Source organism: Emydura macquarii, unplaced genomic scaffold, assembly GCF_026122565.2.
Source record: "Emydura macquarii macquarii isolate MOO-44397 ecotype Brisbane River unplaced genomic scaffold, CSIRO-AGI_Emac_v2 contig_629, whole genome shotgun sequence".
NCBI lineage: Eukaryota > Metazoa > Chordata > Testudines > Chelidae > Emydura > Emydura macquarii.
Window position 1 is genome coordinate 9,929,402 of NW_027130766.1, and position 70,599 is coordinate 10,000,000.

The following is a 70,599-nucleotide window of genomic DNA, read 5'->3' on the forward strand; positions in this document are numbered from 1 at the left end:
TGAAGGTATGGAAGCATTTTATTGATGTGTGTGGAATACAGATCAAATGGTGGTGGAGAGAGATAGTGTTTAAAGTTTTGGTATTTCACATATTGCTGTAAACTAATTTGAATCCCTTTGAAATACTGTATTTTAATACTTAAAGCTGGTAAATTATAGTTCTGTATTTATGCCACCCATTGGCTCCTACTTCCTGTTTTCTCCACATGTTTTTTTTATGTACCTTGGGTATACAAGGATTCTAAACATTCAACAGTGTTTTACCACTTCTTGAACCAAAATGGCAACTTTGAAGTCTTTAGTCAGGTGCCCAGCCAGATCCCAAGCTGTCGTTTGTGTCCATCCTCCATTCACTGCATGAGAGAGAGGCATTTTATTTTAAATTACAGGCCGTAATGCAGTCCTGATCACAGGCTGCTTAATCACTTCTGAGATGTTAATTTAAAAAATGAACTAGTGAAATGTTTTTCCATTTCCCCAAGGGGCCACAGCCAAACACAGCCCATATATGTAGAGATCCTTGTCTTTACATGCTTGGTAGAGGAAGGAGGGGCAGGTATGTAAGGAAAAGTGATTAATAAATCTATCAATCATGTTTGATATAGGATGTTGATCAAGACACTGGGGAAGATTTGAACCCAAACCGACGCAGAAACCTGGTTGGAGAGACCAATGAAGAGACTTCTATGAGGAACCCAGACAGACCCAGTCACCTCTCCCTGGTGAATGCCCCGGAAGTGGAGGATGATACCCTTGAACGGAAGCGTCTCACCCGGATTTCAGACCCAGAGAAATGGGAAATCAAACAGGTGTAAAGCATTACCATTTCATATTGGAGTGGTCAGGAATGATGTGATTTAAAGTGATTGTAGGGGAGCTTCACATACTACCATGTAGCTTCCCATTTGCCTTAATAGTCCATGATTTTTTGGTTTAGAGTCTTACTGTTCTAAGCTCTCTGTGAAATCTGGGTTTCCTGAGCTCTGACCTCATAAAGCTTTGAGTAGTCTTTGGCTAGTAATGTGTTCCAGTTAAGTATAAGACAGGTATCCCCCTCTGCCAGTATTCAGAACCCACCCCCCTCAGTCCCAGGAATCCATAATGGAACATGTAGCCTTTCACTCCTATATCCTTGTTTCATAAATTTGGCCAGTGCTGTTAATAGCTGAAACAGCCTTGTTAGCAGTTGCACTTATCATTCTAGTATCTTCCACTAGCACTAAAATCCAGAAAATACAAGGTGTTAGAGATTAAAAAGCCCTTTTAGGCATACTAGGCCATATTTGCTCATGCTGGGTTGTTCCCTACAGAACATCTACTAATGTTGTGTCCAGGCAAGTTTTAAAATCACAGTTGAATTCTTTTGGGAGAAGTGTACAACCCAGTACATCTTCCTGTTGGGATGTATTAGCTGCTATTCATTATAAATGTTCTTTTCTTAATTTCATCCTATTTCTCCTCCCTTGTACCACATTAATAGACACTAGTCGCCCTCAGACAGTCCCAGTGCCACAATATCCTGAGAGGACTTACGTTTCATGTCCCTTTGAAAAGTAAATTTTCCTTCCAACCCATAGAGCTTTATAATCTTAAATGGGACAGTCTACCCTTGAATGATGATCACATGTGGTAACTAATCTTCACCTCTCCATTCCTTTCCCAGATGATTGCTGCTAATGTGCTCTCCAAAGAAGAGTTTCCTGACTTTGATGAGGAGACTGGGATCCTCCCTAAAGTTGATGATGAAGAAGGTAATATTGTCTGGTAGTTTCATTGTGGGTATAATAGATTCCTTGTGTTTCTCTGTTTGTGATCTATGCAAAAAGGAGCTTCTGGTGCAAGTGAGTGTAAGGAATTTCATAGTTGGCAATAGCCCTAAACACTTGGAGCTGGAAGGTATGCTGGTTCCTTTTGGTTAATGAAGTGCTGGTGACCTTTGGCCAGGAGCTCTCTCCTTGCCTGTGACATTTTTACTTTTGAAGAATATGTAATTATACAGTAAACGGGATGCACAGGAAACACTTAATGTAGCTTCTTTTTCCTGCTACAGAAGTTTCAGCTGAAGAAAGCTGTATATGTCTTCTTGTTAAACCTGACTTGTTTGTGCATTTTAGATGAGGACCTTGAGATTGAGCTGGTTGAAGAGGAGCCGCCCTTCCTACGAGGACATACGAAACAAAGTATGGATATGAGTCCCATTAAAATAGTGAAGGTAAGAGATTTCAGACCAACGATTGAAAACCTGTATGTCACTTTTATGTAAATGCCCAGGAATTAGCAATAATGAATGGAACCTATCCATAGTCCAGAAAATCAGGAGTGTTGGGCTGCAGATCTTTCCTTTGTTATACATAGTTGGGTTTTCATTTAATTGGTAACTGTGAGATGGGATCATGGAATAGAAATGCAAGGTTAACATGCAGCCAACATTTCACAGAAAAGGAGTTAGAACCACATGGTGTTCTTCTGCCCCACTCTTTGTCTTGTTTTTGATGAGGTGGGGATAGCCAGGAAATTATCCAACCCATCTCAGTACCAGTAATCACATGCTTGATTGGATTGTGAAGGGAGCCTCCTATTTTACAGTCACGGCCACTGGCATCCCAGAAATCTAGCCATCAAAAATATTTTGGCACTTGTGAAATAATAAAGTTTAAAACCTTTTAAGTAGCTGTGGGAAAGAGGATTGCCTTCAAGCTTGAGAACAGATGGGCTGGGCTGTAATAAAGGTGTACAGAGGGGTAATAAAGTCTCTACAACTAGACAGTGCTTATAATTGTAATGTTGATCTTATTCTTCAGAATCCTGATGGCTCCTTGTCCCAAGCTGCAATGATGCAAAGTGCTTTAGCCAAAGAAAGGCGAGAACTCAAACAAGCTCAAAGGGAAGCAGAGATGGACTCTATCCCCATGGGACTTAATACACACTGGGTGGATCCTCTTCCTGATGGTATGTTCTGACTTGTCTCTGTTGAAGTATCTACTGTGCCGTCCATTGTGGGAGCTAAACTATTCCAGGAAAATATCTTGGTGTCTTGTTGGTGACTTCTATGTACGTGTGGCCCCTTTAGGTTAGTCTTTTTTCATCTTAAGTCTAGCTTTTATGTTTATTCTTCTAGTCAAAGTGTGATGGTAGAGAGGGCTGATTATATTACCAAGTGAAGCACAGATGGAACCATGGCAAAAATCTTAGTGGGATCAAAATCACAATCAGTATTCCAGAACAGCTCACTCGTGTTCTAAACAGGCAGATTGTAGTGTTATCTATACTTGTGCCATGTGAACTGCAGTGTGATAACTAAATTCTCTTTCCTTCTCAGTTGATGGGAGACAAATAGCTGCCAACATGCGGGGTATTGGGATGATGCCCAATGATATCCCAGAATGGAAGAAACATGCATTCGGTGGCAACAAAGCCTCCTATGGTAAAAAAACCCAACTTTCCATCATTGAGCAGAGGGAGAGTCTCCCAATCTTCAGACTAAAGGAGCAGCTGATTCAGGTAAGACCCATGCAGGAGCCGCCTTCTCCTTGGAATGGGAATGATTAATATGAACATTACTGGATCTGTTTATTGACAAGTTAATAGCCCCTTGAGATTTTTAAGAATGAAATTCTATTTTAAAATAATATTTTTTCTCTATAAATCTTTTTTTAATAAAACTGCAGGTATTTCTTAAAGTAGTAGGGCCAAAATTGGAGCTAAGATCACAAATGACAAGTCTTTATAGTGGGGTGAGTCATCTGAGTGGTTAAGCAGTTTACTGGACTGCTGGTTAGTAAGACCTGGGCTAGAACACAGTGTGAGCCAGCATGGGTAAGGGCACAAGATTAACTGTATTTAAAAAAATTCTTAACAAACACTTTCTTATGTGTCCTTTTTCAGGCAGTTCATGACAATCAGATCCTGATTGTTATCGGCGAGACAGGCTCCGGGAAAACTACGCAGATCACCCAGTACCTGGCTGAAGCAGGTTATACGTCAAGAGGAAAGATTGGATGCACCCAGCCTCGCAGAGTGGCTGCAATGTCTGTTGCCAAGAGGGTGTCTGAGGAATTTGGATGTTGTTTGGGACAGGAGGTAAAGTTTTGTGTTGGAGAAGGCAGCTGCATAAACATGACAAAAAGCAGGAAAAAATCAGTAATGGGATAACTAACCTGTGCTCTTTGGCAAGTTGGAATTGAGGAGCTGGCAGAATAATTCAACCTGGGATTATCATTGCCAGCAATTTTGTTTCATCAATTCAGTTAGTTTAGTGTAAGGGGAGGAGAACTCATTACTCATTCAAACCCATTGTTCTGCTTCCCTCTCTTGTTTGGTAGGTTGGCTACACGATTCGATTTGAAGACTGCACCAGCCCCGAGACTGTCATCAAGTACATGACGGATGGTATGTTACTGCGGGAGTGCCTGATTGACCCTGACCTGACCCAGTACGCCATCATCATGCTGGACGAAGCCCACGAAAGGACCATTCACACTGATGTGCTCTTTGGCCTTCTGAAAAAGGTAACATTGCATTTGGTCCCTGCTTGCTCCCAGGGTTCTCCGCTGGTTATATCAAGAGGGAACCTCTGAGGAAGGCAGAGACCCTCGTGTCTTAGAAGGATATGTTGTGAGACTGGGCTATGGGTCAAGGTGACTTTACCTTTACAAGAGTAGCTCACCTGGTCTGAGCTCTGATTGTAAATGAAATGGAGTTTTTTGGTAACAGAGGACAAGGGAGCTCATTAACTGAAAATGTTTCTGGGGGTGAATAAACAGCTGTCTCCAAATAAGGAATTAGTCTCATGTAACCCAGTCTGCCTCTCACAAAAGGTCTCTGTGTTGGGAGTTCTCTTAACTAGGAAATAATGGAATTGTATTTTTAATATGGCCTTAGTTTTAAGTTTAACTTAATTTAAGTTTTAAATTATATGACATTCTGGGCTTTTTCCTGTCTGAGAAGGACAGTGTGTTCTCCTTTGCATTTAGACAATTCTGCAAATCTGCCAAAGTCCCTGGTATGATTGAAGCCTCTTGTTACCTGGAATAATGTAACTGAGTGAAAGGGCATGTGTCTAAGCTCTTATTTATTGCCCTTGTTACTATTAATGTGGCTTGGGCACTTTCTCTCCTGCTACAGACAGTGCAGAAGCGTCAGGATATGAAGCTGATTGTAACTTCGGCGACATTAGATGCTGTGAAATTCTCCCAGTATTTCTACGAAGCTCCAATCTTCACGATTCCTGGCAGAACATACCCTGTGGAAATTTTGTACACAAAAGAACCAGAGACTGATTATCTGGATGCCAGTCTGATCACAGTGATGCAGATCCATTTGACGGAGCCACCAGGTAAGGGCAATAAAATTTGGGAGTGGCAAGGTCCTGTGTCTTGGGGTCATATGGCTTTATAAGAAGCACATCCGAAGGGGAGATCTTTCTACATGGAAGAGAAGAGGGGAAGAAGGAAACAAAGTGAATGGTTAGGCAGGAGTTGGGGGAACGAGATTGATTCTATGGACATGTGCCCTTTTGTAGGTGACATCCTAGTGTTCCTGACTGGTCAGGAGGAGATTGATACAGCTTGTGAGATCCTCTACGAGAGAATGAAATCTCTAGGACCTGATGTGCCGGAGTTAATTATCCTCCCCGTGTATTCAGCTTTACCTAGCGAGATGCAAACCAGGATCTTTGACCCAGCCCCACCAGGCAGCAGGAAGGTAATGTCAATCAAAGGGCAGCATCACCCTCTGCTGAAACACTTAATAGTGGGACTTGTTACCCTGTTCATTGCATTCAGAATCTTATATGCTATGGGTTGGGGAGGAGAGTAATTATGGACTGCTCTGCAGCTTTGAAGCAGCAGCTCTTATGTGGCTTAACTCGCAGAACTTTTCTTGCCTAATTCTCCATTTTTTGGCTTTTAACTATTCTGTTTTATTTTAACCCAAGCCCTTTTGTGCAGAAGAACTTTATAAATAACATTGATACAGCAGAAAGATTCTTTAGATGCTGCCTTTCAAGATCATTATTGTCCTCCATGCGATTCTAAGTTTCTGAAGGGAATGTATAAAAGAGCTTCTGGAAGATGGCAGTAATTCTCCTGAAGCACATTCTGGAGTGGTTTCTTGTCTAATAAGAGCTATGTTGTAGAGCCAGGCAAAAAAAAAAAAAATTCTTCTGGATCATATATAATTCTTTGAGCAGAAATTGGTAACCTTTTTCTTGTTCTTATCAGTGAGTTCCACTGTGTTCACGTTGTTTACTGCCCTAAACCTTAAAACGGTGCACATGTTTAAAATCTGGCCATTTTTGTGGGTGGAAGGAGAAATCTGCCCACATGTGGTAGGACAATAATCAATAATAATTTAAAATCATAGCAGTTGTGTTAACAACAGTCTGATTATACAATATTGAATGGCTTGTATAAACCGAGCAACACTAGTTTAACTTAGTTCTTGATTGCTTGCCAATCAGATAGAGGGATAGTATCTGAATCAGGGTGTACTCCTCTTGTTTACAGGTTGTCATTGCTACCAACATTGCTGAGACCTCCTTGACTATTGATGGTATCTATTATGTGGTGGATCCTGGATTTGTGAAGCAGAAAGTGTATAACTCCAAGACTGGAATTGATCAGCTGGTTGTTACACCAATTTCCCAGGTAGACAGCATATGTTTGATAATGTATCAGTTGTAAATCTGTGGCTTAGAGGAAATTTTATGGAAAAATGTGGGGAAATCAACACCACTTTCCCACACACGACACCTTGCATCACACTCAACTTATGCTGAGCACATCATATCCCTCCCTGCATTGTGTTGGAAGCCCTTATAATAATGCAAACAGAAATGCAAACAACTACCCTTCATTCCTCTCTCACTTAGTCTCTTGATTGAATCATTGTCCTGGATAATGCTTACCTGCCTCTGCCACTCAGATGTGGTGTTCCCTCTGAAATCCTACAGGCTCAGGCAAAGCAGCGAGCAGGAAGAGCTGGGAGAACAGGACCTGGAAAGTGTTACAGACTCTACACGGAGCGTGCTTACCGAGATGAAATGCTAACCACCAACGTGCCTGAAATCCAGAGAACAAACTTGGCCAGTACAGTGCTCTCCCTTAAGGTAGGAATCAGTGTCTCATTGTTTTGCTGAAATACAGGCCAATGTAAGTGTAATTTTCACCTATTTTACTAAATGCAAATGGATGGGAAGTGACACTGTATCATTGGCAGAGCTACTGCTCATTCTCCAGTTCTTTCTCTTAGGGGATTGTAACGTAAACTCAGACTTAGCTTTATAGGTATCTGTCTCACAAAGCCATTCTTTACACACAACCTGAAAGCCATATTTCATTTAAAGTTCTAGAAATGCAAAGCCACAGGAGTCTTCGGGGAATCATTCATTTCTGTTCCCTGCTATAAAAAACAAACAATCCGTTATAAAATCCACTTATGTTTCTCAGGCCATCACCTCACAACTTGGATATGACTTTTTTCTGGGGTGGTGGTAGTTGAGTCCTTCAAATATATGTCTCCCCAGACACTCAGGCAATCTACAGAAGACCATATCCTCTGAAAACTGCCATCACCTAAGTAATTGACAGAGATGTGAGAGTTGAAGATGTTAGAGATGGCAAAGAACTAATAGGTTACCACACACATCTCCCTGGGGCCAGTGCAGGATTGTTCGCTCTTGTACATTTAGTAAAACTTTATCCCTAGGGATGGGATAATGTGCCCACTAGATTTGTGGTTACACTAGAGATAAAGCATGAACCCTGCGCACAAGAACTCATCACTGTTGCTTAGACCTTGGTTTTGGTTTTTGATGCATGTTTTGTTGTTCTTGGAGATGTCTCTACTTATGGAGCCTGGTTTCCTGTTTCTTTCTGGATGTCTCTTACTCTCAGATTTTCTCTATTTCAGGCTATGGGGATCAATGACTTGCTCTCTTTTGATTTTATGGATGCTCCCCCGATGGAAACACTAATCACCGCCATGGAACAGCTCTACACCTTGGGAGCCCTGGATGATGAGGGGCTGCTCACTCGACTTGGGCGCAGAGTAGGTTGAATGTCATGCCCCTGAGCATTGGTTGTCTTGTGCATATTCTCAAGCTGGCCTAGGTGTAGCTGTCCATAGGGGTACCTGGCACTGCCAATGCTTTCTGTCTGTGCTCTTGTGTGTTGTAAGTGGGTCCAAGGCCATACTTTCCCACCAGCAATCGGCCTTTGCAGATTAGTAAATAATGTATTTTCTACCTCATAGTGGAGCAGGTGCTATTTTCTCTTATAAACGAGTTTCATTGTATAAGTGTCTAAACATTTCCTGTAAGTGTTGTGCTACTCTGATCATGTAGATGGCAAAGGTCATCTGCTGTGTGCCAAATAAAGCTGTCTGAGATGGGGGCAGCGCCATGTTAGGGAGACACTGAATGGTATCGTCTTCTCTCCCATTAAGGTTTAGTTAGTCTGCATGTGAAACGAGTCTGGCCTATTTTCTGAGCTTGAGATCTCACAAAGCCTTGCTACAGCACCTCTGAAAACAGATGTTGTTGTCCTTTATTCCTGCAGATGGCAGAGTTCCCCTTGGAGCCCATGTTATGTAAGATGTTGATCATGTCTGTACATTTGGGATGCAGTGAGGAAATGTTAACTATAGTCTCTATGCTGTCTGTACAGAATGTGTTCTACAGACCGAAGGTAAGGAATTCAGGGCTATGTGCTGTAGTGCCTGGTCTGGTTGCATGGTGGGAAGGAGGAGTCTGGTGGTGTTTATTGAATGCATCATGGGTAATGGTATGTGCATACTTCCCCTAACAAGACTAATTAAAGGATTCATTGAATCACATATTGCACAGCTAATTCTCCTCTTTGTTACGTGTCCCTGAACTGTGGATGTTTGCTGCCCTGGAAAGTGAAAGTTGGAGGCTTTGCTCTCTTCTTCTTCCCAACAATAAATCAAACACAATATTAGAACCTGCCATATCTTGCTTTTGAATTTGGAGCCGCTCTTGGGGGGTCGTTGGAGGCAGCCCTTTCCTGTCCCAGAGAAACAGAAATGGTTTGAGAATGAAGTTACCCATTAGAAGCCCTTCCTGCGCTGACTCTCTTCCTGCACCTCTGGGCTGCAGATTGTGGTGGTGGCATGGCTGCTCCATATCAGACTCTTCTTGGAATCTGTTATTTCTTCATTATAATGTCCTACTGGTATCTAGTCTAGTGACCTCAGTGTTTGATTGATATCCCAAGGCTACATCCATGGAATTGAGAAACATGGACTGTGGTTTCAGGCAGGCGCTATGCTAGTCTTTTTCAGGTTAACATTTTGTGTAATAGTGGTAACGCCTTCATCATAGGGGTCCAGTTCAGCCGTGGTGTGGGTGAAGGATCTCCCATTGGCCTGGCAGGGCTGAGTCTGATCCTTAGTGCTTTGTATTTAATCCTTTACAAAAAAGCCAGGATGCTGTGTGTGTGCATCTCAGCCTTGCACTGGTTAAACACAGGGCTGTCCATTTCAGTAGCACATAAGAACATGCAGCATGTGGCCCTAAAGAACCAGTGCTCCATTGCCAGGGGTACATGATACTCTCTCTAAGACAAACGTGTGATGGAAACATGTTGTGTGTGTTAGGATAAACAAGCACTTGCTGACCAGAAGAAAGCCAAGTTTCACCAGACAGAAGGGGACCACCTCACCCTGCTGGCTGTCTACAATTCCTGGAAGAATAATAAGTTCTCGAATCCCTGGTGCTATGAGAATTTTATCCAGGCCCGGTCCTTGCGCAGGGCACAGGACATCCGTAAACAAATGCTGGGCATTATGGACAGGTGAGCCAATTCAACACGGGACAGGAACTGGTTCTCCTTTTTTTAGCATTCTCATTCTTTAGCAGCAGCTTATTGGCACTTGCCGTTTGGGTGATATGGTGTGTGTGCCTTGCACACCAAATATGGGGGCCCTCTAAATTCTCTCTTTACAACTCTCTTCTGGCAGACACAAGCTGGATGTGGTGTCATGTGGGAAGGCAACAGTGCGAGTCCAGAAGGCCATCTGCAGTGGTTTCTTCCGAAATGCAGCAAAGAAGGACCCCCAGGAGGGCTACCGGACTCTTATTGACCAGCAGGTGGTCTATATTCACCCATCCAGTGCCCTCTTCAACAGGCAGCCAGAATGGTAGGAAAACAGGAAGCTTAATTTTAAATTTAATTCTCAATCCTACAGCTGGAAAGTCTTCATCATGGGCTATCTGTAAAATACAGACCAGAATCTGTGTGCTCCGATACTTCAGTGATGGGTTTGGAACGAGGATAGAGAGCAAAGAGACAGACTGTGATCTGTTCTTGACTCCTGAGCAGATTTATACAGGCACATAGGACAAATGAGATGCTATGATTACTGCGAAGCAAGGCCACATCTGGAGTCCTGCCTGCTCCTGCCTCCAGCTGTCCTCTTGTGTCTCTCCTCCATGTATAGAGTTTAGAGCAGCAGCACAAGTCAGGGAGAGGGGGATCGTGACTGAAACCAACCAGCTCCATGCTGCAGAATGCAGGAGGTGAATGAGAGAGGCTTTCTGCTGGGAAGTTTATATTGAGGGTTCTGGGAAGCCTGGACATGATTTTGAAGGGAGGAAGAGAGTTAGGGAACTAGACAAAGGGGGACAGTTTCGAGCACCCCTCACATGAGATGAGATTATCAACCACAGGGTCTTTGTTAAGAAGCGTTAATTTCCCCTTCTGCAAGCAATAATGCTTTTGCCTCCTCTCTCTGTAGGGTGGTGTATCACGAGTTGGTGCTGACCACCAAAGAGTATATGCGCGAAGTGACCACCATTGACCCGCGCTGGCTGGTGGAATTTGCACCAGCCTTCTTCAAAGTCTCTGATCCAACCAAACTGAGCAAACAGAAGAAGCAGCAACGTCTGGAGCCCCTGTACAATCGCTATGAGGAGCCCAATGCCTGGAGGATCTCTCGTGCATTCAGGAGGCGATGAGTCTGGCTCTGACATGGGCTGCTGTTGGTGAAGTGTTCCTGGTAGCTGAGATTCTGCACTGTTTTAAAATCCCCTCTTGGAGATACACACAGTTGAATCCAAATCCAGACTAATTTGGGCTTTAGTTTATTTCCTATTTACTTTGTAAATATCTTCATTAGGGGCCAAAGGAACTGCACAATATTACTGATTCTGCCCTCCAACTGCTACCGTTTGCAAGTTGCTGTTCTCATGTCCTGACTCACTTAGGTGTATTATATCACTTCCTCCCACTTCCAAGTGTTTGAAAATCTGAAGGTGTAAACATCTGGGCACTAAGCAACAAAACCAAAAAACGAAGCCATGTTCTTAAACCCAATTGTTCATCAACCTGCTCATCTCCTGCCTGATTACATGTTTAGATGCTAGAATGCCCTGGGTTTCTAGCCACTCTGAAGCGGGATTGATTTTGACTGACACTCCTGCCACTGCTCTTGGACAATGACCAGTTTTCTTTGGCAGGCTTCACCATTTGTGCTCAACCTCCTTTAACTTTTCCATTTTCTGACTTGCTGTAACTATTTGTCTCTTACTTGAAATCAAAACTCCTGCAGCCACCTGTGGAGAGATTTAGTATCTGTGGCTTTGGAATAAGGTGAAAGAGAGCCCCTGAAACCCAACCCGAATGTCTGTTATACTTGGACAATGGCACAGGTCAAACTAGTGGTCTTATCTTTCATCAGCATCTCCTGTGCACTGAAGACTGGTATATCAGATGGTAATTAACCACATCCAGTCTGCAGCACAGCTCAGTCTGTGAACCTAAATGGTTACAGATGTTTGAGAGAGAGGTTTTCTGCACAATGTGTCGTGTGTTTTGTTTCCTTTAACATTAGATGACATCACAACTGCTTTTTTATACAATATTCTCTTAGGGCTAAAAGTAGATTTCAGCGAAGACATGATAGAACAATTGTTATGAAAATGTAATTCCAGAATGTCCTGTCAAGGTGTGTGGTGTGATGTTAAAGCTGTACATAAACTTGTCTTTATTTTCTTTGTTATGGTAATGCCCCTACTCAAACCTGCCTTTTCAGAGCTGGAAATAGCTACTTGGCTCCATAGCTAGACACCCAAACTTTGTAATTTTTCTCGAGCTGGGGTATTTACTCAATTACTGCTGAAAAGTGCACAGAGGAGCAGACTGGTTAGATTTACACCTGACCCAGAGCTACAGGACAGCATAGCGCTTGCTCATTGAGAAGTGACTACATATGAAATCTGCATCGGTCTGTAAAGAGGACAGTGAGTGGCATGGTGTAGATACTGTTTTTAATATGTTGTACAAATGCCCTAAGCTCCTTGGAAGCTTTACAAAGAAAATTATTATTAAAATAAACTTCTGAAACAGACTGTTTCAGCATGAACCATGCACAGGGTTTGTCCTTTGGTTGTAACAGAATGGTTTCCAACCTCATAAAGCCATATATTTAAAACATATATTTAAGTTAAACCAAAAAAGCCACTTTTTACTAGAATAAGTATGTCAACACAGGGTTAAATGGTATAATTGGTAAAAATTTCCCATGTAGACCAAGCCTGCGAGAACTCTTGAACCAGAGCAGTGTACATACGTACACACAGCCTCCTCACCCATCCCTCTCTACCACTGGGGATCAGAGTCAGAAATGAACCATCTCCTTATGCTTCTGCAGCCCTTGGTATGGTGCTGGGTGTGATAACATAGAGCTTTCCATAAATGTGAGGGGATATGCTGGCTCTAGAGCTTCAGTTCTCATCACTTATAGCAGCAGCAGGCACTAGGAACAAAATGCCCTCAGGCTAGAATGACTTTCGGCTTCCTGTTGCATTTGGATAAAGTGCTTGCACAAAGTCATAAGCTGTAATTAAGAGGGGAAACCTTGACTGCCAAAGGATCCTTGTTAACTTCATAGCCGCTGGCAGAGAGCTAGTTACAGTTAAGCACAGAGAGAACCAGGGATGCAGATATAGGAACTCAACAATTTAAAACATATAACCACTGCTGCTATGATAAGAGGTAGGCAGACTGCCATCAGACACTGCTTAGGGCCTGAGTAGGCAAAGAGCTCAGTCCTGCCCTCTGCTAGCTGGATATATCAGGTGTCCTGGTGGTAGCTGCTTTATTCAAAAGGCCTCTCTGGTTAAGTCCAAGAAGCGGCAATCTGAAACACGGTGCTCTTCTCAGGAGCTTTGGACTCTGATGTGAACTGGTCAGGAAAGGCTGCAAGCCCGTCTTTGTCACAGTCTCTCTGGACTTTCCACTTCTAGAAGCTGGGAGTGGTACTTCTGGAGCACTCTGACAGACCCACCGGTTTCCCAGGGTTTTGTGTGATGCTCTTCTACCTGCAACTACAAGAAGCCCCTGCCTGCTCCCCTCTGAGTCTGTTGAGTTCAGCTGTGAATCTTTCTGGACACACACCATCCAGTACACTTGTCCAGACGCCAGCTGCACATGGTGTAGATCTGCAGTCCACTTTGAATGTATTGCCTGCATACAGCCTACTTAGCTCATAAAGTGTCCTGGGCAAAAAATATCAAACTTCTCTCTCCCACACATTCAGAATAAATCAACTTTTTGCCCTTAATCCAAGAAAGATAAATAAGACTTTTACAGGCAGCCCCATCCGTGTTCCATCTGTTACAGCAAATGCCTTCCTCTCATTTAATGGGCTTGTTACCAGAGCTATTGTGACAGCAGTGTGCTGCCATACAATGAGGGTTTTGTTTTCTTCTAATTCGGTTTTCATGAGATTTTGTGACAATTACAGAGAGGGTCATGATACTGACCCATTAGCAGTTTGGTGGAATTTCTCATTTATGAATGTATTGTTCTTTCAGGCCAGCTGGGAATATGGTAACTGAGTATCTGACTCTCGCAAATGTGGTTTATATGTGTATGTTCTGTAACATACATAAATCCTATAGCTGATCTGGCTATGTTCCTGGGGTGAAAAAGCCAGAGCTGCCTTACCTGCAAACTAGTTTGTTTAAATTCAAAACAATCACTCTGTGTTTGTGGTAGTGAACAGTTGGTTCAGTCGACGTGCAAGTCTACACTGAAAAATGCCACTCAAAACAGCCCCTTCCTGCTTAATGGAGATGTGCTTCCTTTCTGTGTTAATATTCTCTCCCTTCTACAGGGACGCAGGCAAGGGAAGCTACTTGCCCAAGGTCATACAATGACAGAGGCCGTGCCCTGACTCCCTGGCCTGTGTTCTACCCATTCCTCTTCCCATAATGTAGGCACTCATGTACACTGGGGACAGAATTGTGCTTGCAGCAGATCTGTTCAGAAACGGTGTGACACACGGGTCTGCTAGAATTGTGCTGGAAAGGATGTTTGTTCTCTCCAAGATGGCTGGTGTTGGCATGATTTTAGCACAAGGGCCAACTATGTTTAAAAGAGCAACTTTGATATCAGAAACCACACGAGCGTGTCCCGTGCTGGCAATGAGTCCCTAGAATAGTGTGTGATCTATGCCAGTGAGCGGATGTAAACCACAGTGTTGTACTACTTAGTCACAACCATATCAGACAACTGATTCAACCGCAGTGGTGTGATCAGAAAGTCTCCATGCCTCAAACCAGTCAGCGTGACAGTGTTTCTCTCTAAAGAAAGCAATGACATACGGCCACTCTTTGATTTTCTGCAAGTTTGGAAAAATGAATTCAAGCTCCCATTTGATTCCATTTCCTTGTGGCAAAATCTGTGAAAAGCTTTGTTCTACTGCTGCTCGCTTTTCAGTCTCTCCATCTATTGAATACTCGATTCAACACAAATACATGTGAAGTAAGCAGCCCAGCCCGCACATTCACTTATCACTAGACCCATCATTTAAAAATCATGTGACTATCTTAAAAATCATGTTGTTTTTTTAAAGTCTCTGATTCTTTTTCTTTGTTTTCTAGTTTTCGAGCCTTAGGCTGCTCTTGCTTCATGTTTCCAACCCAGAAACTTTTTTTTTTAAAATGAGCGCTAAGATTCTCAGGCACTCTCCTACTTCTGGGAGCTGTGACTTTAAGAAAAACACCGAACAGCATGAGATTCTGCAATGCTGTCATCATGGCTGCGGCTCAAATGGGCAGCACAACCTTTGAGGATGCAGTTTGCCAAGAAAGTCTGAGTTCTGGCTGTGCTGTAAGTGATCTGTTCCTACAGCCAAGAGAACAGGCTACGTAGATTTCTCTCTGTTATCTTAGCATGGACATACTTGTAGCTAGTGTAATAGCTAAGGACGGAAGACACTTTCCATTAAACAACCCACTTTTCCTACCTAAAGAACTTCAGCCGCTGTGATGTTTGCCTGCGTCAATCTCCCCCAAGGCAGGAGTTCTGAGCAACTTCCCTTTAGAGTTGTTTTTAATTATGGGAGAATGAAAGAGAAAATGTTTTTGTTCTAAGCTTCCACTTATGCATGGGCCTCTGGCCAGAGATTGACACCCAAGGAGATCTGCCTGAGTCTTTGCATGGTTTATATTTGAACAAATCAGGATAACATTAGGCACTGGTATGCTCTGCATGTGTAGTATTTGTAATTGGGCAGTCAGGTCAGGTGACACTAACAGATCATGTGAGAAGGGTGCTGACCTTTTCAACTTTGAGCCCAATCAGGTGACTGGTGACAGGCAATAAATTCAGTCTCTTCAGTGGGGGGATTCACACAGGCTCTCCTTGAGCCTACTGATGGGGTAATGGGTGGGGTTTACCCTGTAACCTCCTGGTTCTAGGCAGTCCCTGAGGTCCCTACAAACTGTGCAGCTGATGCAATTCTAAGGCCTGGAATTTGGTTTGGGGCTTCACTGGCTCTTTTTAAACCAGTGAATTCAGAGGGACAATGAAGGCAGCTGAGGATGGTAGGGAAGGGCAGAGGGCTAGAAATGTCAGTGTAGGTTACAGCCCTGTATTCCCTTTAGTGGACGTGTGTGCCTGCAAATATGAAGAGAAAACTGCACCGGTTGGTGCCCGTCAGTTCTAGGGCTGTGGCCTGCTCCCCCTCCTATTTATTTTCCTAGCTATTTTCCCCCAGGAGATGGTTCAAGAAGTCAAGTTTGCACAAACTGCAGAGGTTAAAGCAAATCTCAGAAGGGGGAACCTGATGGCAGGCGCTTCCTAGCAGATGTTACCAGCTCCTAAATTCTCTGCTATTAACAAGCACAAATGTACAGCCAAGAGATAAATAGTGGGGCAGACACAAGCTGAGGAGTCTGGGATCCTGTTTCCAGTGTGTGCGGACAGGTTGGGAGAAGTGTTCCATACAGCACCATTACTCATATGCGGTCTGTAGCAGTCGGGCTGTGGTGGCAGTGCCTGCCCCAGTCCCATATATTTTCTTTGGCCAGGAGTAGAGCCAGCGTAAGGAATGGTGTCAGTGCTGCTTTCCTGGTCCACAAGGGCCTAGGCAGCATTAGTTACATAAAACAAGTCTCTGCCTCTCCCTGAGTCCAGCAGAGGGAGCACTGAGCTCAGATTTCATACAGGGAGAGCAAAGATTTAGGAATTTCTCTGGGCTGCGGGGACTGGTAGAGGTTTTGCCTCAGTGTAATGAGATCCTTCAGTTTAGATCTATTGGAGCTTGTAGCCCATAAGATTTGGGTTCAGACATACTCCAAATCCAGCTGCAAAATGCAGGTGTAACGGGCAAGCTTCATCCTGAAACCCTGCTTTAAAAGCAATTGTATAATGTGAATGCCAACCACCTGCTCTGCTCCTGTGCAAGCATCTGTAACAAAAGCAGGCAAGTTTTCTGCAGTCTCTGCTCCTGATGCAAACATTTTGCTCAGCTCCATGATTGACACATATCTGCCTCTCTAAATCATTCATCCCTCTAAGAGTTCTTCCCTCCATGAGTTCTAGTTCAATCACTTCAGGGTAGCTGTTTGGAGTTTTCAAGCAGGTAGCAGCAGTTCAGTGGGTGCAGCTGGGACCTAGCACTGAAAAGTCAGCCAGGGGGTTGGGCTGTTGCTGGAGTCTGGTTTGTGTGACCCTAGACTGATGGAAGAGTCATCACTGCTGGCAGCTCCACACAGACCGATGTAATCACACACAACCAAAGCAAAAGTGCAATAGCAGCAGCACCTGTGAGCAGCTTAAAGCTACTTCAGAAAAGTGGAAACATGCAGCATGAAGTGACAGGTCAGTGAGAAATAATGGAAAAGGAAATTTCAAGGACAGCTGCAGCAATTATGTGCTGAATAAACAGGGTAGTGACAAACCTTTCTCAAGGTTCCACACCAAACGCTCTTCAGGAACGTAGGCAGTCATGGGATAAGAGGAAAATTCCTCTCCTGGATCAGTAACTGGCTAAAAGATGGGAAACAAAGCGTAGGAATAAATGGTCGGTTTTTAGGTTGGAAAGTGGTTCTGTACTGGGATCAGCGCTGTTCAACATATTCATAAATGATCTGGTAAAGGGGTAAACAGTGAGGAGGCAAAGTCTGCAGATGATGTACAATTATTCAAGATAGCTAAGTCCAAAGCTGACTGTGAAGAGTTACAAAGGGATCTCACGGGACTGGGTGCTAGGGCAACAAAATGGCAGCTGCATTGAGTGTTGATAAGTGCAAAGTAAAGCATATTTGGAAAACATCATCCCAACTACATATACAAATGGAGGCAGCCTAAATGATCTGTTACAGCTCAAGAAAGAGACCTTGGAGTCATTGTGGATAGTTCTCTGAAAACATCTGCTCAATGTGCAGCAGCAATCAACAAAGCTAACAATGTTATGAATTATTAGTTTGTTTTATCTATCCTTTTCCTATCATAATGCTGTTATATAAATCCATGGTACGCCCACACCTTGAATACTGCATGCAGTTCTGGTCACCCCATTTCAAAATATATATATTAGAATTGGAAAAGGTACAGAGAAGGGCAACAAAAATGATGAAGGGGTATGGAACAGCTTCTGAATGATCAGAGATTAAAAGGACTGGGACTGTTCATTTTAGAAAAGAAACGACTAAGAGGGGATGTCATAGTCTATAAAATCATGAATGGTGTGGAGAAAGTGAATAAGGAAGTGTTATTTAGGCCTTGACATAACACAAGAACCAGGGGATGTTATGAAGACCAAAAGTATAACCAGGTTAAAAAAAGAATAAGATAAATTAATGGAAGATAGGTCCATCAATAGCTATTAGCCAAGATGTTCAGGGATGCAACCCCATGCTCTGGGTGACCCTAAACTTCTGACTGCCCGGAAGATGGGACTGAAGGACGGGTGGATCATGCAATAATTGCCCTAGTCTGTTAATTCCCTCTGAAGCATCTGGCACTGGCCACCGTTGGCACACAGGATACTAGGCTGGATGGACCATTGGTCTGACCCAGTATGGCTGTTCTTTTGTTTTCATGTCTTCATTGCAGACAAGTTTCTGGATGGAGCTGGGACAGTCGCTGAGTTTGGACCAAGAGGGCTGTTACCGTTGCTGAGTCCCTTCTTTGCTCTTTCATTCTATTGGGCTCATTTAATATGCTGGTGGGCACTTCCGCTTCTGTCCTTCATGAGTAGACCAGCTATCAAGATACACAGAGATCAATATTCACTGTATCTCGCAGTCTCCATCACGCACTGTAGCAGATTACAATATTACTGTGATTGAAATGCAGAGGGGGAAGCAATGTATGAGTGTCATGAGGGCTGAATCTCCTGAGAATATCAGTGAATTTCAGGCCAGCACCTTTCTCTGGGCTTTATGCAGCTATAAAATGTTACAAGGAATCAAACATCCTGGTATTATCACCATGGGAGTCTCATGAACACCCTGGGGCTGGCCTAGTGACCCACTACATCCAGCCAGCAGCAAGTCGACCTCAGAGCCAAAAGACTAGACTCTGCGTCGGGAATGTGGCTTGACTTGTGCCTTGGTGTGTGTGTGTGGAATCTCTCTCACTGCAGGGGGGCTGACTCCCCATTCCAGTGTTCAGACTTGGTGAAGCAGAGGGGATTTATGGTCTACGGGGCTGAGCCCAGTATCGGGAGCATGTGACTCTTGTGTTCCACTCTGGTGCTGGCACTGACTCCTCCTGGAGCATCCCTCATCTGTGTTTGGGGTAACTTAGGGTTAATGACATTGACCCATCTCCTGGAGGGGCTGGGAAGGCAAATTAATTTGGGTTTGTAGAGCATCATGGGGTCCCAAGTGCAAGGTGTAGTTCGCTCCAGAGTCTCAGCCCATGTTATAGTGTCACTGCCCTGGTCAGGGGGATTTCCTTGCCTGGTAGAGATTGTAGGTCAGGTTAGAATCCCAGTGGCTGTTGGGTATATTGTCTGCTTAATGTGCTCCAGTCCCTTCCCCTAGCACTAATGGGATTGATGGGCCAGTATCTAGAGGAGAATAAACTCCACACTGGTGAGCTGCTTTGTACTGAGTCAGCATGCAGATGCTGCGCGTCACAAGAGCACGGAGCCGGGCTGCCTCTGACGGACTCAGCGATCAGACAGAGGCCAGCAGGAGGATGGGGATGTTTACCGGCTGCTCAGCAGCAGCATGTGGAGCTATCAAGAAGAAATGATTTGGAAATACACACAAAAATAAGGGGGAAGCTGTGTTCAGAACACGCCCCCTATCATGTGACCTCTGGGACCCTGACCCAGGTCAAGGGATTGGGGCCAGGCAATAATCGCTTTCTAGCCATGTGTGTCTCACCTGTACAGTGCTGTGAATACTGCTTCACTCATTTTCAGAACCCCCAACAGGCTGTACTAGGCACTATAAATTATTGCATTTAACCTAAGCAACATATAATATAATCTTCCTTTCCTATTCACTTATGGCTCCACCCTCAATAGGAATTTTGCTGCTGCGTGTGTTCTTCAGTATCTCTATTCATTAATATTTCAGAGTTGGAGGATTCTTTTATGTTACCAGCCGTTTCTTACGTAGCCTCAGCAGCCTGCATGAGAAAGTGCTCTAGCCTTACTCTGATGCTAGTGTAGTTCTGCATGGCCACCCTTTAACATTAGGATTAATTCCCTTATCCCATGTAGTATATTCTAAGGGCACATCTGGGACAGACTGTAATGTTACATGTTAATTATTTAGTATGACCAGAAAGGAACTTTGCATCATACTCTGGGTAGCAGATTTATGATGCTTCCTGCTGGGCTTTGTATTATTCCTACAGCAGGAGTAGCTGTGGGGCTAGAGCAACAATAGAAACTGCTCTAAAAATAGAAGATCCACACTAGGAAAAACTAAATCACAACAAAATTCTAATTGAGAATTTCTATCCAGCTGGTCCTGCAGCATAGTCACATTCTAATGGATAATTCACCAGGTTAAACCCAGAGGTTTAATCAGTAACAGTGGTGAAAGATGGTGAGAATTTAATAAATATACCTATTGTACCCAGTTTTCTGGCTGTTTGTCAAGATCAGAATTCCTGTGACAGAACCCATGGCTCTTTAGGGGTTTTCTTAAAGAAGACCATGGTCTTTCTCAGCCAATCTGCCCATTATGGAACAAAACTTTACTGTGAATTTTTATAATGGGTGGGGGAGGTAGTATGTTTTATTATCTTTGATGCGCTTTCAAGCAATTAATTGCAGCTGACACTTTTAAGGAAATCTACTGTAGTGACAGTAACATAGGCGTCAAAGAGAAAACTCTGCTCTGTTAGTACCCTGCTGTGCTTTAGAATTATCTTTGTAATGAAAGCATTGCTGCCACTTGACTACACTAACTAGCGTGTGCACCATTATGTGGGTCAGGCCCAAAACTCTCTACATGTTTCCATTCTTGTGTGTCATTCCCTGTAATCTGCATGCATGTGCTGGGGGTGGGGGTGGATGAAGGCGAGAGCAGGACCTGTGGGGACTGGAGTGGCTGCTGCAGTGCCTGGGATCAGGTAGAAACTGGGGTAAGATGAATTGCTGGGACCCTCTGTTCCCAGCCTGGAGCTGGCTGCCTCCCCTCTCTCTGCCAAGTCTCAGCAGCTCCCCCTGCAGAGTATCCACTCCACTTCCCCCTCCTATCCTGTCAACCTCTGCCCCCCATTCAAAGCAAGCTTCCACCACCTCTGACCCATGCACTTGCCTGCAGTGAGGGTCAGAGGCCCACGCTCCAGGATGGTGAGTCAGGGAGAGATTCAGAAGTAAATTCCCCTGGCTTGTGACCCTCCAGGGTTTCCTCCTTCCCATTGTTTGGCAGGTTGCGGCACTCTCCAGTGGAAGGAAATGGACAGAAGGTTTGTGGTGGTGGGAACGGAACGGGTGTGGGTCTCTGGACCCTTCTTCTCCTTTGGGGAAACCCCCTGTCCACGGCTGGGGGTGCAGCTGTCTGCTAACATCCTCACACAGAGAACATGGAGACAGGCTGGGGTGCGGCACAGCGGGTTCTTTTATTAGGTCTGATGATGGTGAATACAGATAGGCTCAGGGAGGGGGCGAAGAGTCTGCCCAGTATGGTGTTATCTCAAGCACCTTCCCTCTTCTGGGCATTACACAACATTAAACTGTCCTGGGCTGATTCCTCCTGCCTGGCCATGTTTAATGGGAGCGTCCCAGCATCAGACTCACGTGACCAGACCCCCATAAGCACAGCCAGCGTCTCAAGTTGCCCTGTGCTGAAATGACAAGATACGAAACCCGTCCTGACCCATTGCTTCCTGGTGTATTTTCCTCCCCAGCCCGCTACCGCCCTCTCACCTGCTTCCCGCCACCCAGGGACTTGTGCAAAGTGCTCGGGCCCGGCTCCTTCAGTCCAGGACTCCTGGGATGCACCTTACAGGGACTCAAGTCCAAAGGTGCTCACTGAAGCCTGAGGCCACGGATCCCACCTCTGATGAATGGAAAAGCCACAAGGCGTGTGCAGGTATTGCCACCTCTTCCGGAGCAGGGACATGCACTTCCTCGGCCCTCCTGCAATGGAGCAGCAATGCTGGGCTACCGACTTCCCCTGTAAGCAGGGACTTAAACTGCTCCTGTCCCAGCACTGCCTAACATGCAGAAGAAGCCCAGCTTGGTGCCAGTGTGAATGCCAGTCACTCCCTCTGGGGCTCTTGCCTGCACAGCCTGGCAGGGAACAAAACAAAACACTCCATTTTTCTCATTTAATGTTAAGTTTGTAAATCTAATATTTGCCCCATCCTCCTCCTTCCAGCAGCAGTCAGCCCTGGGCAGGACTGGACAGCTCAAATAGCATTTCCCATGTTTTGCTAAAGAGGGGAAACAACATTTGCAGTTTGCGTATTGATAAAAGCAACTCCCAGCACCGTGACAATGGCCCAGTCAGACTGTGACCATTGGCAGGCCTGACCAGCCATTCCCCATGGGCTGGGCTGTAGGGTGAATCATGCATGGGAGGAGTGGGGCAGCGAGTTGTAGGAAGGGCTTTTCTGTAATGCCCAACGCTGTCATTTGTAAAGGCTTTATCTGAACAGGGTCTGATCCCAAATTGTTGTTCACAGCTTTGGAGAATTCGCACCTTTATCTTAGGCAGCTGGTGCCTGGGCACTTTTATAACATATTGTTTACAATGAGAGGTGACAGCAAATCATAAAAAGCAAATGCTGGAGGCCAGGAGCCTGTTAGCCAGGTACAAAAAATAAAACCACAGTGAGAAAAAACATTCCCCCACATATTTGGTATGAAACTTTCCCGTGCCCAGCTTGCACTGTGAGTGCATGACCTGCCACTACTCCTGCCCCTTGTCTCACCTGCTGAAAAGGGCTGCAGCAGAACAGACACGTCTTGGGTTGGAGGACAAGGACCTGGCCGCTGCTGTGCCTTTGCAAGTGATTGCATAGGAGCAGGTTGCTAGTGCATGGGGTGGCTTGTCAGTGATGGTTCCTTGGCCTCCACCGAACACTAACAGGAAATGCTCATCCCCCATCTAGCTGAATCAGTCCACAAAACACTGCAAGCTGATGCCAATGAGACAAGCAGAGCAAGCTTAGAAGGGAGGCAGAAGTAGCCAGGGAGCTGAATGAAGGGGCACCGGCCAAAGATATAGACCAATTTATTAATTATAGTATTTTTTACACTCATAAATAATCAAAATGAATGATGCCAATGGGAAGGGCCTCCCTTCTCCTTCATTCGCACGGAGCTGGAGAAAGCGTGTTTGCTGCATGAGGAGGTATGCAGGGGATGGCTGCAGAGTCACTGTCCCTGCAGAGGGCCAGAGAGAGGTGGGGCCTGCAGAGCAGGGTGCAGAGGAGCAGGCTGAGCATGGAATATCCCCATCGTCCCACGGGTCAGGATCCAGGAAGAGCTTCCCCTCCAGACATGGCAACCAGGGCCAAAGCTACACAAAGAGGGAACTCCTGGAGAAATTAGCCTTTTAAACAATATAAAGAACTTTCCCTCCAGACTGCCACGCATGGCTGAACCAACACCTTTCTGCACTCCTCCCTCACTCCTAGCACGGGCCCATCTGGGAAGGGCAGATACAGATGAATGCTGGAGAGTGCGGCTTTTTTGCAAAGCAGATGCCTCACCTTAGATGCTGAGATCATTTTCTAACCTCCAGGGTTTCCCCACAAGGCCCAGGGACAGCTGGTCTGTGCAGCACGAAAGGGTCTCTGAAAATTGCTGAGGAGGTTTTTGGTGGAAGCTCTTCAGTTTTGAAGAGCCTGGCTGCTCGGTCAGGAGCAATCAGCAGTCCAGCCGCTGGCTTGGGCATTGGAGCCCATGGGCATCAGGATCCCTTTTCTCAGACCCTATCTCAGGCTTTGCCCTCCACCCTCAAATCCCCAGTTGTCTGCTGGGTTATTCTGGCTCCAAGCCACACTCCAGACCAGCAGAGTCCAGGGGGCTCCAGGGCTAAGCCATGGTGACATTTCCTGTCAAGCAGAGCAGAACCACACCAGTCTTGGCTGGTAGCAGCTGGGCCCTTTCTATCGGTGTCAGTGAGATGACAGGCTTCAAACACAGAACAGTTCAGAGATGAAGCATCCTGAGCAAGGAGGCACCGAGGCAGGAGTCACTACATCCCAGGGAAGAAACATTCCCCATTCCCCACAAGCAGTTTGTGTGGAACAAGGGTGAGCTGAAACCTCCAGCAATGATTGCCCTTCTGGAGACAGGGCTTGGAACACAAAGGCCTGTTCCCAGAATTCGTGTGGGGAAGAGCGGTGCCAGGGTGTATGGGCTGCTTTGGAGGAGCATGTGTGTCTGGGGAAGAGGGGGAATTAACAGCAGTTTAATAGAATCATAAAATCAGAGGACAGGGCCCAGGAGGGTCCCATCCCCACTGCCTGGTAGGAGACAGGACAGAGGCAGGGGATGCGACGCAATCACACATTGAGCGGAGTGGAGGCAGCACTGACTCTGGCGGTGGGTGGTTTCCTGCTCAGGCAGCACTGAGGGGTTCCTGCATCAATGCGAGAACCAGTTCCATTGCACCCAGCGTGGGGCTACCTGCTGGGTGAATGAGGTGCAGCCAATGTCTTTCAGAGCCTCAGCTGCTGGCTCGTTGGCCCAGGATGGGGCTGGAATCATCTCTACCTGTTTCAAAGGCAGCTATTCAGGGAGTCTAGTGAGCCCCAGCTGGCCCAGGAACGCTCCTATACTGATCAATTACTAACCAAATGTCTCCATAGATACAAACCCAAGGGCTGTGCAGCCGGCTCCTGGTGGAATTAGTACGTGTAGCCCTTGCTGTAATGCTGGGAAGGGAGGCTCCCAAGATCCTGGCTGTAAGCAGTGTTCTCATCCAGGTGGGAGAGAGGAACTGTGTCTTCCTCGCTGATCTGCCGCTCAAACTCCGCTTTCAGGGTCGGTCGCTGATTGTCGGGGAAGGCCAGGGAGAAAAGGGCTTCAGGCTCACAAACGAATTTGTACACATAGCGCTCTCCAGCAACCTGCAGGGAGGAGACAAGGGGAAAGCTACAGTATCTGTCCCATGAACCCAGCATGCAGCTGTCTGCTCCCAGCAAACGACAGCACAGATGGGGATGGGAGCTGTTCAGTGGGGAACGAAAGGGACCCTGCAGAGCTAGGAAAGATCCCTGGCTCCTCTAGACCATCCTCATGTCACAAACGAGTTTTCACCACTTCCTCCAACATCCTCATTGGCTGCTGCTCTAGTGACACCTGGAATAGCTCCAGGGAAAGGTGACACCACAACCTGATGAGCAGGCAGGGCACATTGCAAGGCTCAGCTTTTCTCATAGTGGGCTGGAAATGGGAGGGATGAAGTATTAGATGAGGAGCAGGATGTGTCATGGGGTATCTTAAATTGCTGGACTTACAATGTATTTATGAGTCACGTCCAGGGTGCCCAGAGCTGTGGCTAGGCACCACTGTCAGCATTTTTCTAAATCTACCTGGCAGTAATGACACCACCAGCCTCCCTTGCCAGCTCCTCCCATGGCAGGTGTCCTGGCAGTTGCTATTTCTGGGGGCGCCTGTGATATGGCAAGCTCTTTCCAGATGGTCAGGAAGAAACGGTGCCTGCCTTGTGGGGCTCACATTCTGAAAAACTTTCGCCTCCCACCAGCCTCATTATTTTTTCTGTTCTGGACATTAATTCCTTGCTTGTCACTGCTGAGAGGGTTCTCCCTTGCTCCCCAATGCAGATGTAATGTAGAGAGAAAGAATTACACCTCCCTTTGGTCATCTCCCCTCAGATGCCTGGATTTAGCTCCTTCAGTTCCTTCTAGAAGCTCTTTTCTTTGCTTCCTGCTCTGTGAATGGAGGGCAAGGGAAAAGGCTGCAAGGAAGGAGGAAACCTCAGGAAGTTTGGGGGCTAAGAACTTGCCAGGAGCCAGCCAAACCTCCTATCACAAGCGAGACAAGTGTCAGTACAGGCATAGAATGAGGATCCTGTCACAAACTGACCTTCTGCATGATGCCCTTCTCATAATAGTAGCGAAGGGAACGGCTCAGCTTGTCATAGTTCATGGCTGGCCGGTTCTTTTGGAGACCCCACAGCCTGGCCACCTGCAGGACAAAACACCAAGGTGCATTAATGTCTGTGAGCTCTGAGGGAAGGAGCGCATGACAAGTGTGTATGTCTGTGTGTGTGTTTCTAGGGGGATGTTCTGGGTGATTCATTTTTGAGGGAAGAATGCTGCTCAAAAGGCAATAGAAACAATAATTTATAGCAGCCAAATAATGGAATAAAAATAATACATATAGCATCTTTTACATTTCACTACACATAACAAGAATGGCAAGGCTGATAAACAGAAGTTTCCTTTCAATAATGAAAGAATGTGTGTGTGCAAACATCCCCATGGCAATTGTACGGCTGGAATAATCCATCAGTGGGAAAACATTTTCACCAGCCAATTAATGACCTTCCTCAATCCCCACATTCTGACAGGAAGTAAGAGGGTTTGAGGAGCTGGGGAATCCTGGATGCTGCGTGGCTGATAAGAAGGTCACGTGTTACTACAATCTACATTCGAAGTGCTTGACATTTTTAGCAGGTGCCTATATATTGGTGGGGCATCCCCATATCCAGGGCAATACTGGGAAAGGGCCACGTCACATGAAACCATCTTCAGCCTTCAATGATGAGCACTAAATCATTATCCAAAAACGAGACTGAGAAAACTCTTGTAAACGAATGTTAATAGTGAAGTGACCCAGCAAAGTGACCCAACCCATCTGCACTGCATATGTTCGTAAGAGCCTGGAGATTAGCTACAGCAGCCACTAAACACAGCCATAAATCGGATCCTGACATTAATGGATGTTCCAGACATATTTCCCAGCTATTATCAGATTTTATTGCTCTGGTTGGAACATGGTAGCACTAGAAGTGATCTCTCTGTTAATTGCAGTTCGATTCCATCCATCCCCAGATTAGGACATGGTTTCTCCCAGATTTTTATTTAAAATGCTGTAATCAATGAGATCAATCAATCTCCTGCCCTGGAGCTCAGAGACAGCATGGGGCACAGAACCTATATGGGCCAGTCCAAGAGTAAAACCCCTTGGAAGGAGGAGACCAGCTGGGAAACTCACCAACTGCATTTCCCTTTAGCAACTCGGGGACCCTAGTGAGGAAGCTGTTGCAGGGGAAACTGCCAGCTCCTGTACCTGGGACCCACTGACCCAGACTGTTCATCTGCTCTTGAGTTCAGAGGGTGGCCATCATGAAGGCTGGGATTTTTGGGCACTCAGCTGCTGTGGCCTCCTCCTCTAAAGCCCCAGCCAGTGGTGATTCTCAGGGCAATTGGCAGGAAGGAGGCTTTACTGACACTGGGAAAGACCCTGCCCCCAAGGAATCTGCAGAATCCATAATTCGGCCCAGTGGTCCCTCTTTCCATGGGTAGAAGCTGAAGAGTCTTCACCTCTTCAGGCTCAATGAGCTTGAACTCCATCCCTCTGCCGGTCCAAGCGATGAAGTGGGAGTTGGTGGGATCATCCAGCAAAGCCACCAGGAACTGCCAGAGCTGAAGAGACCCCCGCCGCTGGTACAGGGGCCCTTCCCGGTACCCGCCCACTTCCTGCTTGATGTCTCCTGCAGAGAAGAACAAACACGAAGGGTTTTGCTATGTCCCTTCCATCGCCCTGCAGCATTTCTGCCTTTCATGAAGGGAGGAAGATGCAGAGAGGGCTTCTCGGTGGACACCCTAAAAGACAAATAGGCTCCAGGCTGCCTACAAAGTTAACTGCAGAGATGCTTGAGGACTACGCTCGTCTCACCTGCTGTTTGCCCAAGAGAAGATTCTGTCTAGAAAGCTAGAGCCCAGAGTGCAGCAGCAATCACACGACAAAGCAGCCTAAACAGTTGCTCTTTCTTTTTTAATTGGGAGGGACTGGGAGAGTTTTACTGTATTTCAAGGATCACTCCACAGTATAAATGCAGCAAGATCCTGCTGCACCGTGACATGGCACCTGTGCCCAGGGGAGCCCCATCCTCCAGAGCTGGGTGCTAAAGGAACCGGCTGCCCTCTGATTTCTGAAAGAACTTTGCAGAAATAGCATTTCAAACTAAATGTGCTTTTTCCCCAGCCTCACTGCCCCCTTCAGAAACTGCTCCCCACCTCCCTCTACTCCCACCTCCCAGGCCTGGGTAGTGGGGAATCATTAGCTACTTATTCAGGCCCAGACTCAGAACTGCTGTTAATGTGCAGACAGCCCAGCTGGCTCAGGCCCAGCATCAAAGCACGTTACATGATCTTCAGACAGAGCTGGCCCTTGGGGTCCCTAATGGGGTCAGGCAAATACCAAAGGGAATAAGGAGAAGAGGCTACGATTGTCTCTGAGAAATGCAGGTGCCAGAATTCTGGGCAGATGCAGGACCTGGCTTCTGGCATGAGGCATTTACAAGTTCAGGCTTGGCTTCCTGCAGCAGCAAAGCACATCTGAATGGTTTCAGCCTGTCTCATCTCAGGGCAACCCACACATGCTAACCCTGGTGTGGGTGGCAGGCTAAGGCCAAGCTCCATTACTGTGAGTGAGCCCGTGTCAGATGCGTTGCTGTCTGGCTGCAGAGTGTCATTAACAACCAACTAGTGACTGTAGGGGTGTGCAGGGAGCGAGGGGGGGGGGCACGGGTGGAATTATTGTCAACTGAAACAGGGTTGGTGAAGAGGCCAAGTGGTGCTGTGCTCAGGAAATGGAAATGGCAGTGATCTTGGCAAGAAGATCGGGGGTTGTCTGTGGCAACCTGAGTCTGTAATAGAGAGGCAATGCTGACTCGAGGGACTGGCCCCCAACTCCAACGACAAGGCCAGGAAGCAAAGGGCCACTGTCTGGGTGGTCTTGAACTCAACCCTGCAGAAATCCGCATATGTCAAGTGTTGCCCACCACGTTTCAGTCTGCACAGGAATGAAGAAGAGGAGGAATGCACCATTAAGTGTGGTGAGCTGGGTTCAGATGCTGAAATGTCTGTCTGCTGCTATGAAAGCTCAGAAAACAAACTCCCAGGAAGCACATCAGGCATGACTCATACATCCAGGTGCAGTGTATCCTAATGAATAGGGTCAAGGATTAAGCAGAGCTGGCAGTGTGCAAACACTGGCTCACATGGCTACATAGGACATGGGGTAACCTCATCCTACCCCAAGATTTGGAAGACACACAGGTTTCTCTCTGACCTTCAAATTTCTCCGGGACGACACAGACATCATCAGCAAATGGCCTCATCTGCTTGTTGTAGCCATAGCCTGGAAGAAACAGCAGCAGATGCAATCAGAGAACACAGAAAATCTGCAGCACCGGAGCGAGGTCCATTGCAGGAGCAGATGAAGAGGAGACAGAGTCAGGGGGGTTTCTTACCTGACGTCCCTTCGGTATTTGAATGGCTTGGGTACCCCTCAATGTTCATGTACATGGAAGGACAGCCAGGAACATCTACAGAATGAGCAAGACACACACATCACTGCAGAGCACAAAACCCATCAGGGCGGTCCTGCTCAGGGTCACAGCCTGAGGCCTGATGCAATCAGACCAACGACTTTGCTTGTGCCCCCCTAAGAGAAAACTGAGAGTCTAGATCCTGTCTCAGCTCCAGCTTAGTCTGGTTGTAGGGCTTGTCCTCTCATCACATTTCCAATAGCCATGGATTAAATTAATGCACAACTGTGATACCACCCAAAGCACTGTTTTCATCCACAGCGAAAGACAGAGAGTGGAAATATTAACATCGGTTACATTTGTTTGATATTTCTCCTTCATTTAGGGTTTAGGTTAACGTGACATTGGACTGTACTATGATTGAAGAGGGAGTTATGTTGCTACAGTGCAGCTACAGACTGCAGGGACACTGCTGCACATTGCTACTATGGACAGTCTGTTTTAGGTATATTGTTGCACGTGGCTGGAGTCTCATAGGTTTTAGAGACAGCTCTATGCAAAGATGGGGAGGTCTCATGAGCATCAGAGAAAGCAAGAAGGTAAAAACAAGATGGGTGTGAAAGCGGTCAGTGGCGGCTGTTAAAGGTTCCCTCCTGCACATACTGTATGACTGGGTATTGTAGCTTACACCCTAATTTTCCAGCCCCAGCTGGGATGGGGGAAGTATCTGGATGTTTTGGAAGAGTTTTCTCATGTCTCTGGTGTCCTCTTGTTTAATGCAGTTGCCTTCAGTGCTGTGCTGCTGACGCTAAGGGCACTGGGGTACACTTAGCTGACTGCAGTCTGCATTGTACATTATTACAGACATAAACTAGTCTCATGCAAGCCATTCTGCTGGAAGCAGCATCCTTTTTATCCATGTCTGGGACAGAGGCACTCACTGAGGGGTAGTGTCCCCATGGCCAGAGAGGTACAGTCAGAACCCTGTTGGGAGATTTGATTGAATTTATTTTTGCTAAGGAAAACCAGTCCAAAATGGCCATTAAAATGCCAGGAGACTGAGAGCAACCTTTTCTCTTCAAAGGGGGAGTGGTCTAGTGTGGATCAGGGCAGCATGTGCCCAAACCTTGGGCAGGAGTCTGCTGGAGAATAAGCTTTTCACTGAGGGAACTAACTTAATTCCCTGACTTGTTGGGTTCACAAAAAGCAGCCCTCTTTGGAGATTATTCATAAACATTTCTATAGTGCTGCAATCACTCTGAGACACCAGGGCTTCACCATCCCTTATTTGCCCCAGGATGCTTGCAGTGTGGGTGCCAGAGACAAGAGGAAGATAGTGAGAACAGCTGATGAGAAAGTTCTGCTTAGCCCAGCAGACAGGGACTCAGCTCTCTATTTATGCCTCTATGCTGGAGTGGCTCCCACCATCCAGTTTGGTGTTAGTAGCACAGGTCTGAAAGAAAAGATTTGTTTCGCAGAACAAAGCTGGTTTATGTGGTCGATTTAACCTCCAAACCAGGGAGTAATTTCTCATTGTCGCTGACTTGCTCCAGGCAGCCGTCAGACAGTCACACACCAGCTCCTGTTACCAGCCACCGGCTGATGTCAGCTGCCTATGAAAGGAAAGCATGTGGTGAAAGCCGACACCAGCGCCAGCCCAACTGGGAGCTCAGCTCCTTCCCGAGCCCTCCATTTTGTGAATGAAATTCCTCCGACTCCATTCAGAGGAAGAGAAGCAATTTGTACCGCGCTGCAGGGAGGGAGGGCGCACGGTTCAAGGTCATGTAATGCAATCCCTGGCTCTGGGGAGGAGTGCGCCACTCCTCTAGCCTTTGAAGGTCACTCACGCAGGAAGTAAGTCTCTCGCTGCAGGGACCAGGCTGTATTCTCTGTTCTAGTTCCAAGCCATTTGACTCCCCTCTGCTGCTGGTGACAAAGGGATTTCTGGTCCTTGTGTAACGGAGTCAAGCCTGCAGAGCGCTAAACAGAAAGTAGGGGAGCTTGCAGCGCACACTGGCCCTGGGTGGGAAAACCGCTTTCTGCAGAACCCACTTGCTATTCCCTCTGGCCACTGCTGCCTCCTCGGTGACCAAAGCTCTTTCCTAAGAGCTAGGACATCCCATTTCCTCCCTTGGGGCATGGGGACATATCATCTGGATATCCGTCCCTGCCGCATAGGTCACCAATACCCCTAGCTTATTTAGGGATTTGTAGCAGCCACCCATCAGCGCAGTATCTGAGCGCCTTCCATGCAAAACAGAGAGCAACAGTGAACTCTCTGTGGTCTGCACTAACAAGTGCCCTATTTCTGATCCATCTTATGACGCAAGAGCAAGTGAATGACACTACGAGTACCTTTCCCAGACTCGGTGTAGTTCGAAAGCTTGCCTCACTCACCAGCAGAAGTTGGTCCAATAAAAGATATTACCTCACCCACCTTGTCACAAGCACAAGGGGACACATGAAACTGCTAAAAGGGAATCCTTGGGGGCTTTTTTTTTTTAAACACAGTGCATACTTAGCCTGTGGAACTCACTGCCACATGATATTTTTGATGCCAAGAGCTGAGCGGGATTTGACATTTATGCGAATCATGAGAATATCCAGAGTTACATTTAAAAAGACACAGATTTATAAGGGTGTTAAACACTTCTTCAGGGCATGAACCGACTTCTAAGTGCCTCGGGGCAGGGGCAGATTATTCCATAATTGCCCATTATAGGGTGTCTTACATCACTCGCTAAAGCATCTGGTGCTGGGCACTGTTGCAGACAGGAGCCTGGCTAGATGGCCTCCATGTCTGATCTGGAGCAGCCATTCCAGTGTTGTGATGTGAGGCACACACACAGTTCTGTCCCCTCGGTATTTTGTCACTTATTCATTCACTGGGGACTTGGGATTGGTGATTGTGCATTGCTGGGGGAGGGGTGTGAGGACCACAGGGCACCCCTAGGACACTTCAAGTAAGCAGAGAAACCAGATGTGAGTGACCCCACACTGACCGTGAACAGGGCTCCTTCTTTCGAGGACTCACCCTTAGACTCCAACCAGGACATTGCTCAAAATACATCCAGAAGGCAAGAGTCCTGCTTGAAGTTCCCAGAGATCAACGTAGCCTGGCCAGCTGCCAAAGCTTTTCTGCAGATCACAAGAGTCAGAGCGCCTACCAAGAAACATTCTCTAATCTTTTTAAGAAAGCAAAAGTTATTTATTATTGCTGAGAGCAGGCAGATTGTGGGGCATGGCCCAAAGACTGAATATGGGACTTGCGCTTTTTTCTAGGGTCTGTGCCACCCAGTCAGAGTGCAAGGCTCTTCCACGACGCCTTACAAATTTGGCTGAAGACGAACCCAATCCTGCATTGCAGATAGAGTTTTGCCATTGATCCCAATGGTCCAGGATCATCCCACCCCTCCAGGGTTGTGTGCAGCACAGAACCCCCTGGGGCTGGGCCTCTGAGCAGGCAGGACATGGCAGCATTGCCAATACTGCCAGGCAGTTCCAGTGTTTCACTGGAAACTGGCAGGGCAGCAGTCCATTTTCTAAGCAATTATGGGCTCATCATCATCTCAAAAGCAGCTGCTTTCCAAAGATCCTCCACTGTATCATTTAGGGAGAAAGGAATTTGCTCCACCAAGCCCTAGTGGAATGTCCTGCATGATAGGCCAACTAGGCCTAGACAGAGAGATTACGCTTCTTGGCCTCCATCTCTGGCCCTTCACCACTTAAGACTGTCAATAACAGGTAGTAAAGAACACGAATTATTGTGCATTAGTCTTCATTAATTTCCCAGCTCTGAGGGCCTAGAGAACCTCTGGCAGGGCAGCATTCCTGTAACTAGGGTTCAGGCCCAGGGGGAAGGGAGGCCACACCCTGACTCTTTGAGATGTAAGCTTAGGCTTCAGCGAAGGGTAGAGGACACACATGGGGAGCCAACCCAGTGATCTGTAATCCCACCCAGACCCTCTGGGATGCTGTGTCCCTTTCCCTTTGGGGCAGGCAATATGTCATCCTATGTGTTTATGCAGCACCCAGCACAATAGGGTCCCGCTCTTTGAGCAGAAGCCCTAGGCAATATTAAAATAGAAATAATACATTAACAACATAAATTCCTACTGGGCAGCTGCATCTGAGGGATTCTCCTTCTACAGCCTGGAAAATCAGAAAATCCAAGGGCAGAATGAGTCATTCTGATCATCTAGTCTGATGTCTGGCATAGGCCAGGCCAGAAAACCTCATCCACAAATTTCTGCATCAAACCTACCAATTCTGGCTGAGCCGGAGCTTCTCTTTTAGAAAGACCCACTCTTGACTTCAAGCCTTCACATGAGGGAAAATCTAACCATTGGAACAATTTACCTAGGGACATGGTAATCACCCTCCCCGACAAAGTGCGTGCTTTTTTCCAGGTGGAATTTGTCTAGCTTCAGTTTCCAATCAGTGTGTTGTTATGCCTTTTTCTGCTAGATTAAAGAGCCATCTACTGTCAGAAATGTTTTCCTTGAGCAGGTACTTGTAGACTGTGATCAAGTCACCTCTTAACCATCTCTTGGATAAACTAAACAGATTGGGCTTCCTGAGCTTCTCACCAAGGCATGTTTTCCAGACCTTGAATCATTCTTGTAGCTCTTTCCCTCATGCTCTCAGGAAATCTCCCTCAGGCTCAGAGGACATGAAAATGGGGAAGGAAGGTTTCCCAGGGGAGAGGGAGGCTGTCAGCCAAAGCGTCTGTGCTCGGCTGCTCCACAGTACGGCAATGAAAAGCTAGAACAAAAATGCTACTGCAAAATCTATGAAAATGCCCATGAGAAAGTGCCCCAGGAGCTAGCTCACCCAGCAGCATCTGGCTTGCATGTGTGGTTTCAGACAGGATAATTCTCCAGCCCTACCTGAGTCATATGCATAGTCTGTGTGCTCCTGCTTGATCACCACACCCTCTGGGTACCGGTGGCCACTGCTGCCCCCCATCTGGCTTGCCTGCTCATACATCGGGTCATGGTACTCCTGTTTAAAGCCTTGCTGATGGTACTGTAGGCAGGGCTCGGACATCTGGCGCTGGTAGGCAACTGGTGCTTCTCGGCCCATGCCCTGAGAGGAGGGGAAGGAACGGCACATCTCCGTAGGTGGCTGGTAGATGGAGCTAAAATGGGGGGAAAGAGCCAATGTGGTGACTGCTTTCCCTAATCACAAACTGTTCTGGACCCATGTGCAGTGGTAGGAGGAACAAGGATTTAGGGGGTTGTGTCTTAATCAAGAGAGAATCCCATGCTCTAGCAAGGAAAGGGCACCACTGCAGAGTATTCCCGGGGGCTGTTGCACAGCCGTAGGTCATATAGTATCTGCAGCTATAGAGGTGAATGGGCTTCAGCCAATAGACTTCCCCACATGGGCACCAGGCAGCAGCTTTGGACCCAGGCTGGTAACACGAGGGAAAGTTTTTGATTGCTGGAAAGAGACAGCTTTGATTCAGATACAGCTTTGGGGAGGGCAGGGCAGCCCCTTTGGTTGGAGGCTGTCCCCCAGCTTTGTCACTGCTGTAGTCACTCACCTGTGTTCCATGAGGTATCCACGGCTGGATGTGGGTTGGGATGGCCCCCGAGGGCTCAGGAAGCTCCTGTCCTGTCTAGGGAAATGTTGAAGCGGTGACTGTATCGGGGTTCCTGGGTTTGGGGACTTGAGTCCAACTTGTCTGGTTTGGTCATAGGCACTGGGACAGTCAAACAGATATTGGAATATTACAATCTCCTGACAGCGACCCATTCCATTCACCTGGGGGAGAACGTGCCACAGGCAGTCACATTGCACCTTTCGGGCGTCACTTGGCAATGCAGCACTCTGAGTAAACTTCTCTCTTTGGTTGATCAAACTAATGGCACTTTACAGAGCAAATCAGAGGACCAGGCCTGTGTGGTGAATTGCTTACAGTGCAAACCCGAAGAAGTGCGGAGGAATGGTGGGGAGGTCAGTACAGGGAGGAGCTGGGGAAGGGAAGGATGAAGGAGGAGAGGGAAAGTATTTGGCAGACGAGGGAAATTGTTCTAAGCATCAGGGGCACCCAAGACACCAATAAGGAAAGGCAGGGAGGCCGTGCAGGGATTGAGGATGGGTACAGCAGAGAGCTGTTTCATTTGAACAAGTAACTTTGCTGGCACTGATTTTCTAGGGCGTAAACTATACTGTACAATAAACTAGGGTATGACCAGGCTGCTGGGGTGCAGCATTAAATGGGAAATAACCCATCAATCAGCTTGCACTAGCATGTCAGCACAGACCCAGCAACTCACCATAACATATTGCAGTAGCATGCTCTTATCTTTAGTTACCCTTCCCTCCTTCTTGCATGCGTGCGGCATTACCTGGCGTACAGGCACCGCTCGCCATTGCGATACCGAAATGGCTGCTTATGGCTGCAGGACAGTGCTGGGTCAGAACAGGGACTCTGTGGCTCCTTCTTGACTTTAGCAGGAGGGCTGTGTAAAGCTACTGAGAGAGAGAAATAAACAATCAAGTCAGAACTCCCGGTCCTGGAGAGAAGTTATTTGTGTCAGCCGAGAAACTAAAGGCAGCTGAGACACACACACACACACACCCTACCTGCCCTACTCACCTGGCTGCAGGTGAAACAGAATAATAATGGGTGCAAACCTGTTCTCTGGAGTTTCCCAAGCTCTCTCCCAAATACCCACTCTACCCCTTTGTTTGCACTAGCTGTGGTCACTCAGAATATTTAGTTAGGTTCATACTGTGCCCTTACCCTGAGAGAAGCTAATCTAGGGAAGAGATTATGTGTACCGTGAAAGTCCAGGGCAGTCTGCGAAGGAGGGCGAGCAGGTTTATGCTAAATGTGTTCAGGACTTGGGCAGGGGAGAGGTGACAGGGTGTGTGTGTGTCCAACTATTCTGTATTAGAACCTGAAGGGCGATACAGTCATATTCTGCTTTTCAACATCTAAAACCCAAGGTCTGGCTTTGCATCATGCAAACCACCCTGTCAGACTCACATAGGTGTTAACAGTGTGTTGTGAGTAACATCACCATCTCATCACATCTAGCCATACTCTACTGGCCCAGTCTCATGATGTACATTTCATGATATGCTAGTTTGTCCTGTAGGACAAACAATGTAAGATGGTTACCATAGAAACAGCTACACTGGCTGCTGAAGGATGTCCGTAGGGAAATCTTATTACACTTATTGAGCCATCTTTGCTGCTTAGTGCTGTACAAATGCAGCAGAAAATGAGGACTAATACTTTCGAGAGTCCCTAAGTGACTTAGCAGGCTACATTCCATTTTCAAGTGACTTAGACAGTTGAGTCTAATCATCGCTCACTTTCAATGAGAGTTCAGCTTCTAAATTACCTAGGGGCTCTTGAAAACGTTATCCAAGTCTGTGCCCAAAGGTCACACAGGACCATAGAAATATCACACAGGACCATAGAAATCACAGGTCAGAGGTCAAAGCTGCCAGTGCTAGGGATTTTTGGTTTTCTATTTGGAAGATTAAAACCCCTTCCTAATGAGCAGTAGCAGCACGATGCCACTTTGTAACATTAGGGATTTCAGATTATCTCCTGGGAACCGGCTAAATGCAACCACACAGGTCACTCACACCCACAGCACATTACACAGCAGCTGCAGACTATGTGACATTTGACAGCATGGATTCAGACAACATACAACAATTAGGGATGTTCCCCGGTGCCCTCTCACAGAAAGACTGCTCATGGAACTAAGCGGAGAAGATATTTATTGCGAAGGAGGTATGAACACTGCTTCCCCAACACCCTCTTTTTTGAGTTTTAATTGGCTATTTAGAAAAGAAAGCAGTGCAGGCCACACAGGGTTCTGGGTGCCAGCTCTCTGGAGAAAGGCCCAGTGCAGGCTGGTAAATGTTTGCCTAATGAGTGACAGCTCAGCAAAGCACTGTATACTTTAATGTCACATAATAAGTTTGCCAATGTTGCATTGCATCTTAGATCCTTAGGAAATACTCTTTATCCAGAATCTGATACAAACCAACAACCCCTCACTGACAATAATGGCAAAGAAAGGGGTCAGGCTGAGCCAGAAGAGTTTCCTTCTAGTGCGCAATAAAGAAGGAGGCCTCCAGTTGGCTGTCTGTACAAAAGGAGATGCCACTTTGGAAGCCCTGAGTTGTGGGTTTGTATCAGTGGACAATACAATGGGTTAAATGAGGCCCTGTAGAGTTGGAGCGGGGTTACTCATACATTCATAGACTCCAAAGCCAGAAGGGCCCACTGGGATCATCTAGCCTGACCCCCTGTATAACACAGGCCAGAATAAATATAATTTGTAATGAAATAATTTCTACAGCAGATCTTTTAGAAAAACATCCCATCTTGATTTACAAATGGTCAGTGATGGAGAATCCACCTTGGTAAATTGTTCCAATAGTTAATTACCCTCACTGTTAAAAATGTACACATCATTTCCTGTCTGAATTTGTCTAGCTTCACTTTCCAGCCATTGGATTGTGTTCAACCTTCCTTTGCTATCTTGAAGAGCCCATCAACAAGTATCTGTTGCCACTACGGTACTTATAGATGACAGTCAAGTCAACCTGAACATTCTCTTTGTTAACTAAATGGATTGAGCTCCTTTGAGCCCAGCACTATAAAATAGGTTTTCTAATCTGATTTTCTACTCAGGGCTGGAGAAGCCCAGCTACATCACATGCAGTCCACCCCTCAGGGACCCAGTGCTCCCAAGTGTTTTGCGCAGTCTAATTTTCAATGTGCCACCACTTCTTTGAACAGGCTATAGCACATCACACATCAGCAGAAAGGACAAGGCTACCTCTGTACACAAGTACCTACATTTCTGCACCCCACTCAGCCTCCAACAGATCAAGCACCTGCCACGTTACTCCCAGTTTCTGCAGCACTGGTGTGCTGGGTTGTGGCGATTTTTGTGGTGGACTTGGCTTCCTTCCATGTTGTGGGAGGGACAAGGAAAAACAATCAGCTGGTCTGGTCCAACCTGCCAGGCTGCCAGGGGGTGAACTTGCAGAGGAGATGCAGTAGCCTACCACAGGAGTGTGTGCGCAGACCAGGGTGATGGGGGGTGGGGTGGTGAGTGATGGGGGGTGAGGAGCATGTTACTGCATGAAGCATTATGGAAAGGTATAGAATCACAGAAATGTCAGCCTGGAGGGAACCTCAAAAATCATCTAGTCCATATTCCTGAGCTGAGGCAGATCAAGGAAACCTAGACCTTCCTTGACTGGAATAATAATATTCCATAATGCTAACTGTAGGACGTAATTTAGGCCCTGGGGAAATCGTTGGTTTTAGAGGTTTGTTGTTCAGTCAAGAAGGGGGATGGAGGGCATGGCTGGGTGCAGGGACAGCTCCTTCCTTCCTTGCACTAATATTTGGAGGAAGGGCTCTAAGGAGGGGGCAGAATGCCTTTGGGAAGATCAAGCTCCAGGGGCCTGGGCCTGGGCCTGGGCCTGGGCTGGGCTGGGTTCTGTTCACATTCGTTTCCTTTGCGTTCACATTACAAACATTATTCCTCAAGGAACAGCGTTGAGGCTGCGACTGTTTTTTCTGTTAAGTCGTTCCACCTGCTCCCAGGGGTGACAAAGCTGTGCCTGATGTCTGTGCAGCCCAGCTGATGACAAGGGCTCGCAGCTGCACTATCCTTCCCTAGCAAGGAAGGATGCTCTAGTTTTCAGGGCACTGGCCTAGGGCCCAGGAAACCTAGGTTCAATTCCTAGCTCTGCCACACACTTCCTTTGTGGCCGTAGCCAGTCACTCAGCCTCTCTGTGCTTTGCTTCCTATCTGTACGATGGGAATGACAGCCCTGCCATGCTGAAATGGGAGCGTTATGAGGATGGATACTTTCAGGACTGTGAGGTGCTAAAGGAATGGGGGCCAGACAAGTATCTTAGATAGACAAGGCCACGTCTCTGGAGTGAGACTTTCAGCAGTTTAGGTCCAATGACATCACAGTGCTTTGCAGTTCTGTAACCTCTTTCAGGCCAGGATCCTGAGCCAACAGGTAAACTGTGTGGCCAGTCTCTGTTGTTATCCCCGTTGTGCAGACACATATGCTGAGCTGCAGAGATTTGTGAAGTGCACACACTGAATCAGTGGCAGAATTAGGTACATGAGGAACTCCGGGCTACCAGTCTCTTACCTTAACGATTAAGCCACATTCACTCCCAGAGCCAGGAATAGAAATGGGGTGTCAGGTCCCTCTTCTAACCACTAGGAGATACTCCCTACTGAAGTTAAATGTATTTAACCCTGATGCCTTGAATAGTTTGTGATGTGGGTTAACACTTCAGCTGCGAGGACGTTAACCAGGCAGTTGTAGGGAAGGCTGCAATTCTCTCTATTAGATGGATGGGAGCTCCACAGCTGGCTCTCAGCAACTGCTTGCATCATTTCCAGTCTCAGGGTTTCCTTTGTGGAATCTCCTCCACTCTAGCAGCCTTGCCCATGAGCTGTGGGTGTCAAAGCCAGAGTCTCTGGCAGTGAGCCAGTCTTTGCTGCTACAAGTTACAGAGTCAGATTAATAAAGGCTTAAGTGAAGTCAGAAGAATCAAGGAGGGAATCTCATAATGCCTAGCTTACACGAGCCGTCAGTGAAGAAGCCAGGCTATTCTGTCCCATCTTCATCGTTTCAGCCTGTGGCTGTGGCCTGATGCAGGCGGGAAGAAATATTTCTGAGCTGGTTAGAATTTAATGAATAACAAACGTGGGTTGCAGTTTACAGGGTCAGGAAGTGGGATGCGGATATTGTTACTTCTTATGCATAATTAAATCCAGCAGGGAGCAAAACCTCTTTACAGGCTTTTCTGAGGCGCTTGTTCCAGACTGAGGGCCATATGCAGCTGCAGGAACAAGGTAAGCACCTTCTGACTTTGCCTCTGCTGCTGCCTTCACTGGACGTAGAAAGGAAAGGGCGGCATGGGTTTTGCCCTGTTTTGAACATTAAACAAGGAAAGGGGAGAAAGGGCATAAGAAGTGGAGGAGTTAGGCACAGAGAGATGTGCACGCTTACACCTGCTCTATAGTTGGTCCTCACTCACCAGGTTCATTCCTAGTTAAAAATTCCATCCACTCTAGCTGATACTATGTCACCTAGGGGTTTGGGTGCTCATAATCTCCCTCAAACCTAGGCAGGGTTCAGTACGGATCTATGAATGGTTCAGACCCTTGCTCGGTTTATTTTAGCACTAAGTAACCTGAGAAGTTAATGTGCCAGTCAGTTTCATGCCAGACCCTTTGCCAAAGGCAGATAGCTCTCCCTGAGATGAGCTATGCTGACTGATTTGCTTCACTCTGTCCTGGGGGATTATGCTGCGCACTCTGCTCTGTAGCAGCTGGTGAAGGGAACAAGACTTACTTCACCCCTACAACAGGGGGTCAACGTTAATTCTGAAATTCCTAGTGCCCCTGAGGTGGGAGAACAAGCCAACTCACCCACTTGGGACTCCCCCCAGGAATAACAAGAACAGGCTAAGTTTATTGCCAATAGTTGCCCAGTTTTTTATTTCCATCATTCTCTCACCTGGCACCTTTGCTCTGCAGCTGCACAAGGAGGCACCTTTGAGCACTTCCTGGAGCCTCACTAAGCAGCAGTCGCCTGGACATTGCGAGCCCACCAGGACATCGGCTTGGTGTTTTAAATATCTAATGTTTTAGGCACTAACTTTCCTATTTTCATGAAGAGTTATAGCTGGAAAGAATTCTTGGAAGCAGCTCTGCTGTCAGTTACAGCAACCTAAAGCTGGAGCCGCTATATTGTGTTACTCCAGGTTTGTGCTATTGTAGCTGAAAGCAGAGCTGGCCCTTGGTGTTTCTCTTCTACTCTGTGAGATGCTACAGAGGTTGCCCTGGACTCCCGATGAACAACCTTCCTGGGGTAGAAGTGGGTTGTTAGCTGCGATAGGGTGGCTCACCCCTTATGGGCTGGAGGGCTGGAGTGAGCCTGTCCTGATTACAGAATGAGCCACACCTGGGAGTGATCAGGTGCCTCCTTACAAAGAGCAGCAGGAAGCTGCTATGAAGGAAGGCAGGTGGGGAAGTGGCAGAGAGATTATGAAAGGTTCCTGCTGGGGAGACCTTGAGCCTAAGGGGTCTGTGAGCAAGGAACTGCAGCAAGCAGGAGGTTCCTGCTAGAGATCTTGACTGAGAGAGGGGTTTGGGCCTGGAAGCTGGAGGGAGGCAGGCTGAGCTTCAGCCAGGTAAAGCCTGGGAGTACTAGGCCTGGCTTGTACTAGAGACTGCCTGGGAGAAGGGTTTGGGCCTGGGAGGCTGAGTTATAGCCAGGAAAAGCCTGGGAGACGTTGACCTAGCCTGGGATCTAGCTCTGGGAACTCCCTACATAAAGGGTGAGAGTGCTTGATTGAAGTGGGGTGGAAGCCTGGAGGCCCAGGAAGTAGGGACTCACTAGCTGGTACCCCAGGAAGTGAATGGACTGCAAGTTATGAAGGGGCTCTGCTGAGGGGAGAAGTTGGTAGCAGGGCACAGCAGAGAGCCCGCTGGCCACAAGAGGGGAGGCTCAGGAGGTGGCTGGCTCTGTTACGGTGGCCTAGGGGTAAAATATTGGCTAGTGATACAAGAGGTCCTGGGGTCCAGTCCCAAATAAGCGCTCTTTGTGGATGTGAGATGTAGGCCCCTCAATGTCAATAAGCAGGCAGCCGCATCCAGGAGTGGAGAGGGGGCCGTGAACGTCTAGGCCATAGCTGGCCACTGCCCTGAACAAATTAATTCTCAATGAGAGGCACACGGAGCCCCCCTAGATGCTTCACGCCCCTCACCTGCTCTGGCTGTCAGCCCAGGTCAGAAGAGCCCATGGGCTGGACTCTCACATCACTCCTGACCCCCAAGGGATCCAAACTGTCAGGTAGAAATCCACACAAATAAATACAGCTGCAACAGCAGGGAGGCTCTTATTGTTTCTGGCTCCCATTCCTTATTGTTGCGGGCTTGATCTTACAGCCAAACCCAAAGCTTCCATCAATCACAGTGGAATGGCATGCTCAGGAATAGCTCCTTGCGCAGTCCAAACGGAGAACAGGAGCGAGTCCATCCCCCCACCCCCTCCACGGAGCCTGTCCCACACCTGGGAGAGATTCAGTGTCCAAAGCATGACATCTGTGCAAACAGTGCAGGTCCGGGGGCAGAGGAGAAAGGTCCCTTTCCATAGCTCTGAAACACTCCTTTTCCCCTTCTGTCTGTGACAGCTCAATTCGTTTTACAGAGTAAACAGAAACTATAGAACCAGCCGCAAAAATGCTGCTGTCTAGGGAGAGAAAAACCCCACTCTGCCCAGTACACTGAACTCCATTCAAGCCTCACGAAGCACAGTGTGTTAAGAGCGGCCAACCCTTTCCGGCCCCTAATAGCTGGAACAGGCTATCACATTACAACTGGCTCATTCATTCAGAATGAAACATGGGACCAGCCGTCTCCTCAGCTCCAGGTCAGTGGGAGGAAGAACGAAGTCATGTGACTTAGCAGGCACGCTGGGCCAGTGCTGCAAAGCCAAATCACAGCGAGACAGGCAAGAGGGTTGCAATTCGAAAAAGGGCTTTGTCCTTTTTTTTCGTGAGCAGAACCAGAAAGGGGGAGGCAGAACCCAGTCTTCATACCGATGGGGGGAGAGGAGCATTGTCTCGGGAAAAGCACTGAGCTGTCTGGAAAGGTTTTAAACATCCATCTTCCTCTGGTCTGAGTACTCTGAGGCATACACAGTGCAGGGGATTGGGGAGGGGGGAGTGGGCTTCCTGTAGCTCTGACACGCTAGGTGAAATTCAGGCTCTGGGCTCTCCCAGCCAGCCTGGAACACAGACTCACTACTCAGAACAGTCTCTTAAGTGTAGTCTCTGTCTCTGAGCCAGCCCAGCATCAGCTTTCTGTCTGAATGGATGGGACAAGGCAGCAGTTGCACTGGACAATGGGTGGCAGGTTTAATGGCTCCCAGTTACAAGGTTAATTCAGATGAGAATCCACCCAGGCCCTCAAAATGGCACCCTGAGCCATGTACACAGGCTGGGTTAGCACAGGGGGCTGCTAGGCTGGAAAAAGGCATGGACATGAACTGAGAGTCAGGAACTCCTGGGCTCTCTTCCCAGTTTGGCCAATGACTTCCTGTGTGACCTGGGGAGCCTCAGCCTCCTGTGTCCCATCTACAAAGTAGTCATCCCTCCAGGGCCTGCATTCCTCAGGGCTAAGCCAGGACTGAAGACTGTTAAGTACAGAGACAGCTCCTTGGTGCTGCACTAACCACATTGATCAGACCCTCCTTCATGAACAGAAGAGCTCAGGCCTGGTATTAGAATGAAGGTGGCTGATATAAACGCTCCCACATGTGTGCAAACACACCTGGGTGATTATTTCATTGAATGTTTGGAAAACACAAGGCTCAGGCTGGAGCATGGATCTATTAAGAAAATTGAACCTCCTGAGGTCTCAAAGACCTGTAACAGAACGATCAAGATGTGTTACGCAGTGTCTCCATCCCAATGGGCTCATTTTGGCAGTACCTAGTCCACCTAAACAGAGTCTGGCTCCTAACCCAAAGCTGATTATCAGAGCCCTGCAGAAGTGATAATTAGGAGGTTCCCAACTTCCTCAAGGGAGCTCACTTCCAGTTTTTGCCAAAGGTGGGCATGTGCCCTAAGACTCCCTGCCTTTGGAGATCTAAAAGAGCTGTTGGCATTCTGTAACCCAAACCCCAATTCCTAGCCTTACTGTTAATGATCCACCTCAAGAACTTTGCTTTAGAAATACGATTCTAACCTAAACTAATTGATTTATGACTATAGATGAGTTTTCCACTCCTTTTGTATCTTCACCATTCTCCTCTCCCTCCAGTGAGAACATCTACCAACCAAGCCAAGTTCCTTCAGCTTGGTGGCTATAGGTGAAGGTTTTACCTTTACATCTCATGCCAGTGCCAGTGCCAGTTCACCACCATACACACCTGCCACCAAATACCAAGAGCTCTTGGAACCTCAGCGTTTGGGGAATATGCCAAATGCCTTCGATTGGGACTGTATAGAGATATTGTTGTGTTGTCTAGAAGGCGATAGGTGGCCAGGGTTTTTTTGGTCACTATCCTTCCGCTTTGGGTGGTGCAGGAGGGAACTAGCTCCCCTTGCTTCAACTCTCTATGTGGCACAGCAATCCTCTCATTGACATAGATGTGTTTGGTTTAAGCACATCCTGCCCCTTGCCCATAAACACATTCCCATGGTACTTACAGTTTTCTGAATGAAAGTCAGGCACAAATTGCTCATCGCTGTCTGGAACCTGAGCTGCAAAGGGGGACAAAGAGAGAGGAGGAGAATTAGATTTGGCACTTGGTAAGCTCTAATTAAATAGTAAGGCAGAAATGAGTCTATGTGTGTAAGATCAGAGCTTTCAGCTGTAAGGCACTTTAGAGCCCAGGGCTGGTTTCCCTTAGGGATTACAAACACTTTGATGCAATTCTTCCCCCTGCAGACATTAACAGACCATCCATTTCTTTCCCTCTTTTCTTGGAAGTCAAGATGACTATTTAAGTTTATTTGCTTTTTCTAACTAGAGCTCATTATTTCCCACAAACACAATAAACAGGAATCTTAGAGAGTTCATCATGGCACAAATATAGCTACTGATTGATAAACTCAAGTTGGAAATATGTCAAAGTCCTGAGAGAAGCAAGAAACATCTATTTCTCTGCACAGATGCAGCCTTTGCAAAGCAATAGTTCCAAAAACAGATAGGTTTGGAGAAGGCCAGAGTTCATAAGTAACTAAAAGGAGAAGGAACATTTCAGAGAAAGCATTTAAGATCCATAGGTATGTGAGAGAGAGGAAGAGAAGGCCCCCACCCCTGTACGCATGCTCTCTCAGGTGGGAAATTTAGGAAAAAATTCTAGTGTGTTGGCAGCTTATCTGACCTGCCAAATACCTGACCTCTCTCTTCACAAAGACAACACTAAGCAGCTCATGCCCCAGGAGGCCTGCACTTCCTGCTGATGATACTGTAAACAGCACTCTAAGCCTCATTGTAAGGACAATAGCAAGTGCCTCAGTGGTTTGTGAATAACCCAGAGACTGTCTGATAAAGATGTTTGAATATTCCCCAGGATGTTCCGGAAAAGGATGAGCAATGAAATGGTTAACAACATTAGCAACTCACTAGTAATAACAAGGCTTCAAGAATTAATGCCTCATCAAGCCACACTTGTTTGTCTGCAGGGATGAAAAGCCAGCAGCCTGGCAGTTTACAATCTGATTTCTCTCCACAGCCCGAAGGGCTAGAATTAATTATTCATATTATTTTATTCTTAAATGGAAGCTTAGACTTTGGAAAAAGTTGCAAAACCTCATGTGCAGAGATCTCCAGGGCCTCTACTCCAGAGACACTAGAACAAATGAAGAATCCTTTCTAGGGAGAGATCTTTACTTCCTAATGGTAAGAATTCTTTGCCATCACATGAGTCTCTTTAAGAGCATAGACTTGTAAGTTTACATGGTGATGCCTCAACTCAGATTGACAAGTAGACCTGAATTCATTTATGCCCTCTCCACACCACAGCTTTTAACTGCGCCATTGTCATAGCTGGTTACAAGTAACACTTTGCGTCAGAACACAGCAAATTTTCTGCATCACAATCATGTTTGTAGTAGTGCATGCTGGAAAAATCTGCTCCTTTGCAGGGGATAAAATGCTCAGAGGACACACACACAGAGAAATGCACCCTTGATAAACCTATTTTGGGCGGTTGAGAGCAAGTAGGCCCAGCCAGACTGGTTCCACAAATATAATCAGGGCATCCTGTCCACTGTGTGATGAACTGTTGACAGTGGCCATCTGGGTGCCAGACTAGGGCTCCGGCAGGGAAAAACACTGTCACCACTTTGGTTTCTAAGAAAGCTTTAACCATGTTGTGCAGATGGTCACAAATAATTTCTGGAGCCACTCACTGTTTACAAGCTTGTAGGATGGTCTTTATTGTTTCAACTTTTCTTACAGCAAACACATACGTTAAATTAAAAAGACTTAAATCTTAGAATTCTCCTTTGCCACGATGCAGATGAGATGCCTGTGCTCCCCATCTATCTGTAGCTACCTGTTTCTGGTCACATAACTCAGAACTGTGAGCTTTTGGGGTCAGGGACTGTTAAGGGGCCCTGGTCTATAATTGAGTTGCCTACGTACTATAGCAATATAAATAATAATAAAATAGAGTAGAACATGTAGAGTAAAGGATCAAGGACTACACCACTTAACCAGGACTGCTGACACAGCTTTATGGATGTGCCCTGGAAAGCGTATTCCAGCCTTCAAACCTTATATTAATGGTCTCCATAGTGCTACAACCCACTGCTTCAGCACAGGAATTTGTTTACTTTACCATTCCTGTTCTACTAATATCACAAATATGCACCTTTCAGTTATTAGTCTTTTCAGTTTCAGAGAGTAGCGAAACAGGGATTTTTCTCTTGCTGCTGCTTCTCTTATTTGCAAGGAAGAGCTTTAATGAACATTCCCCTCAAACTTTCAGAAAAGGAGCAATTCAGTCAGCGTTTCCACTTGTAGTGAGTATACTAATATAGACACAACCTCCTTCAAGGTTATTTATGCCCATAGAAATGTAGGGCTAAAAGGGGCCTTGAGAGGTCATCTAGTCCAGGCCCTTGGTCTTAAAAACCTTCAATGACAGGGATTTCACCACCTCCCTGGGAAGGAGGTTATTCCAATGCTTAACTATCCTCAGTTGGAAAATTTTTCCTAATATTTAACCTGAATCTCCCTTGTTGCCGTTTAAGATGAGTACTTTTTGTCCTACTTTCAGAGGACATGGAGAACAATTGATCACCATCCTCTTTATAACAGTCCTTAACATGTCTGAAGACTATCAAGTCCCCCCTCAGTCGTCTTTTCTCAAGACTAAACATGCCCAGTTTTTTAAACCTCTCCTCAGAGATCAGGTTTTCTAAACTTTTTCTCATTTTTTTTGTTCTCCTCTGGACTCTCCCCAATTTGTTCACATCCTTCTTAAAGTGTGGTGCCCAGAACAGGACACGGTGCTCTAACTGAGGCCTCACCAGTGCCGAGTAGACCAGGACAATTATCTCCCATGTCTTGCACATGATGTTCTTGTTAATATATCCCAGAATAATATTAGCCTTTTTTTTAAATGACATCATGTTGATTCATATTCAATTTGTGATCCACTCTAATTCCAGATTGTTTTCAACAGTACTACCATCTAGCCAGTTATCCCCCACTAAATAGTTGTGCATTTTATCTTTCTTCCTAAGTGAAGTACTTTGCACTTGTCTTTATTGAATTTCGTCTTATTGATTTCAGACCAATTCTCCGTTTTCAAGGTCATTTTGAATTCTAATCCTTTCCTCCAAAGTGTTTGCAACCCCTCCCAGCTTGGTGTCATCTGCAAATTTCATAAGCATACTCTCCACTCATTATCCAAGTCATTTAAAAAAATATTGATTAGTACCAGACCCAGGACAGACCCCTGTGTGACCCCACTAGATATAGCTTCCCACTTTGACAGTAAACCATTGATAACTATTCTTTTAATATAGTCAGGGCATGTCTACACTTACCTCGGAGATTTGGCGGCAGTCAACCAGAGTTACGCAAACTACTCAAAAAACTTGCGTAACTCCTGTCGACTTCTGTGCTTCTGTTCTGCGTGCCGTCTTCACTGCACTGCGCCAACAGGAACCGTGTTTCCGTCAATGCAGCGCTACGCCACTTGAGAAGGTGGTCTTAATACATCAATTTCTGGATCGACTGAGCGGGTCTTCACTGACCGATCAGTCGATCCAGATAAGTCGATCTGACGGCGGCAAATTTGCCACAGTCAGTGAAGACATAGCCTCAATCTCATGGACTCTAAGGTCAGAAGGGACCAGTATGATCATCCAGTCTGACCTCCTGCACAATGCAGGCCACAGAACCTCACACATCCACTTCCAGTCAACCAGCTTTGCCCCACCTTATAGGAATTTTCTCTAGACCTCATTTCCTTAGTTTGCTTATGACAATGTCATGTGGGACTGTGTCAAAAGTCTTACTGAAATCAAGACATATCATGGCTACTGCTTTCCCCCATCCACTAGACCAGTTGCCCTCTCAAAGAAGGAAATCGACTTGGTTTGATATGATTTGTCCTTGACAAATCCATGCTGGCTATTCCTTAGGACCCTATTATCCTCTAGGTGCTTTCAAATCAACTGATTAATAATTTGTTCAGTATCTTTCCAGGTATTGAAGTTAAGCTGACCAACATGGCTCTTCAACAGACTGCCCTCCACCTAGGATGTACAGTTTTGTTGAAGTTCTTCTCCCATAATCTTGTCCCTATAAAATGGGACAAAAAAAATTAAAAAATAAAGGTACCAACCCAGCTTTGCTTTCAAAAGCAACAACATCTAGCTGCATTTATTCTAGAACATCTTTAATTTCTGGATGAGAGGACACACTTCTGCTAAGAACAGAAAAGAGACCGAGACTATTAAGATAGGAACAGAATCCTGGTTTCAGCAAAGCATTTGCTGCTCAGAAATTGGCCCTTGTACCAATATGCAGCTAACTCTTTCCAGCCAGTCTGAGCATACTTGGTGCAGAGATTTCAGCCCTAAGCAACATACCTGGAGTTGTAGTGTCCATGCCCAAGCAACTTCCTCAGAAGAGCTGCACATCTGCATTCAATTCTGTGCAAACACCCCTCCCTCCAGGTTCACCTTCCCACACAGAAGAATATGTCTCCAGTTTTCAAATGAAAAGCCTCCAAAACTATTGCTTTTCCGCCAAAGCAGGAAGATCTAATTATCCTTCAAGTCACCTGCATTCTCTTGCTGGCCTTCCCAGGTTGTCTGAACAAGTCTAGACACACTGGCACCTCATCTACATTAGCCTTCCCCACTGCTACTGCCCCCCTTGGCCTGCACTGTGCTGGTACCACCTGTGAAAGGTTAAAGAAAAATGCCAGTAATGACAAGGCCAGTGGTAAAAAAGGAGGACAGTCAACAAGTTATAAACACAAGTCCACAAAAAGAAGCTCTCTGTGAGCCAATGCAGCATGTTTCCAAGTCTGGTTCCCTGGAGCTCTGCTGAGACATGCGTGTTATCCTCTAGCAGAGCTCTGGCCAGCCATGCATCCTTCAGTCTCAAAGGTGCCTGCATCCAGGGGATTAAGGCTCAGATGCACTGTGAAGCCCTGTCCTGAGCAGGTGGTCAGGCTGTACACACTTCTGACAGAGCCGTGATCTCTCCTATCACCTTTACACTTTGGCAACACTTGTGTAGCTAGTCATTGACTGTTGAGGCTCTTTCCATATAATCAGGGTTCAAGGAGCTGGCTTAGTTAATGCAATGAATCAGCACAAGCAGCAGTTATGTTTTGTAGAGACACTATTGACTGCTAGAGAAGTGCTTCTGATACTTAATGTCCCAGTGGCTAGGCATGAGTGAGCATGTGGGGAGAGCTGGAGTGATTTCTACATCTTGCTTCATTGGAGGCAAAAATCCACATTTTGGGTTCAGAACAAACTGCTCACAAAAAAAAAAAAAAAAAAAAAACAAAAAGGTATGCAAAAAAAGGCAGGTTTATCGCACCATGAAAAGTTTATCACACTCCTTCCCTCCAAGTGCTTGTTTCCACTGGATCACTCATGCATATTTAATGGGATAAGGCTAAGCACAGAGGCAGTTTCCTCCTTAAAAATCTAGAGTGAAGCCTGATAGCTAGAAACTAGACTCTTGTTTGTTCAGAATCCAGGGATGCTTTGCCTCCCCACAAGTCACACAGAACAGTCTGGGATGCTAATCTGAGGGAAACAGGCAGTTAGTGTAAAGTACAAGCAGTGGCTGAAGCACACGTTAGCATCCCAAACAGAATCTGCCAGATTCCGTGAGGCTGGCATCAGGCTTCAAAGGGAGCCTCAGCTGCCATACAGTTCGAGGGGGTTTCATCACATACCCACAGCGAATCTATACAACAAGGGTTACTCCCTGCAACAGACACGTGATTGTCCAGTTCCAACGCACTGACACATTACCAGTAACAGGCCCTTGGACAATCCTCCGAGTGAATGAGCACACACATATACAGGACCCAAACATGAGTGGGGCAAGAAGCAAGAATCCTTTGCATCAAAACCACCTCGTTAATGAAGCTCTATGACAGAAACTGGGACCCAGCATCCTACAACAAGTTTCCCTTCAGGAGGTTAGTGCAGCCGGAAGCACTCCAAGAGAACAATCCCTGCTAGCTCCATCGGATACAGCTTCAACAATGAAAGAAGAGGTTAGAACTAGAGGGACATGGAGCTGCATAAACACAGAAGATCTCAGGGCCCCCATTATCCTGTCACTAGAACACGCATTATTCCCGTTAACTGGTCCTGCTGATGGGACAATTAAGCCCCAGGAACTTTAGAGGGACTCTTGTCAACTTGAAAACACATTTAAAGCAGGCACATTTCTTTCCCTTGGTTACTAGGAACACTCAGTATTATGGAATATTATGCTCTTCATTCACTTTCTGCACTTCTCTTAGCTGGGTGAGGAGATGCATAGATTCTAAGTCCAGAAGGGACCCTAGTGATTGTCTAGTTTGACCTCTTGTATAACACAGGCCAGAAAACTTTCCCCAAGTAGTTCCTAGAGCAGAGCTTTTAGAAAAACATCCAATCTTGATTTAAAAATTGTCAGTGCTGGAGAATCCACCATGACCCTTGATAAATTGTTCCAATGGTTAATTAGTCTGACTGTTAAAAAACTGTGCCTTATTTCCACTCTCAATTTGTCTAGCTTCCACTTCCAGCCATTGAATCATGTTTATACCTTTCTCTGCTAGACTGAAGAGCCCATTATCAAATATTTGTTCCCCATGTGGGTATTTGCAGACTGTGATCAAGTCACCCCTTAACCTTCTCTTTGTTAAGCTAAATAGACTGAGCTCCTTGAGTCTGTCACTATAATGCAGGTTTTCTAACCCTTTAGTCATTCTTGTAGTTCTTCTCGGAATCCTCTCCAATTTATCAACATCCTTCTTGAATTGTGGGCACCAGAACTGGACACAGTATTCCAGCAGCAGTCACACCAGTGCCAAATATAGAAGTAAAATAATTTTCTACCCCTAGTCGACATTTCCCTGGTTTTACATCCCGGGATCATATTAGCTCTTTTGGCCACAGTATCACACTGGGAGCTCATGTTCAGCTGATTATCCAGCATGACCACCAAATATTTTTCAGAGTCACTGCTTCCCAGGATAGAGTCCCTCTTCCTGTAAGTATGGCTAGCATTCTTTGTTCCTACAGGTATATATTTACATTTAGCCGTATTCAAATGCACATTGTTTGCTTGTGCCCACTTTACCAAGCGATCCAGATCACTCTGAATCAATGATTTCTCCTCTTCATTATTTACCACTGCCCCTTTTTTCTGTTGTTTGCAGATGTTATCAATGATAACTTTATGGGTTTTTTTTTTCAGATCATTGATAAAGATATTAAATAGCAACAGGCCAAAGAATAAATTCATAGATTTTAATGCCACCCTTTCAAAAATTCATGGATGCAATTTATGTGCTCCTAGCCAAGGGGTTCACCTTTTGTTTGTATCTAGTGTCATCATCAGGTTTATGGAACTACATTGCTTGGGTTTTGAGCCTTTCCAAAACAACTGTTTGTCTGAATTAAAAAAAAAAGGTGGAAACATTTATTTTGGTTTCATGTTTTTATAAAAGTTTGTTTAAAATAAATAAATTAAATAAATAAAATAAAAATTAAACCTGAGACCAAATTCAAATTGACAGTATTCCTTTAAGCATTTCTGTATGAAACAAATTAAAGAACCAACCCACTGAATGTAGTGAGATATTCTATTTAGACCACAAAGGAAAAAATATACATAAGTATACAAATATTAATCTGAACAATCAGTAAAGAAAATGAGAGCCAGGCGGCAGCATCTCATCTGCCGAGGTTTAAAATGAGATGATCAAACTCCTATAGAAACTTTAAAATAGAAATAAAGGAGATTTAGCAAGACGCTGTAGGAGTAGGTGCTGAGTTTGTCTAAATGATGCTAAAGTATTATGAGAAGGGCTGTGCAGTTCAGAAATGGGGAACTGCAATCTCATTGTGAGAATTTAAGACCAAAGCTTGTAGAAGGGACATATCAACATGATTAAGAAGAGCAGCTCTCGATTTGAAGTATGTATTTGGCAATCCATTCTGATTTCCATGGGATAGTCCCCTGAAATATATTTTGGCACTATGGCATCATGGCACTATGAGGCAGGAAAAATGTCTCATGTCCGCACAGATACATGGCAACCCTACAAAGTTCTGCCTAGTAAAATATGTATTTCTCTGCCTAGCAGAGAGAAGCAACATGGAAAAGTTCTACATTTACATGTGCTCCGTTCATGCATTTTAAATGCTAGATTTGGACAGCAGATCTAATTTGACCACTTGCTAGTGGTTGGTTTGTTTTTAATACCGTTGCTTTTTTTAGTCAGAAAGATGCTTCTAAAAGCTATGAGAACTTTCAACTGGGTTTTACAAACAAAGGGGGAAACATGTATTTATTGGCTTTTGCCTTTGATCACTTGGGAAAGGTGGATTTTACATGAAAAGACTAACTTTTGTGTTTCTAATAGAGTTGAAAAGAGCATTCTTTGCTCTGTAGGAGTTATCTAGTGGGCAGGGCACAGGACTGTGATCTAGGAGCAACTAAGCTCTCTAGTCTTGGTCGGGTCCACAGCTGGTGTCACTGTCAGAGGCAATCCTTGATAGTATTTCTGATATAGGTGAATCCTGAAAACAGATTACAGCATCGCTGCAATTTGTAGTGTAGCCGGCATGTTAATCACTAACTCACTCAGTTTTTATTTGCAGTGTGGACAGGTTTTAGACTCTCTGTTCAATTTATGCATTTGTAAAATATACTACTGATGTATATATTGATGTAATATATTTTACTAATTTGCATTAATAATCAGGAGACCCATTGAGAATTAAAGGCATTTACAAATGAATGGGTAAATCGACAACAAAAAATGCAAGGGTAAATCACCGCAAACTGAACTGTTTGTTTATTTTGACAATTGTAGCTTATTTGTATTTGTTCCTGTGACTGGATAGGATGCCCTGAAAAGTCATGGAGCTGTAATTAACAACATGGGCCTACAGCAGAAGAGCACTATCTCTGCTATTAAAGTCTCTGCTGTGACCTGGTTGTGGATGTGAACAACCAGGTTTGCAATCAGCAAAGTGCACATTAATAAGGCTTTCCTGTGTTCACTCCTTTACCTCACAGGGGGCTGCAAGGACCCAGAGCCTAGTTTACAGATACTAATACATACTATTACTATTACTTTGTTCACAGCATCAGTAAAATAAGCCAGCCCAGCCCTGGGATTAGCGTCTCTTTGCTGCTGCTGCAGGGTGAGGAGGAAAAACTCATTTAGTTTCTTATGGAGCTAGAAAATAGCACCTAGTGTTCTTACCCTGGCTAGAGTAGTGGGTTTATTCTAGTTTATTATAGGTAAAAAGAGAAGTTTATGCTCTGGAGGAAGTTCTAACTTTCAGGCAGTATTTAGGCAGCTAGAGTATCACTTGCATGTTAACAGATTAAAGAAAGATTTTCATGCTGCCACCACCTCTATCCTTGTCAGAAACTAATTGGGGGAAACTGAAACCAAAAGAGACAATAGCACTAATCTTTGCCAGGCCGGGCTGGAGCAATACTGCTCTTATGCAGGGGCCGAATGTTCAATTTGCAAAGTTTTCCACCTGTATTGTCAAGAAACAGGGCTTGGAGATGTCAGGTCATGCAGGCTGAGGAACAATAAGATTCAGCACAGTGTCTCGGTCAGAGGAATGTTCTCAGGAAAGATCTAGGGTCCACATTAAACCTAGCTATGAAACTTGCAAACTGATAGTTTTCAGGTAAGTTATTTTGTCCTTTTTTCCAGTTAACTCTGCAAACTAAAGTTCAAGGCTAGTGAAACTCATGTACATGGAGCAGACAGTGCAGGACCCTGACCTGAGCAAGAGCTGTAGCCACCAGTGTCAGATTCCACTGCTGCTCAACTGAGGGCTACAGCCGAAAGGTGCTAGCTGCTACCCCAATCATTCCCTGGCCCTGAAAATGAGGTACACAGCTTCCTCCCCACAAGTCTGCCTTGTGCATATGGGTTTATAATGGACTTCTCTGGAATGGAAAGGGGAACTGGAGAAGAGATGAGCAGCCCCTCATGGATGGAGGTGTCTCAAAGGGGACTGAACAGAGAAACTGTTGGAAGCAAACTGCCCCTCTGAGGTTCCACCAGCAGAATGACAGTGCTGAGAAAAACTGAACTAACAAAGTATGCAGGATACCAGGAAAAGAGGGTTCCAGCCTTCCAGGAGAGAGTTGTTCCCACCCCGAATCCCAGCTGTTGAAACTCTCAGTGACAAACATGTATTACTGACCATAGAAGCAGGTTGAATTAGGAGGAGCTGACAGTGCTCCCTAGGGACAGGTACAGGGATACCTTACTTAAAAGCAGCCTGGATTGCCACTGGAGGTCACTCTTGTTGCACACAGATACAGCAGGAAGCATATTTTTGCTGGAACTCTTAAACACTGACATAAAAAAGGTGGTTTAGTGCAATTTATAACTGCACCATGATGTGGGGATAAGGGGGAAGTGGAAGACTTATAGCATCTCCAGCAGGAGCTGAACTGTGGCAGAGGCAGTAGCAGCAAGCACACAAGCAGCTCTCTGATCGACACAGATTAGGAAGGGTAAGGGAATATTTCCTTTGCTACACATTTTTGGTAACCTGTTTTTAACATTCCAAGAGAATGTGATCATTTCATTTCCTCCAGCCAGGATGATGCTGATAAAGCAACGAGAACTAAAATGTGCAGCATAAATGACTCAGGCTGATTCACAAAAGCAATGATGAGAGGTAAATATGCCTTGCTTGGACAAATAGCAACTATGAATTCTGCTTCTGCCATTGCTCCCAAGGGTCCAACTCCCCTGGGGCTTCAGCATAGCTGCCATTGTGCTAACACCTTGATGCCCAACTCTGCTCAAAGCAGGGCTACATGACCACAGTGGTTAAAATGCTGGCAACACTGAACCTGTTTTGCATTGGCACCTCCACCATTGTTACCACCAAATGGAGGTGAAATACGGGGAAATTGTAGGTAATGTAGGAGAGAATGAAAATCAGCTGCAGGTCTCTGAAGAGCATAGGACAGAAGTGGAATCAGGGTGGGATCCAAGTGGATAGAACCAAAAACAACAGGTTAACCAGAATGGTCAGTGGAAATTGTAGACTGAATAGTAGGAAACATTTTTGCCAGACCCCAAGATAGTCTCCCAGGGATATAGCTGGAATCAGGGTGGCAACCAGCAATCGCATGCACACTCTTATCATTACTCTTAGCTAAGTGCCAAGTCTGCTCTCTGGAACACACAAATAGGGAAGCAGCCTCAGCCCTCACTCCCTAGCACAGTACAGAGACAGCAGAGGGCATGTCCATAAGAGATCTGACAAAAGACCAAGCACCTGCCCATTGCCATAAAAGAAATTGTCTTTGAGACAATGCAGACCTTTGGCCTCAGCACAGACAGCACAAGCCTGGTTAGTGTTTTATTATTATTTCTTACAAGCATTTCCTGGGCCTTTGAACGGCAGGAAAATGAGTACTAGCTGAGAATGCTTGTCCCCGAAAGCCCCTCTCAAATTGCTGTTGAAAACACTTTGGCTGCTAGTGCTGAATGGACAAAACCATTTTCAACTGCACTGCAGAAAGTGTGATAGAGACCGTACACCTCTATTGGCTTTAAAGGAGAGAGGTCAGACAGAACTTGCCAGCTGGCTGACTGCTAGGATACTAGGACTGGCTGCAGGCTACATCCACTGGTGGGAGCCCAGCCACCTGAGTCACTTAAAACTAGACAGGACAAAGCATTCCAAAAATATTCTGTAGGGAATAACCCAGCACGGGCCCTGAGTAACAGACATGACTAGAGCTAGTAAAATTCTGCCAGCTCAAATTATTGTTATTTGAAATAATCTGCATGGCTCTGAGTGGAACCAAGAGGGAAGAAAAGAAAATTCCTACAGAATTCAAAGAGTGAAGAGTCTCTTTGAGAAATCTGTCATCTAAAGTGACTAATGAGGGCACCAAGGCAGCAACTGGGCAATGGCACCAAGGAGGCCAGAGGTTAAAATTCAGTCTCAGCAACAGATGAGCTGAGTTGGGTGCTCTCAGTCTATTGCCAGAGAGCCTGTGTCTATTCGGTTATTGTTAAGATAGCACCATGTCCAGATGCCTGTCCTGAGCTGCCGGTAGTTTAACTCAGGGTAGTACAGAACAAAGATCAATAGTCCGTATCTCAGTCCCCCAGAATCTGCTGTAAGGTGGAGGAAGCAAATGGAAGGGGCATGGCTAGAATGCAGCTCTGAGATGTGATGCCCTGGAGGGCTGAGGGAGGGCAGAGGGAGGATGCACTTGCAAACAGTGACAGGCCTGGTGCCTGAAGTCAGAGCTGTCAGTCTCACTTTCATGAGAACCATAATTCTCCATATTTATTATCCATCTCACATAATTGCAATAGAGACCAAGAAATCCGCTTCCATCCTCTTTGCCCCTGAATCACCAGACGTGTTTCCAAAAGAGCTGGGAACTAAATGGGCTTCTCATAGCTGCTCTCCAGGCTTATTTTAGTCACTTAAACTTGGCCCTGTTATCCCATAGCACTTACAGGCTCGCAACTGCCTCAACCCTTTTTCTGATCAGAGGCTCACAAGGAAGAATATTTCTCCCTCCCTCGCTCCTCCAGTGGTTCTAAAAACAGAGAAGGAGTCAGCACAGACAACTAAGGAAAATACAGAAACTTTTCTCCAGGGCAGCCTTTGCATTTGTGAATCCTGAGTTATATTTATGAAAGCTTTGGTCAAAACTAGTTCCAGAGTTACCGACTGCTAGAATCACACCTTCACAATTTTTCATTCTAACATGCTCCAATTCAGACAGAAAGTGACGTGGAAAAGAGCTTCAACGTCATGGTTATAAGGCCTAAGATTCCAGTGCCTTCTAAAAAAGACTTACCTATGTGCAGATATTGGTGTTTTCTACTAGTGTAATGTGGTAAGTGGGCCCTATCCGCTCCTATAAAAACCTCCTGAATTAAACTAATTGTAGAAGAAATGTAAGTTACATGCTTCAGTTTTTTATTTTGTGCATAGCTGGATGCTTGGCACAAACTAATTCCTGATTGTATGTTTACACGTTGGCTCCTTCCTGCAGTTTTCTATTATAAAAGTAACTGCAGGAGCCTTTAACAAAAGAGCTGTATTTCTCAGTTATATGAGGTGGAGGCAGGGAATATATAAAATATTTCAAGGTTTCACTTTTTTTTTTAAATATATTATTCATATTTCTTAAATTTGTCAGTTTTCCCTTGCACTGTTCAAAGGTGTGTCTGGAGGTTAGAATTGTCTAAATCTGACATAAAAATGCTAGCAGATGCAGAGACATTAGATAATTGATTATCAAACACGTTAGCAAATCATTTGAAACACAAGCGACTACAGAAAATGAACAAATAATAGCCTGCTGGAGAGGGGCACGCTCCTCGGGAAAGCCTGGAAATTGGGATGTAAATCCTCAGCCCAGAATTTGTTTATTTCATTGACAAATTTACATCTTATCAGATTAGCTGACGAGCCAGTTCACCACACACTTACAGTCTAAGGAACGGAACCTGGATTGTTGAAACATGCGCAGAATTACAAACTGGACTCTGACTAGACTCAACGGGCTAGATTTAAAATCCTAGCAGTTTTGCTCAGGTTCTAGGAGAACTGTGTGCAGAAACAGCATCTCACTTGTTTACAAATAAATACAATTATTTTTGTTATAGTTGGTCAATTCTTACAATGTAACTGGTCTGTAAAGAACTTGAAACCTTAGGATTTCTCTTTAGTTTGAGCTGGAAGTTGGAATTTATGAAAGACAAAGAGGTGGTGAAAATGGAAAGTCCATAAGGTTTGGCATTGTGCAGGCAGCTTCACAGGACCCCAGTTGACCCTAGTTATGACCTTATAAGGCCCATCCCTATCATGCATGGTCTTCTCTTAGCTCCCCAATATATGCTGTATCTAATGATTTTCTTGGCAGGGGGATTGAAATGTCTCTGCCTGCTCTACCAACTCCACTGCCCAAAAATCTCATGTTTTCCAAGCTCCAAACATTCAATAATCAAAAATAATTGCATTTTCATCCAAAGACATCGTAACACTTTACAAACCTTAATTGCCTGGGTAAAATGCATCTGTATTATCCCCCAAGAAGGGGAATGTGGGCTTGTGATTATACCATGCAACCAAGTATCAGGAGACCTGGATTCCGTTACTTACTGTGCGACCTTGAGCAAGTCACCAAGATGCTCCATGCCTCAGTGTTTTCATATATAGGAGGGGGGTTGCAATTACATATCTAACAGAGGCTTAATTCATCACTGTCAGTAAAGTGCTTTGAGATCCTTGGCTGGCAGATTACTATAGAAGTGCAAAGGATTAATATTTATTATGCATTTGAAAATGGGAAAGTTCAGAGATGTGAACTGGCTTGTCCAACGTCACACAGAAAGCTGGTGACAAAGCTGGGAAACAGAATCCAGACGTTCTTTCTTCCAGTCCGGCATTCTAATTATTAGGCAGCTCTCCACAACTTTCACCCAACATATTCCCAGACAGAGAGCCATAATTTCTTCACTATATTTTTTGTGGTTTGCATTACTATCGAATCCTATCTTATCTCTGTCCATATCTCTGAGATCTTAATGTGGCCTCCCCTTCCCTCTCTAGTAATTTCACAAATTAGTTACTGCAGTGCATGCTATTACTTATGGGAACATTGCGTAAGAGATTCTGTGCAAGCTCTTGGGACTTTGGCGGTGTAAAATTTAAAACAACTACTGGAGAGCAGAAGGCCCAGAATTTAAAATTCACCAGAACCGAAGTCTGACATGCAGTCCTTTTACTAACACCTCTACAGCGTTTTAGAGTTAAAAGAACCTCTTTTGTAATTTAGGTGTTTGAAGAGTATTTATATAGATGGACTTCAAGCAAATCCACTTTTTCCCCTCTTGTAGCATGAATGGGATGGGTATTCTAATCGCAGACTGGCCTCCAGGTTATATTTTGCATCTAAGACGTCCTGCATTCCTGAATGTTGCCTAATCCAAGTCTTCTCACTTTGGTTTTAACCGAATAGAATTTTTTTTTAATTAAATTAAATTTTTTTAATTAAAGCCAACTTATTGTGTTCAATTAACAAATTATTAAAAAAGAAAAAATCCTGCTTTTGCAGGGGTATATCTTCTTGTGTGGTAGAATTAGGAGAAAGATTCCTGCTCAGATTACTATATGTATTTAGGATATTGTTATTAAATATTTGTTAAGTACCAATGACATACTAAGTGCTTTCTGAGACACAAGAGTATTTCTTCAGCTATTAAGTAAATTACACAAACATTTTAACTCTATTGAAGGACGGGCAACTGATAGTACTGAAGTTAAAGCAAATACAAAAGACCACTTAGAATTAGTTGCAGTTTAAAGGAATTGGGCTCATAGAGATTTGATCATTTCCCTTCAATGCTGAAGTCAAAAGGCAAAACAGTAGACATCAAAACTGAATACACAGTTTAGAGAGAGAAAGAAATTCCAAGACAACCCCCTCAGAGCACTGACTTTTCTGAATCAGCAGAAGAGCATTTTGCTCCCCAAACTGAAGGTAACATTTCATTGTTTATTTAAGAAATAATCAGTGTTTTGGCAACTAACAAAGATAAGTGACAAATTAACACAAAAATCCCAGCAGTTGCCAGCAGACATTGAAAATGGGCCAAGGGCCAAGTTCCATTCATAAGCAAATACCTAGCACAATAGTGTGATTCATAATCTTTGACTTACACAAGACCAGAGGCTGGCAAGGATGAAAAATATATTTAATGTTTGGAACTATGCAAACTAAGTGAAGGAAGAACAGAGCAAACACCAAAGACAAACAAGCGAGAGACAAACAAGAGAGAGGAAGGAGCGCCTACCTTCTGTCAGCCAAGTCTCCTGAAACTGGCTCAAATCCTGGAAGAGGTCTGCAAGAAAAGTGAAAGGTGCCTTTACTGAAGGCTGGCCTGGTCTGGACTGACAGCAGGATGCTTCAGGGTTGGTGATGCCGGATGAGAAAGAAACACAAACACTCCAGGGAAATGGGGAAGTGAAGCAGAGGGAGGGGTCGAGTCTGGTCCCTACCCATGAGTTCTGTCCCTCCCCTCTTCCCCCACCCACTGCCCCCCAGGAATGGGGCGCTGCTCCTGCCTTTACCTTCCGAGTCCTGAGGGGGTGCTAAGCCTGGGTCCATGGATCTCCTGGTGCCCATCAGGGCTCGGCCGCTGTGGGTCCCATTTCCATTTCCGGGAGGTTTCTGAAGAAAAGGACAAACCAGCCTGAGAAACTCATGTCAGGACTGGGCCCTGAGCCCCCTCTCCCCGGGGCTGGGCTCAGCCCGCATCCTCGGCCCGGGGGCTCTACTCACGTGTGGGAAAGTGTACGGCACTTGCTGGTCCAAGTACCCTTTCATCCTCCCATCCATGTGGCAGCTCCTCGTGGGAATGGGAGCCGCCAGCTCAGCGCAGGGACCTGCGGGGAGACGGGCAGAGGGAACCTGTTTCACAAGGGCCGAGGGGCAAGCAGGGAGCCCCGCAGGCAGGCGGCGGGTAGGTTGGCGCCCCGTGGAGAATCGGCGACACCTGCTTTCGCCCACCAGCTCCCGGGCTGGTCCTCGCGGAGTCCACCCCCCAGCCCATCCTGCCCCCGGGCTTGTCCTAGCTGCAGGAGAGGGGCTAGAAGATTCAGCGCCTTCCTACAACGTCCTGCTCTGCTTTCCGGGGGCTGGCTACCAGACGCGGCCCCACCGCACCTTCCCCCCGCCCCAGCTGCCGTGCCCGGTGTGCATGTGGAAGGAAGCACCTGGCGAAACTTCCGCGAAGAGGCAAGTGATGCCTCGCTCCCCAATGGAAATTGCACCTTGTGCCCCGCGCTCTCACCTGAGTCGGGGCTCCCTCCCAGAGCTGCTCAGCCCCTAGGGCTGGGCGCGCAGAGGGTCCCCCAGTCCCGCTCCCAGGGAAAAGGCTCGCTTTCCTTTCAGGCGGCTCAGACAGTTGTGTGCCCGGGGGGAGCCTCCCATTGGTGCATTTCCTCCTTCCCAGGCACCGCTTTCTTGCTTCTTTGTTTCATTGACTTTGTGAATGAAGCCCGGGGCTGGGACACGCCCGCCAATCACAGCTCTGCTTGGCCCTCACCCAGAGCGGGAGGGGGAGCGGCTACGGCTTCCAAGGCCAATCAGATTCTGTCACTCTGCGATTCATTCAAGGCTGGGGCTTCCATTCATAAAAAAACTCCCAAAGTTCATTCATAAAGGTCTGCAAGGGACGAGGAGCTAGAGCCATGGGGAGAATGTGCATGGCACGGCGTGTGCGCGGCTCACACCATGAGACTCGCCCAGGACTTACACGCCCAGGCCTGCCAACTCCCACTCACTCGGAGTCATTTTAAAGCAGCTTTTAAAGTATCTAGACTCCTGTTATGAAGGTTTTTTTTTTTTTCCAAGTTTCAGTGAGACTTTGAAAATCTCACTCACACATTTATAATCTCCTTCTGTCCTGTTGTACCAGCTAGGGAGCCCAGTTTATTTGGTATAAATACTTAGAACCAATAAAATAAAATAAAATTCCAATCCCGGAGTTTGCACACACAGCACTAAGCACCTGCATGTGCAGCCAACATTTGTGTGTGCAGATCAGACGCTCTATCTCCTGCATTACATGCTCAAATGCCATTTGCACATACAAATAAACCTCTGTAGACTCAAGTTTATAAATTTCTCCTTTAAAGTTCCATGGGACAAGATAATGTCCTGGGGGAAATTATCCCCTAGACAAAGATTGATACTGGAGAGAGAGTCAAAAATAAAAGGGAAAGAAAGAAAGAAAGAAAAGGGTGAGTCTTTGTCATTGTAAATATGGAAACTGCACATAGTGACATGTTCTGCACATCACTAGTATCATCAATGTGGACTCCCAGTATGGTAGATATAGATGCCTCCCTAGTTATTTAGCATAACAGTCAATTCAACATTTTCTAACCCTTCTGCCAGATCAGGCTGCAGTTCCAATGTTTTCAGGGCTGTAACAGTGCCTGATAACATAGCTGAATCACAGTTCAACACTGTCCTCACAGACAAGACTGAACAGTGTTTTAACCCTGTCAGGAAGTTGACCGCTTGCAGCATAGTTCCTCCCCTCTTCCCCCCAACCATGACAGTTGTGTAGTTTAGTTAGGAGCATCGAGCACCTCACCGGGCACAGACAGTACCGGGATGAGTAAACCTGAGTGCCACCATGGGGAATTTATAGATTAAAGGACTATCTTCACTACATAACTGACTCAATGAGGGACAAGCCACTATTATGGACATACCTACTCCCCATTAACCGCATCCTATGTAACCCCTGCAATAAGTGATGTTCCCAAATTACTGATCGCTTGTACTGTTAACCGTCAAACCTATCACCCCCCATCCAGGATACCACAGATTACACTTTCATTGTACTCCCTGACTCCCAACCAAACTCTGTACCCGCTGATAATCTGTACATTATGCCTGGATGTCCAGGAACTCTGCCATTTAAACTCTGTACCTGACCATTTTTTAAACATTATATTTAATAAAATATTAACTCATTCCTCAATGAGGGAGATTACATTGTAGAGATTGCAGCTCAGGCAAATTGTCTGGATATTTTTAGTTCCAGTGAATTTGTAGCTATTTGGTAAAATCCATAACAACAAACAGGCTATAAATATTAATCTGTGTTTAATAGTCAGGATGAGCCTGAATGAGAGAACCCCCCCAATTCAGTTATTATTGGTCTGTTTGTTTCATGTGTTTAAAATAATGAATTAGCAACAGATACCCCTGCTATTCACTCTCACTTGTGCAGACTGAAGTAAAACAACAACTTAACTTTAACTGGTGGCACATTTCCTGGGTGAGAGATAATGGAGCCTCTGTAATTTCAGCTCTGATTTCAACACAAGGTTGCAGGCTGAACTCTAAACCGGATGGGATTTGCTACTGCAATATTTATTTACTTTACAATGTTTTAATTTCCCACCCAGCTGGCAGTAACAGAACTGAGGAGGAAGGAGAGCCCTCAGTAAACAGCTTCTTTTTACTTACTGTACCTCTCAAAAATACAAACGGCCCACCTAGTAAACTTTACTGTATCTCTCACTCACACACACATGTGCATGCGAACATGACTGTGTTAACATCAGAGACTCCAAGGCCCTAAGAGATGTAGACCATGAAATTTCAGCTAGGCTGGGCCTACTTATAAAATTAAGCTACCAAATATTAATAAGTTGCGTATTGCAGAGTATGTGAAATGGTGGCTGGAGTCCCTTTGGAAAAGGGGTGGTTGTTTCTCATTGCAACACACCCATGCTCTTTCCATTCTCAAAGTATGTCTGGTATTTTATTAAGATAACTGCTTATTAATTGCCTTTCTTGTCTGGACCACTTCCCTGATGAACTTATCCTCTGGGAGTAACTCATCTATGCAAGAAACAGAAATGTGTTAAATGCAGGGCCTGCTAGACCTCCATAGATCCAGATCTCTCAAAATATCTTATGATCAAAGCCCATGGCTGGATGCCACTTCAGGTATTGCTCACAACAACCCCAATACCCCTTTGTTTGAAGGGTGGAACACTGAAACTAAACAACAAATCTAGGTGGCTAGCACCTTTTAACTAAGTAAAACACACGGATCTCTCCCTCTTGTGGTGTTTTCGGGAATTCCTGTGTTTACTCATGTAAATTACCAAAATGCTTTGAAAAACATTGAATTTAAGAATATAAATGAGAAGCAATGGAAATAAGCAAGGCAGGCAAGCTTCAAGAGTGAAGAGTCACTCTGGACAAGAAACTGACAAAACCTGCCATTTTGCCCAGCTGTCTTCTGAGACCACAGATCCAGGCTCTCGGGGGAAGCTGCTAAGAAACCGTCACTGCCTCTTGCCTGCATTGGTGAGGATAATTGCTTTTGCAGCTAAAATATACTGGACTTTTGGTTTGGGGGCTCATTTGATATGTTTATAAGTATAGTAATTAAAGCCTTTCTGTCATTATCGAACGAGAGTCGTGTCAATTCCTGAGCACGCTAAGAGCAGATCCCAGTCTGTGAGTTAACAGAGAGACAAACTGCGCAGCTCCAGCCTTTTACCTTCAAATATGAAGACCGTCATTCACTTACCCAATTTCACACTGTTCTCCTAATACCTGAAAGGATTATGTTCCCCATTGCAACAGACATACCCTTTCAAAAGTAAAATCCATGCACTCCTCTTGGTAAAAACCAGAGCAGGACACTCTCAGTCTCACACTGAATGGCCAGCTCCAGTTCACCCAGCTGAAAAATGGGTACTGATCCATTGGTTAGGGAGTCAAAGGTCTTTGGACGTGATGCTGGCCATATCATTCCCCTGTGTACCATTGGCTACGAAACTGACATGCCTTAATCACATCAGCCCCATGAGCCATTGGCTCTAACAACATGAGCACAGGAGATTCCCCCACAGTCATTCATATGTGTTAGACTGTGAGCTGTTCAGGGCAGGGACTGTCATTTACTATGTGTTGTACAGCTCCTAGCACAATGGTGTTCTGAAGTGGCTGAGGCCTCCGAGCATTACTACAATATAAATGATAGATGATAACACATGTTATAACACTTCCCTCCATGCCCACCTACTCTGATCACACCCGTGGGCAGTGTATTGAGAGGCAGAAGACTCACAGAAGACTTCTGATTTCTTTTCCCAGGAGATTAGACTTTTTCTGAGGAGACAGGCACTGGAAATTGCATCCATTCAGGTCCAGTGTGTGGACCCTTCATTTGAGCCATCATAGCAGTTTGGTGAGAGAGAAACATTTCTAGCCTTCCCACAGTACTTGTACCCTGGTCCAGTGGCATGACCTTGCAGAAAGCTTTCTCCAGCCCAAAGATCAGCAACAGTAGCCATGGTGTGAACTTCAGCGCCCAGTGGCCCAGAATCTGAATGAGATGTGATCCTCAAAGCTTAGTGCCCCAAGCTGCTGTTCAGAGCATCTAGCAAGAAAGGACTTTGCAAAGACCAGCTTTTTAGGCCTTGTTTATGTGGGAAAGTCTCACCAGTTATGCCAATATAAGGATAGCAGTATAATTCCATCCCCTTCCCCATGGGAACACTTTTATTCTGGTATAAAAGAGGCTTTTTTCTGTTTAGTTTAAATCCCTTCCCAAGCAACAAAAGCTAAACTAAAAGAGTCATTCATGCCAGAATAAGAGTGGGAGTTATACCAGTATAACTACAGCAGCGTAATTCACACCTTAGCTTACACCAATATGACTTGCGTGTGCAGAAAAGCCCTTATTATCGTATGGGAGGGGAAGACTGAAGGCAGCCCTAAGAACCTATTACCCTGGTGAAAAAATTATATCAGCAGCCTGGTTACACTACATTTTGCTCTGGCACTGCAGATGGAGCCAACATGCATTATTGATACTACAGAATTAGTCCTATACATTATTAAGAATTATTTCTGCTACAGAATTGGAGAGATCAGGGCTGTAGCACAAGTCAGGGACAGGATTAGGTTAAGAGGAAGGATGGTCCTGTGATTACGGCACTGGGCTAGGACTCAGGCGCTCTGGGTTCAATTTCCAGCTCTCTCACAGCCTCCCTTTGTGACCTTGGGCCAGTCGCTTAATCTCTCCATGCCGCTAAAATAGGGATAATTCTACCTTTCATTAATGCTTGTGTGGTGCTCTGACATCATGGTGATGGGAGGCCATAAAAAGCCGTTTAAAACAACAACAATGTTTTTAACCCTAGGAGGTACTGAGGCTAAAAATAGTTCCCTAACATGGCTGTAGCATGTTTATTCCTGACCGCACAGGTAAGAAAAAGAGGGCTACAACCATGGCTCTGTTTATAGTGCAGCCAGGCCCTGTAAGGAACATTGACAATGAATGCATGAGTGACCAGGCTGCAAAAGGATCTTTAAAATTCTTCAGCAAAATCAGGAATCTTTTCTGTATTTTTCCATCATGTTTCCCACTGCCTTGTGTCCCCCTGCTCAGCCACCCTTGAGTCAAATATTCTTCCTCCAGCTGTAAGGCAAGTGGATGAGTGGGCGGTTCCATTACTGCTATGAAAACATCTGATGGGAGTGAGGGTGGGGACAGCAACAATCGATGACGCTCCCTTCCCCCATCACCTGTGCCCAGCCTGGGGAAAGAAAAGAAGTTTTTCCAGTGAACTGGTCTTCCCAACAATTTTAGGGGCCTGGGGTCTTGTCTTACTTACAACAGTTTTTACCCCAGTATAATTCTGCTGGCTTCATTGTGATTATGCCTGATTTACACCAATGCAAATGAAAAGATAATCAGGCCCTAAATATTTAGCACAGCAGCAGATTTCTCCCTTTTTTATGAAAAACCCTCAGGGTAAAGAGTCTGCATTTCATAAGGAAGTGAAGTCATTGGTCTATAGTTGAAAGGGGGCCGGGGGAGTGCAGTTCTGCCTGTGCAGTGAAGATAAACTTTTTCCTAAGTGGAACGCCACTCATATTAGTAAGTAGGTGTTGAAAGCTGTTCCTTTTCACACTAACGAAGGGCAGAAAATGGTGTTATGTGCCACAAGGGTCCTCCTGGCTACAAGCTGAGCAGTGTTTTGTAAGCCTGCTGGTGAATTCAAAGATTAACTAGGATTTTGGCTCATATTTGCTTATGACAATCTCAGTCCACATCAAATCTAATTCTGAGAACTGCTGAAAGGAATCCTACAGCCAGGACAAGGGAGAAAAATGGACAAGGAAATATCAAGAGGACACAAACCAGAACAGAAATTGAAGCCCAGGCTGAAGCTTCTGGCCTCTTCCCTTTACTACAAGGGAATGTAGTGAAGCACGTGATGTTTTATTTACTGTAGGATCATTAGAACAGCTCAAGTTCTGGCTCAGCCTCTTTTGAGAGCCCCTTTTCCCCACAATTACAATTTGTCATATTTTATTGTATTTTTCCCCATTTTTTGGGGGGTGGGGGAATGGTTTAAAATTGAGACAGTTGGAACCCAAAATCTTAGGCAAGGGCACTCTCTGCTGCCCTGCACCTTGTGCAGTCATTTACCCCAGTGCAAAGTGGGTATAAACCATTTCTGGCTCAGATAGGCAGCAATGTGCGCCTGCATTGCACTGGTGTGAATGACACACAAGGCGTGGTACAGCAGAGCGTCAGGTGCTAACTGCCTTCCGCGGATGTGAATATACGACACTCACAGTGCAGGTTCTCTCATAAATCCACATCTCAAAGAAAATCATTTTAAAGGGTTAATTACACTGATTAGGGAGCTAGCAACTGATCTCTGCTCCACTCCTGCGTCTCTCTAGGCCAGTTCACAGATGCCTGAGTCAGAAAAATGATCCAAAGCTTTCATTAGAAACCCTTCCTGTTGTGCTTGTGCACAAATTTTCCTTATCTCCAAGGTGCCATTTTGCTACAACAGCCACACCTCCCTGTTAGGCATTGTTGTTTGTGTTCATGGAAGGCTGTTCTTTAAGAAGCCATGGCCAGGCCTCTACAGTCATTTAAACCCCAGAAGATGAGAGGATGAGACTCATGAGGCTGTGTCTTGACTGATACACCAGACATCTCCAGAGCAGAAAGCATGAGCCTCTATGCTTAAGCTAAAGAGCCAGGCTCTGTAGTAGAGGAAGCCCTGGAGAAGGTACTGTAAGGTGTAATCTATCACAGAGCCCTGGGAGAGGGACAGAATGACCAAACAGGCCTTTCCCATCAGCACCTCCTATAATTCTATGAGTTCAATGACAAACTGTTACAGGGGAGAGTTTCCCTTCCTCTCACAGCTGCGGGGTGTTGAGAAAGTGGCTGACCCCCATCGTGTGTCCAGACTGACTAGGGCCCTTCACACTCAGCATCATGAAACTCACCACCTGCACTGGTTGCACATTAATCAGAATCACCAGGTGACAAGGCAGACAATTTCTGCAGAAAAATGCTCTGTATAACACAGACTTATGTGTCCCTGATCATGTTCTCAGCCCCAAAGGAGATGGGCTCTGCTCTGCTTTGGATGGTGCTCCATGAACACACTCACTAATCTTGGCTAGAGGAATCAGAGACGTGAAATGAACCTGCTTCTCCTCTCTCATTGGCTGTGCCTCCATCAGGCTTTGTTCTCCACCATTGCTACCACCAGTCAGCTCCATGGAGGGAGGAGAGGCACTGAGAGGAAAAAGGGGGTCCAGCTTTGCAATGTACAGGAGCCTACTCTGCAAGAGGGAGGAAGTCAGGACAGGAATGTCTGTGTGGGTGGGTGGATGTCTAGCAGCCTTCCTCTTCTCCAGGCCTGCTGCTTGAGGAAGAACTAGGGTGAGCCCCACAGCTGCAGAGTTTGCATGTGACATGGGGCTCTCAGGCAGCAAGCCCCAAGGATCCATTTTGCTTTGCTGAGATTTAAAAAGGGTACTTGTCCTCACCTGAATGCAGAAAGCATTTGGGGACCAAGGTCTGGCCATACTGTTCTGGCCATAATCATGCCACCTAGTGGCTGCTGCTGGGTTTAACGGGCCCTGAATAAGATGGAGTGTCGGTAAAATTCACCCCTGTGCAAAGAGCAAGCACAGGACTGAAGTCATCTCACTCTCCGGACACCAGCCCTGTGCACAGCGGTGACTGTCAGCCAAACAAGAGCATGTTTCTCAGCTCCACAGCGGTGGTTTATCACAGACTAGGCTGTAACAAAGCTACAGCTGTGGTTGTTAGGAGCCGACTTGCTGAGGTGCTGGCTTTGACCCGCTGTTGTAAGAGACAGTTTTGAGCAGGACATTTCCTGAGCACCTGATGTAGAGGCATGTGACTCAGTTCAATTCCCCTTGCCTCCCTCCCCCGATCCCTCGGTGTCACAGGTATGAATCCTGGCAAGGTTACCTCAGCCCTTGTAACTGAGATGGTGGAGATCCAGCATCTTCTCACAGATGCTTTTCCCTAGTGTCCTTGCCTTAAACCTCTCCTCCTGCATTGCTGTGCAATGTGTTGTCAGGCTTCACACCAGAGTTGGCTGCCCTGCAGTGGTAGCTTTGTTCCAGTATCTCCCCCGACTGCAATCTGTAAAGCCCTTTTGGCAGTGCCAGGGCTCAAGCCATTTTTTTACATTCATAACTGATGCAGCAAGCCCAGCAGTGCCAGGGCTATGAACAGCCAAGCCCAGAGGTGCTGGGGCTCTGCCCTGTCAAACCCTGGCACACATTAAGCACCACCTTTAGGATGAGTGGGGTTATGATGTAAATTATTATTTTTTCTCCTAATAACAGCACTGGGCATTGCCAGATGCCCTAATATCCCAGAGAATCATGGTCCTCACAGTCTCTGGGTTACCTCAGAGCATTCCTGCTGACCTTTAACCCTTCTGCATACAGAACTGACAACCAAACCAGCATAGCCATCTGCCTGGCCAGCCATGGCAGTAATGCTTTGAGAGGCTGCCATCTTGTGGCATGTTAGAGAGTGGATGGCTAGTGTCAGACTTTCTGGAAGCAGCTGTCAGGGCAAAGGGAATGGAAAGTCCTGGTTGTTGCTTATTCCAGGGTGTGGAGATGGGGGAAAGGTGGTATATTCCTGAATGATGCTCTGGGCCCCGGCTGTCAGTATCCCAGATCCTGACACTGGGCTTCTCTGAATCCTTGGTCTGGTCTGTCTCATCTGCAGGTGATATAAAGCCTAAAACAAAGCCAGCCCCGTTTCAGACTGCAAGCCAATGTTCTATAGGGTCCAGGCTCAAGTCAGTGTTGTAGAGAGAGAGTCTACTGCAAAGCAAAAGGTTGACTTTCCCTTTTTCCACTATGTGTGAGTCAGAGCAAGTGTGAACAAATATGTAAGCGTGTCACTGAGAATGACTGTGACACAGAATGTAGTAGAGTCACCCTTTTCACTAACTGTATTTTCACTATGACTGTGTTTGTGCACATGCATGTGTATTTGCGTGCATATGCATGGGTGTGCCTGCATACGCAGCATGAGATACATGAGTGCTGTCTGATTACTTGTGGCTACTGTCTATAGGGCCCAATCTTTCTGCCAGGGAATTCAGTGAGAATTTTGCTATGGATTCAACAGTAGCAGGATATGACCCAAAGTCTACAATTTTGCAAAGTGCTCTGAGCCCTGCATAAAGTGCAATACAA

At 45.8% G+C, this 70,599-nt stretch overlaps 2 protein-coding genes across 3 annotated transcripts in view; one reads left to right on the forward strand and one right to left on the reverse strand.

The window, feature by feature from the left end:
• The window catches only part of DHX8 (DEAH-box helicase 8), a 16,828-nt gene extending 4,439 nt beyond the window's left edge, over positions 1 to 12,389 (forward strand). The window contains exons 7-23 of the mRNA XM_067541426.1: positions 1 to 5; positions 606 to 809; positions 1,664 to 1,751; positions 2,115 to 2,212; positions 2,802 to 2,949; positions 3,320 to 3,501; positions 3,886 to 4,080; positions 4,323 to 4,508; positions 5,125 to 5,335; positions 5,522 to 5,703; positions 6,507 to 6,647; positions 6,953 to 7,108; positions 7,912 to 8,049; positions 8,559 to 8,687; positions 9,619 to 9,815; positions 9,982 to 10,161; positions 10,759 to 12,389. The exon at positions 1 to 5 is cut by the window's left edge and continues 140 nt beyond it. Of these exons, the coding sequence (XP_067397527.1) occupies positions 1 to 5; positions 606 to 809; positions 1,664 to 1,751; positions 2,115 to 2,212; positions 2,802 to 2,949; positions 3,320 to 3,501; positions 3,886 to 4,080; positions 4,323 to 4,508; positions 5,125 to 5,335; positions 5,522 to 5,703; positions 6,507 to 6,647; positions 6,953 to 7,108; positions 7,912 to 8,049; positions 8,559 to 8,687; positions 9,619 to 9,815; positions 9,982 to 10,161; positions 10,759 to 10,978 (2,660 nt within the window). The 3' untranslated portion in view covers positions 10,979 to 12,389. The remainder of the gene's footprint in view (positions 6 to 605; positions 810 to 1,663; positions 1,752 to 2,114; positions 2,213 to 2,801; positions 2,950 to 3,319; positions 3,502 to 3,885; positions 4,081 to 4,322; positions 4,509 to 5,124; positions 5,336 to 5,521; positions 5,704 to 6,506; positions 6,648 to 6,952; positions 7,109 to 7,911; positions 8,050 to 8,558; positions 8,688 to 9,618; positions 9,816 to 9,981; positions 10,162 to 10,758) is intronic.
• A 9,916-nt stretch (positions 12,390 to 22,305) lies between these two features.
• ETV4 (ETS variant transcription factor 4) lies at positions 22,306 to 60,719 on the reverse strand. 2 transcript variants are annotated; one of them, XM_067541428.1, is made up of 12 exons: positions 60,615 to 60,719; positions 60,338 to 60,385; positions 44,448 to 44,501; positions 35,560 to 35,686; positions 34,752 to 34,910; positions 34,093 to 34,343; positions 29,186 to 29,260; positions 29,005 to 29,073; positions 27,252 to 27,421; positions 25,789 to 25,890; positions 24,557 to 24,809; positions 22,306 to 23,251 (listed from the first exon to the last, which is right to left on the reverse strand). In XM_067541428.1, exons 1-11 carry the CDS (start codon positions 60,667 to 60,669, stop codon positions 24,588 to 24,590), a joined length of 1,332 nt encoding a protein of 443 aa, XP_067397529.1. In that variant the 5' UTR covers positions 60,670 to 60,719; the 3' UTR covers positions 22,306 to 23,251; positions 24,557 to 24,587. The 2 variants fall into 2 exon arrangements, with proteins under 2 accessions (XP_067397529.1, XP_067397528.1); XM_067541427.1 differs by having other exon boundaries at positions 22,306 to 24,809.
• Between the last annotated feature and the right edge of the window lie 9,880 nt (positions 60,720 to 70,599).

Excerpts from the sequence above, each read along its gene's own strand:
- ETV4 (XM_067541428.1), bottom strand. The coding sequence starts at position 60,669 with ATGGGCACCAGGAGATCCATGGACCCAGGCTTAGCACCCCCTCAGGAC. Across the intron at positions 34,344-34,751 it reads GGATACCTCATGGAACACAG|CTCCATCTACCAGCCACCTA; the intron begins GTGAGTGACTAC and ends CCCCCATTTTAG. Across the intron at positions 29,261-34,092 it reads AGACTATGCATATGACTCAG|ATGTTCCTGGCTGTCCTTCC; the intron begins GTAGGGCTGGAG and ends CTCATTCTGTAG.